This window comes from Phalacrocorax carbo, chromosome 1, assembly GCF_963921805.1.
Source record: "Phalacrocorax carbo chromosome 1, bPhaCar2.1, whole genome shotgun sequence".
NCBI classification, from domain to species: Eukaryota; Metazoa; Chordata; class Aves; order Suliformes; family Phalacrocoracidae; genus Phalacrocorax; species Phalacrocorax carbo.
Window position 1 is genome coordinate 134,241,389 of NC_087513.1, and position 71,783 is coordinate 134,313,171.

A 71,783-nucleotide genomic window follows, 5' to 3' on the forward strand; every position below is an offset into this window, starting at 1 on the left:
CAAGAAACACACAGACAAACAAATGGAAAACAAAAGCAACCCAGTGATACTGAGCAGAAATAGGCTAATTTAAAAAATACTAAGGTATTGTCTGATCGATAACACTCAACCCAAGCTGCATTTCCAGAACTAATTCATGCATTGATTTTCCCATTGATTTCCAGTAAGTGCTAGGTTCCTGGCTAGATTAGCAAAGGTATTTAGATATTAAACTGGAGTCATCTTAGTAGTCTTAGTCATCTTAGTGCTTAAATCCAGTTGATTTATAGTTCAGATTAGGTGTCTGTGCAAGATGTGTTCCCACAAAGTCTTGCTACTTTTTGACAGTTCAGTGAAGACACTTAAAAACCTGGTTTTATATGCCCCAGTTGCTTTGAAAATGAGGTATATTCTCCAAATCACTCAGGCTTTGCAAAGACTTTTAAAACATGGGCCTAAACACTCAACCAGGTATCCTATGTCAGGCTAACTGGGGTTTCTTCCTGCCTGGGAGTTAAGGTTCACGGCTTGGTGTTTCAGTGAAGTTTCTAAATATTTTTACAGCTTATCACCAACCTGTTAAAGGATTCACAGATTCTGAGCTACCAAAGACACAGTCAGGCTATAGATAAAGTGACCAGCTGTATCATTGACAGCACATTTGGGAAACATTAACCAAAAGTAAAAGCCTTTTATAAGAAGGCCATAAAATGACAGGAGGAATTATGTTTTTCCAAAGTTAATCATTGACTTTTGTTTATTTGGCTTTTTATAAAAAACTTTTTCCTTTCTCTCCTACAATGGATAAAACCTATAAAAGGCCCAGGAAATTGGATTCGGCCTTTTCTTCATGCTAGCCATGCTCGAAGGCTGATGAGACAGAGCCCCACAGAGAAGCTTACCTGAGGAAACCTACTTTGTTGGGAGGTTCTCAGCCCGGACATGAATATGTTGGTCCACCTCTGTCTTCTTTGTGGTCTGAGTGCTGTTGTGACCCCTCAGGATGTCACGCAACAAGCTCAAACGTTTCTAGAAGAGTTTAACAGGAGGGCAGAAAATATCAGCTATGAGAGCTCCCTTGCCTCATGGAACTACAACACCAACATCACTGAGGAGACTGCCAGGAAAATGGTAAGTGCTCCATCCTGCAGGTTTTACTGTTGTTTTCGGAATCTGCTACTTTCTAGTTTATTTTGATTCCACTGAAGTTGGTTGAAATTAGAGTGCTACTTCTTTGGTAGCTGTGGTTCAGTTTCAAGAGGGAAGAGGGGCTTGCTTTAATGTAGCAATGCCTCACTGGGGCTGCCTGGGCTACTACCAGCCTCTACAGCCTAGGGTTGGTGCCTGGGCTGCCCTCGCACTGCAGGGGGGTGGCTGGAGTCTGGGCTTGTCCCTAGCCATCACCTTGAGTCACCCTGGTGAACGGAGGGAAAAGGAGAGGGAGCACTGCATGTTCGGCTCCAAAATATGAGCTGGATGGAGAGACATGCCTTCTTCTGCTCGAGGTCCACCACCACCAGTGCCTCCTGCCACGGCGTTTCTGTGTGGGGCCCCTTTCCTTTTCGAGATGGCACAGCTCAGAGGGGATGGTCTTATCCCAGGGCCTGGGCTAGGTGCTGCCCTGTGGCACGAGGAAACAGGATTCAAGTCTTGTGCCCACCTGAGCTCAGGTCTCCCACTTTTCCTAAGACTGAACTAACACTGCGCTTTTTACTGACACAGACAATGCTGTCTCTCCTCTGTTGCTGAAATTATTTTACTTCTCACTGAATATGCAAACATTTTCTGCATGTAAGCTTTCTATTAAATATTAGCTGATGGTTTTATATAGTGGTCCACACTCCACACCCTTTACCCAGTGGGGGACTTTTCCACCCCGGTCCTCATTACTTTTCGCATAGTCAAGGCTGTTGGTAGACTGCCTGGAGGTATTAAGCTGGGAAAAAATGAAGTGAGATCATGGATTTTCAAATGCCAGCAGTGAAGTTTGTAGTGCAGTGCTCTAGTACGTTGGTTTGAAAGTCAATTTCTATCTTCAGGAAGGACCACAGCATTTGTACTTACGCTATCATGCAACACAGTTCTCCCTGCTTCTCAGCACCAACATCTAGCTGTCCCAGCCAACGGGGTCTCTAGGCAAGTACTGCTTATCAAGAGCAGTCAGCCATGATCTGGCTGGTTACTGGTACTGCCATGCCTCAGCCTAGCATCTCATAACCTTGGAGTCTTTCAAAATGAACAAAACCACCTTGAATTTTGTGGCTGTGTGTGTTTTAAAGTTAACTCAATCTTCAGAGGAAAACAATTCAGAGCATAAAAATGAAGCTGAACATCCTACATCTACTTTTGTGTAATGGTTTAAGTCTTCCAATTTGTGGTCTTATAGCTTGATTAAAACATGGTTTAATTATCGTATTTCTTAATTAAAGCAAGGACCCTGGTTGCTGGAAGAAATCCTAATGACTAATCATTGTCAATCTGGAATGTTTTCCAAGGCACTAGGTACTTAAACTGTAATGTTTCCAAACACGTAAAATGAAAGCCCCATATAGTACTTTCAGCATTAATGAGATAATAAAATACATGAGGAGATACCGGCAATAAGAACCAATTAGTCCAGTGCTCAGAGAGAATGTTTTCTCTCACTTGATCTCTTCAGTAGCGCTGGTAATAAACCCACAGCTTCCCCTCCTCCCTTTCTGCTGGAGGAGCAGAGTTAATGAATACTGTCCCTTCTGGCTCCCTCCCGTCCATTTTCCTTGTTAATTGGGCCACAAACCCCATAACTATTCCTCTGACTTATCAACCTGTTCCTCTAATTGGGGACCCCCCTCTTCTGCCCCGCCACTCCTGAGGCACTTCTCTGTCCCTGCTCAGGATAAGGAGTTCAGAAACAGATGTACACAGTGATGCTCTTCCTCTGGGTGCTTATGAAGCTCTTGGCCACTGAGCTTTGCAAGCTGCTGAGTGGCGGCGGGGCTGTTTGCTCTGCTCCCATGAAGGGGAGAGTTTGGAAAGCCTCCCGGTGGTGGCTGTCCTCCCACAGAGGGGCTGCACGGGCAGGGGGTGATGCAGAGATGGGACTGCCAAGGCCTTACATCTGCCACCGCCTCTCTCCACCAGAGCATAAAGCAGGTACAGTGGGTTCATCAAGCATGGGGCTGGACAACTCAGGCACAGCTCTGGCAAAAGTGTTAGCCTCGCCACATGTTTGCACAGCAGGTGAAGGGTGCCTGAAAGAGCTCTTCAGGCACAATATGACATTTGTGTTTCCTGATGACTCAGCAGGGAGGGACGGGCATTACAAGTGCTCTCTTCACAACCGGGGAAGCTTTGGCATGAGCATAATTAATTAAACTGTCCCTAAGACCCAGGTTAATTAGTAGTCTTCTTCTTGCCATTTGGGATGGGTGCTGATGTGCTAAACTATGTACAAACATATTTTAAAAAGATGAATAAGACAGTCCCAAATCCAAATACTGTTCTCATGTTGCTACTTTGTGCACTGAAATTTGGGAACTTCACGTGTCATGGTATGTAACTGCAGCAGTGGTAAAAGCAATCTCACGCAAAACATTGAGGTTTTGCACGCCCAATTAAGGCACCTATTTAAAGCCTCCTATGCCCACGTATAATCTTTTATTTACAAAAACTTCAGGAGAAAGTGATATTTGCATAATGAAAGGACTCATTATCTTGGCTGCTGTCTGTCACTGCTGCTGAAACAGAAACGGGGAATGACATCTGGGTCACAGAACTCTTGTGCCCTGGCTCGTACCTGGTTTCTGTTAGGCAAGGGTGGGTGAAGAAAAGTACTAAGGGAAGCATACGTGGTGATTTAGAGTAGCAGGGAACACAGCACAGTGGTGCTGGATCAATTACAACAACTATGGTGTGATGAGACACTCCTGCTTTTTGCTGTTTCCAAAGAAAAATGGTTATCTGGGTGTGTGACTATAACAAAGCCAAAAAGTTCTCCAGCTGTTTCACTGCACAGTCCAAGTGCTCAACCCTCAATCCTCAGGTGGTCTCCATGAATTAAGTTCTCCCCGGAAGTAACGTTTTTTTCTCACTGGGTACATCAGGCTGCTGCACTCTTTTGGTGGAGTAATTCAGGGTTTGTGTGAACCCCTTTCAGAACGAGGCAGATGCCAAGTGGTCCGCATTTTACAGTGAGGCATCCAGGAACTCCAGCAGATTCCCGTTATCCAGCATCCAGGATGCTCTCACCAGACTCCAGATCCAGAGTCTCCAGGACAGAGGATCATCTGTGCTGTCACAGGATAAATATGACAGAGTAAGTTGCTGAATGTAGCTCATTTTTGTCAGGTGAGTTGAGCTGCCTCCCACCACACCCCTGAGCGAGGGCATGGTGCTGTCACCACCCTGCTTGTCTCGGGATGATGCTGTCTCCCAGCATCAGTATGGAGAGTGTACCTGTACAAGGTGCTCATAGCATTACAGGACTGGAGGGGTGGTCTGGCTTTAGGAAGCTGGTTCTCATTCAAGTCAGCAGTTTTGCCATGTAATCCATGCAATTAATTTCAAACACACACACGCCTCAGAGTTGTCCTTGCATAAATGGCTGGATTAGTCATAAAAAGAAAAGAGGACCTGTGGTAAATGCTTGGCTAAGTCCAGACCTAGGGCAATGAGCAGAGATAGGTGAAAGGACATTCAATGAGTCAAAAAAGTGGAGGTGGAGGAAGACTGACTTTCTCTGCACATGTTGCATTATCAAACTGTGGAAAAGAGGGGATACTTCCATGCAGTGGGCCCCCTGGGATGCCTGAAATTGGGGAGGGTTGGTGACCTCCTTCCTCAGAAAGCTGCTGAAACCCATCAGGATTTGGCAAAATTGATAATGAGATTTGACATTTCTACTGACAAGTTCATGTAAAAGGCATGTATAGGGATAATGACTTCATGTGGAATTGGAGTGAGCAGCTATGCAGACTCAAAAGGGATTTATAGCCAAACACTTGAGGGCTAAATTAGTTTCCTTTTGCTGAAGGTCAAATTGAAACTTTTCATTGAGTTAGGGGATCCTGCAGTCCTAATTATAGAAGGATCCTGAGATTTTTCTGCTAAGATAGCAGTGTTAACCACCATGCAAGAGAAGCAGTGGACTGGCTGGATCTCCTCTCTGATCCAAATGAGATGTGTTTCTGGAAAGACAGATTTCCCTTCTGGGAATGCTGACAGTTCACATTTATTTTGGAGCACAGCAGTGCACTGATGGCAATGCTGTCTCTGTTGAGGAGGTATTTTCTTCAGTATCCTCCTGGTTTAGACAGTTGTAGTTTCCTAGATAAATAGCCTTTGAGGCTGAAATTGTTGGTTCTTGCTTGAAAAGTGACTTTTTGTACAGTCTGATGGGATTCTGTAGGAATATGTAAATATTCTTCACTGATACAAAAATTTCCCTGGGCACCCAGTTATTTTAATGCTGACAGAGATAAAGTTAGAGCTAGTAATTTACTACCCCTCCCATGGACAGCTCTACGCAGCTCTGATTTAAAGCTTTAAATGAGAAATAACATAGTCCTAAAGGAAAAGCTAAAAGTGATGCATGTTTTTCTAGAGGTATGAAAACCTTAAAACATAAAAAAAAGCCTCAAACCAGAGCTATATAGCATAGCTTCTGAGACAGAGCTGAATGATTTCAGATGCATTTGGCCTTCAGCTGACCCAAGACATGAGCTGTAACCTCTCTGTAATGGAATATAAGCAGATCTATGCAATTAGTGTGATGTGATGTTAAAAACCACAAGCAACAGTCAGCCTGGCAGCATCTGCACAAGGGGCCCTTTTTTTTTTGCCATTCAAAACCACAGCCTACCTGGAAAGTTTAGGTGGGTCCACGCTTATGGAAGTTCATTGCTAAACTTTATTGTTTTATTGCTGCTGTATATTGATAGCTCTCTTGTGACAGTCTGTGCTCATTAAATCCAGAGCTCTGTCTAACTGGATATTAAGAACCTGTAGATTACATCTCATATTTGGGAGATTATCTGTCTTTTCCAGCTAGGTACTGGTTCGGTAATGCATTTAGGCAAGTTCTTTCATTAATCTCTAAGAGCTTAAACATATGCTTGAATGTTAAGCTGGTGGCTGAAGTATTGAATCAAGCTCTTAAGGAATTAGCGTAATTGGCTGTTATTTTGCACAGGGTGGGTTTCTAATGAGCTATCTCGCATCTAACTTGCAGCTGAACACTGTGCTAAATACGATGAGCACCATCTACAGCACTGGGACCGTCTGTAAAATCACTGAGCCGTCTGAGTGTTTGGTGCTGGAGCCAGGTACGGTACTAACCACTGCCCCTACTGTGTCCTTTACACTCAGGGTTCAAAAAGAAAAAGCCCAAGGGTGGATCCTGACTGCAAGAGAACAGGCTGTAGTTTCAAAAGATATATTCTGCTATCTAAATCTTAGTCATAATTTAATTGCACCTTGCAGTTCAGGGACCTTCAGCAGGATTGCTGCTCATGAGACATACTGTCTCCTACTTGTAGTAAACAAAATTGGAGAGGGCTTCTCAGCTTGCGTGACAGCCTGCCTGTCACCTGGGGTTTGGCTACATCACAGAAAGTCTATCCTTTTCCCCTGTCATCAAAGTCTTGTTGGACTCAATGTTATGTTGAGGCCAGTCCCAAGAATGCTACCAACTTAAGGGAAGCTAATGTAGAGAGAGCATCTAAGAGACTCATGGTCTGCTCCATGTCTCTTAAAGAGAAGAAAGGGATAACCTTAAATCAGAAAAGGACGGGGTAAAATAATGGGATATATCAAACACAAAGTGTTTTCTTCTTAGTTCATGAAATTTTTTTCACTTTGGCTCATTTGCCTGCTGTGAAAGAAAAATGCAGAGATTCTGCTTTTTCAAGGCCTAGAACTGATTTTTTTTTTTTTCCTGACAGGTCTGGACACTATTATGGCTAACAGCACGGATTATCATGAGAGACTGTGGGCCTGGGAAGGCTGGAGAGCTGATGTTGGCAGGATGATGAGACCATTATATGAAGAGTATGTTGAACTTAAAAATGAGGTTGCAAAGCTTAATGGTAAGTCACTTTTTTTTACTTTTTTCTGGCTTCCAGAAATTAACAAACATACTGCAGTCTTGCACAATTTGCACTGGAATTCAAAACCCATACTTTTTTACGCACCGATGAGCTGCACTCTGCACATAATTTGCTCTTGGTGCGCACATTGCAAGGCGAGAAGCAATGCAGACAGGTGCCATTGACCAGATCAGACATCTGTCACCAGCCTGGAACAAAAGAGGGACGCCTTTGTTGGCACCTTTCCCAAATGCTGTAATGTATCAGTGCCCGTCATTACATACTGCCTTAGCCAGAACTTCACTGCTTGTGACTTATGGGCAAGCATGCTCAATTTAAACAACTTCTGAGCGCTGCTGGTGATGAGTCTTGGCGGTGCCTTCTCTTTTCTATCAGCCTTGACCTTCTTGCACCAGCCACAAGCAGTGGTACCTTTGTAAGCATTATGCCCTAACTGGAATGATCAGATTTGGTAGGCCTGGGCCAGCAGGGGCAGCCAGGTGCTTAAAAAGGATTTTACACTAAGGAAGTGTGCTTCCAGTCAGAGATCTCCACACAAATCATAGGGAACTGTCTCTTAAATGAACAGGAATGCAGGTGGCTGCTAATTTTCTTTGGGGGGCTTCTAAAATAACTTCTGAAGTAGCTACGTCATCTGTCTGTTGGACAAACGGCAGCTGTATCATCTACTTTCCTATACTCCTTGTTTTGTGAAAATTGACAAGCTAAAGCTAGGCACCAGGAATAAGAAATTATAGTCCACATAGTTAGACAGGAAAAAAACCCAAACGTTAAGTAACGGTCTTTATGACCTTCCTCCATACCACTAAGGAAGAGACCTCAGCTATGAGCCATTTCTACTCCAGGCTTGATGGAGCTCAGTGGACTGGAAGACTCTGTGGAACTGGGAGATGCATTGCAATTCTGGTGCCTTCATCTGCCCTGGTGGTTTTGTTGCTGCAGGAGGAGGCTCATATTCAATATCCACCAGCTTATACTTTCTGTGAGAACCCCTTAGTTTCCAGCCTGAGCAGAGGCTGCCCTCCCTCATAGCTGCAGGAGCTTCAGTCAGGAGTGATGATTTCCTTTGACCTCTGTCTCCAACTGGAATGACTCTAATTAGCAGATAACCATTATTGCAACTTCTGCATTTCTTGGAAATCTCCCATACCTGCATGTTTGTGGGACAGAGCCTTGGGGGACCACTCTCCTTCCCCTAGACCCAGAGCTTCTTGTGCTTTGCTGCTTTGCTTTGGGGGAAAGGCTGCAAGTTTGCATGGGATCAGCAGAGAGCTGTATTGCTCCTGCAGACCTGAGCAGTGCCATGTGTGGTGTCCTGATGTGATGCATCTGTGCTTTACAGGTTATTCTGACTATGGAGATTATTGGAGAGCAAATTATGAAGCAGACTATCCAGAAAATTACAAATACAGCCGTGACCAGCTGGTCAAAGATGTGGAGAAGACATTTGAGCAGGTAGAGGCAGGAAAAATCTCTTACCTTGGCCACAGGGCTGTGTTTTGTGATGGTGGACTCATGTGTCGATGTTGTGAAGGAAGATGAGACCTGCCCTAAACTGGCTAATTTCAGTCTACATGGGGTTAACATATGTTGGGAGACATACACAGCATTTTCACCTCTGCAGCCATCCTAGGACCAGCTTGGTCCCCTGAGGCTGCGCTGTGCCAAAAGCTGGGAAAGAGGGAGCTGTGCAGATCCATGTCTCTCCTCCAGATGGGGCCCATGGTGGAAAGTGTGTTTCCCATGAGATAGCATCTAAAGTTAGCAATGGTCCCTCCCTTGTACCTGAGCAGGACTTCTGTGGCTAGGATCTGGACTCAGTGCTTGAGCCCTGAGGCAGGGGACAAAGCTCAGCTGCAGGTTTGGGGTACACTTACCTGCTGGGAGAATTTTGTCAGAGACATCTTTGAGGATGTGTTTAGGAGGGATGAATGGCATAGAGCAAAGAGAAAATAATTTGTTTCCTTCTCTTCCTCTGCCTCCAGATAAAACCTCTGTACCAGCAGCTGCATGCCTATGTGAGGCACCGGCTGGAGCAGGTCTATGGCCCTGAGCTCATCAGCTCCACAGGATGCCTCCCTGCTCACTTGCTGGGTATGTCAATGTGGCCGTGTCGCACAAGCCTGACTCTGTACACAGGACAGTCACCTTCAAGGCACATGGGAACAGAGTAATCTGCCTGTTTAATCAGGATATTAACAAACAGGTTACAGATAAGAGAAGGGGAGAGGAGAAATGAAGAAGTCATCCCTGGCAGAGATGACATAGGTGCTTAGCAGCAGAGGCAGATAGGGAATTCAGGTGTCCTCCATCCTTGCCAGAGCTGGTGGCACCCAGCTCAAAACTCCAGCACTGGGCTGGGACTTTTCCCTCCCCTCAGCAGCACTAGTCTTCCTTAGAAATGAGAGTTTCAGAGAGACTTGTTTTTCGTTTTAAATCTTATCCTAAACTCCCACATTTCATGACTTTGCTTTCAAAGCACGAAACATCAAGCTTCTGTAACTGATGTACATGAACACGGCAACGGCAATCACGTGGACTAACAACATGGATGTTCAGTTGTGAATAAACCTTCAGGAAAGCGATCGGTCCTGAAATCACATTGTGGTTGGATGTATAGGAGTCCCTGTTTGTGTCACTGCACAATTTATAGAACTGTCCGGCACTTTTGAACAATACCTAGTCAATAATTTAAAGTATTTCTATGTTTCTCTCTTTTTTGAAGGTGATATGTGGGGTAGATTTTGGACAAATCTGTATGCCTTGACCGTTCCCTATCCAGCCAAACCAAACATTGATGTAACTTCTGCAATGGTTGAAAAGGTAAGACATGCCTTTATGCAATATGCATTATGTAACAAATCTGGATGGTATAAAAATTATACACTCTCAGCTGCTCTCTAGAAAACCATAGCTGCACTAAGGCAGACACAGCCACCAACAAAACATTCCTTTCCGCATCCCTTTTTGCTCTTCACCTTAGTGTGTTCCTGCATTTTCCACTGTGCCTTTTCTTTAGCTCTTCTGCTCTCTTTCTTCTCTACCCTCTTTGACTGGCTTAATCTTGGCTCCATTCTATTTTCCTTAGAGACACCTATCCATTAACAGATATATTTTGTACATATAAATATTTCAGGAGTCATGGAGTTGGCTGGTATCAAATATGACCTTTGCCAGCCATCACCATAATCAAATAGTTTGTATATCGCAGGGGTTTTTTTGCCAGTCCTGTTTATTTGGATACAGCTAGGAAACTGCAGTGCTGCCTCTTATCTTTTGATTACTGCATAGCACCATAAGGTCTGTGTTTGAGATCTGTAGTGCTAACAGCCGTGACAGCACCTTTACCAGACTGAGAACGTGGTTGAAGATACCTCGCTGTAGTCCTGCCTGAGCTTCACTTCTTTTATAAAACAAAATGTGATCGGTGGAATTTGATTTCTGAAATGTCATTGTTCACCTGAAATCTACCCTTCTCTCATAGGGAGCACGCCATACAAATGTTACGCTGGCAAGAGAAGGAATAGCTAGATTTGATTCATAAGCAGTTTGTACAAGTCTGCATTACTCTCACCTCTGTTTTACAGTACTGACCCTTTGTAATCATAGATTGGTATATATTGAACTACCACCGTGAGGAAGGAAGCATTACTTACAGAGCACTGGCGCAAAGGCTGGGCTCACCCTTCTTGGTGGATGTGCTCACTTTAGGATTCTCATCCAACCGAGCTGCCAGCCACCTGAATCTCTGCGAAAACAGTCCAGTAAATGCAGAGCTCCTGCTATGTGAATAATAAAGCTGCAGAATGACAAAAATATTCTGGACATTAATATGCAGTTACAATCTGATAAGTAACTCCTCTAGATACATTTGCGAGGTTTTATGGTTCTGGCCGCGATCTCCTCTCATGCTTATCTGCTGGGAGTGCAGCTCTGCTCCCTCGGATGAGCTGTCCCTGACTGAAGTGGCTGAAGGGTTGGGTCCCAGATCTGACATGTTACTGACAGGAATGCCTTTTTTATCTTCACCATCTTATCTTTGTTTAAGGGCTTCTCTGGTCTGGGTCAGGTGCTATCTGCTGAACCTCTGAAGTGCAGAAACCTATTTTGTTTGTGGTGAAAACACTTAATTCCAGTTCCCAGCAGAATTTACAGAAGTGCTGAAGGCAGGCACTACCATCTTACTCACAGTAAATCAGGTGCTGATCTGAAGTCACTGGGAGATAACGATGAAGTCAGCTGCCCATGTTAAGCCATCCGTTGGGCACAGGCTCCATGCAGAAGCAGTGGTTAATGGTGGTGTTGCCTCTTTCAGAAATGGGATGCAGTTAAAATATTCAAAGCTGCTGAGGCATTCTTCTTCTCCATTGGCCTCGAGAAAATGACTGAGGGCTTCTGGAATAACTCCATGCTCACAGAGCCAACTGACAACAGGAAGGTTGTCTGCCATCCTACAGCGTGGGATCTGGGGAAAAAAGACTACAGGTACTGGAATTACTATGACCCATTTTTATGCCATCTCCTAGGACATTCATATTTTCACTAAAGGTGCACCGTGCTGATTTAATCTTTTTTTTTTTTTTTTTCTGGCTGGTAAGAGGGAAAAGGAAGACAAGAGAGCAGGGGTCTTGTGGGACTGTAAACCTTTCTGTGTAACTTTCTGTGAAGACCTAGGGACTACTCTCAAATTTAATCAGAGAAGTCCCTCTTATTTATATGAATTAGAGAAATAATGACTATATCCCAGGGCTTAAGGAATAAGCAGAAATGTGGGTGCTTGTGGATACCAGTGAGATTTGTAGACACCTGCACATTCTGCAGCAATAGCACAGGGTCCCTGGGTAGCAAGTGAAAACCTCCTGATAGCCCACCATCTGTCTTTAGCAGATATATGCAGTTTCATGAAAATCCATCAGTCTCTTCCATATTTGGGAAAGGAGAGGGACAGCATGTTCCCACACAATGAAGTCTTCTGAGACAAATTCTGTCCCCTCTTGCAGTCCCTGCAGTTACTGGGGAAAGAGGCTGGTCCCCAGGAAAGCCTTAGTGAAAGCTGCCAGCCTCACACCTCAGCAGTCTGGGGAAGGTGAAAGGAAACCCTACCTGAAGAAATTCCTTTACTAAATAGTACCTATACAAGGATGAAGTAGCAGGAGTCACTGAAACACAGGGTTTTTTACACTGCTATCTGCCTAAATTTGATGGTGAGTACTTATTCCAACACACAGAGTAAGTTTATTGACAAGTTTCAGAGAGCAGCTGCTTCTCACAAAACAGCAAATTTCTCTTACTCCCAGAACAATTTCAAGGTGGCTGAAAGTGTTTTGCTGAGTTCCCCTCCAAGCATCACTCTTGCAGGAGGAACTGCACCCCATGCTAGGACCGGGCGCCCAGGTTTTGTGAGGGTTAGGGGTGTTCGCAAGCTCTGGAGGCTGCTTTGCTTTGTGGTTGCGGCAGGCAGGACTTGGGCAGCAGCTGGCTAGGCCACCGTCTCTCTAACCACAAACACTTCGCTCTGGAGTGCAGGATCAAGATGTGCACCAAAGTGACCATGGACGACTTCCTGACCGCGCACCATGAGATGGGCCACATCGAGTACGACATGGCATACTCTGAGCAGCCCTTCCTGCTAAGAGGCGGCGCCAATGAGGGCTTCCATGAAGCAGTAGGTGAAATTATGTCACTTTCTGCAGCTACTCCTCAGCATTTGAAATCTCTTGACCTCCTAGAGCCAACTTTCCAAGAGGATAAAGGTAAATAAATGTGTAAATATTATATATTTCAGTGAAAGCACTTGCAGGCCTTATTTTGTAGCAGAAGATTGTGTCTGCCAACTGAATGATCAGCTGAAAGGCTTCTGAAAATCTTTCTCCACTAACTTACCAGAAATACTGTTTTTTTTCCCAAATGACATTGTGAAGCAAGGGTCACTACTTTATAATGCTGATACATAATTCAGAAACAAATAGCTAGCACTTCATTACCTTCAGTACTGAACAACTCATCCCAGAATCTTCATAGTTCATTTATATGAGCCTCCAACAGTCTTTTCAGTTTCTGTTGCATGAATCTGTGCGTGTCTCTACCAAGGTATGTATTTAGCAGTTCCAATGAAACTGAAACCTTGAGAATTACATCTCCCACTTAAGTGAATATTGAATGGACAACATAGGTGGTCCCTCATTATAATGCAGTTTGTCTGGCTTCTTTGAGTATTACCTTGTAAGGATGGAGATGTACCAAAGTCTTCAGCTCAAAACTTCCCAGAGGAGGATAGTGAAATGTAAATGCCAAAGGACATACAGAATGGTATACAATAGCTAAGTGATTTTTTCTCATGGTTGTTTTTTCAGTAATATTCTTCCTTCCACTTTTTCCATAGTGAAAATCAGTAATTCAAACCAGATGTAAGCATTAGCTGTTAAAGGAAGCAACTTTAGCTGTCTAATCAGATACTAATTGCTACCATAACCATTACCGTAACTGCTTCTCTCTTCAGAAACTGAAATCAACTTTCTGCTCAAACAAGCACTAACGATTGTTGGAACAATGCCTTTTACTTACATGCTGGAGAAGTGGAGGTGGATGGTGTTCAGGGGTGAGATTACAAAGCAGGAATGGATGAAGCAGTGGTGGGAGATGAAGTAAGTTTGAGAAACAAAGAGGTTTTTTTGCAAATGAACCTGCAAAACCAACCCTTCGTAGTTACTCAACATACTGAGGTGCCAGTGCCCCCATAGGGCGAGGTCTGTCTCTCAGGGTGTTTCTGCAAAGCCTGGTAGAGTGCCAGCCTGAAACACCCAACAAGGTGCAGACAATGTCTCACCAGCCATGTATCCCCATTAGCACTGTGTACAGCCCTGGGCAGCTTACCCTGCCTCTCGGCAGATTTTTTCCTCATTTCTAATGTCAGCTTCTCTGATAAAGACAGCCCACAGCCTTCACACAGGATGTTGCAGATCCCAGGATCAACATTGCCATCCCTCTGACGCATGCCCCAAGACATCTTTGTAGCTTAAGTACAGCCCTTCCCTATGTCTCATTGAGCATACGCTCTGGTTTGCTCACCACCTCCTGAAGGACAAGTGGAAAGTGAAGTTCATCATAGTTGCCAACCTGAGAAGCATACAGATCTTAATCTACCAAATATCTGTGCACACTCCTCTGTTTTGCATTTCCTCCCCATTCTAGACTGGTTTTGGAGGCAAATTGTCTGAAAGACTCCAGACTGCTTCCTTCCTTTCTTATGTATTAAGATACCACCTTTTTTGGTCAAGAAAATACAGTTCCCTTGGCAAATAATAACCAGAGGTGCATTTTCAGATTATGCCCACCAGCCAATCTATTTCCAGCACCTTGGAGCTCAAGATTAAAAAGTGGTTTCAATCTGACTGGAGTCTGACATTTCCTGGGTGGGTTAACATGGGGGCAGAAAAATGCAAAGAAACCAAACAGGCCCCACACTGAAAATGGAGCCTGCACTCTAACACGAACACAAACAGTGAGCCTCCATCAGCAAACAAAATCTATAATAAAACTTGATTTAAGCAAGCCTCCTGACCCACTGTAAAAACCAGTCAGCTTCAATTTATTCAAAAGTAGCAGAGATGTCAGAGAAGCGGAGAATGACAAATTGTTCAGGGAAGCTTATCACATCTGTTGCAGAGGCACTGCAAAGCTCTCTGCTGGAACAAGGCCTTGAAATACAGGTGTACGGAAAAGATTTCCATATTAGCTTGTTACTATTTTCTGAATTTAGGGCATGGGTTTGTTTCCAGAGTACTGCTCAGAAAAAACACTCTCAGGAGCGGAAAATAAAGAGAAACCTCATTCCCAACTCAGTGGCACAGCAGGCCATAGACCTTTTGGGTCACCCAGTCTCTGTAAGCACTTACCCAGCACAAAAATGTAAGTGTTAGTCTCCAAACTCGGGATGGCCCAGGGCATGAGGTATGTATGTGAAGCTCATGCCTTGTAGATTATTTCATACTACTAATTGCTCCCCACACATCTTGCTATTGTAGAAATCCCTTCCTTGCACTATCCATTTCAAAGCAGCTTCTTCTTTGTGGTCTCCAGCTATAGAGCAGTACTTATTTGGGGTTACTGGGAGCTGTATGGAGTTCTGTTTAGAAGTAAGAGAGGTGCCCATACGTATCAGATAATACAGAGGAAGGACAGAGTCAGATTATTTTTCCTTATTATATCTTAACAGAAATCCTGTGTTTTTCCTTCATCCCCAGGAGAGAAATAGTTGGCGTTGTTGAACCAGTCCCTCATGATGAAACCTATTGTGACCCTGCAATGCTGTTTCACGTGGCCAATGATTACTCATTCATAAGGTAGCTCAGTGTTTAATTCATAGCTTATGTTTTGGGTACAGAACAAGCCCCAGCTACTTGAAACATCTACTGGTGAGTCTCAGGACACAATCCTATTTTGTTTAAAGCCCTGACTGAAGGTCACTGATTTCAGCGGAAGATTTTCTGTGGACATCAGGGGCTGCTCCACAGCAATCTCTGAGCAGGGACGAGGCTGCTGAGCTTCTTGCTGAGCAGAGCAGCTTCATGCTGCCATCGGACTGGTGGGAGCACATCTGTATGAGGGGCTTGCCTCTTGGGAAGACAGCATGCCCTGTACCACTGTCACTTCGGCCATGCACATGCAGTCCTGAAGCAACTAACTATGGGTGTCCCTCCATGTCCCAGACATTTCATTTTAGAGGGCTCAGCTGGAGCAGAGAGTTGGGCCTTAAAAATCTTAGTCGCTTCTGGTTTATGTGGCAGCAAACAGATTTAGGGCTCTTCTGCTGCATTTGATCTTGGCATTTTGTTAAATCTGAGTTAGCATAGCCTATAAATATCAGCTGACCTCGTTCCCAGCCGTGTAGCCTCCCAAGGCTCCCAGGAGTGCCAGCTGACACAGCAGAGCTTTCCAAGGCCAAGGGCTTGCAGGTTTCCTTGCCAGATGACTAATAAAACCTGTGCCTTCCTTCTCCTTGCCCTTCCTTTAGGTATTACACCCGGACCATCTATCAGTTCCAGTTTCAGGAGGCACTTTGCAAGGCAGCTAACCATACTGGCCCTCTTCACACCTGTGACATTACCAACTCCAAAGCAGCTGGTCAGAAATTGAGGTAACAAAGCGAATTTCTCACACATAGTAAACTAGAGTATACCAAAGTGTAATTCATCCTTGAACTCTTCTGGAGTCAATGAGGTTGCATCAAAATGGACTTAGTTTGAAAATTTAGCATATGTTTACTCCATTTATTTTGTCAAGTTGACTAAATTTATATCCACTGAGGATCTAAACATCAAAGGTTTAATTGCCTGTTAATGAGAAAATAATTTATTTTTATTAATAGAAATGATGGGAGGAAGGAGGGAATTCAGAAGCAAAAAAGAAAACTTTTATACCAATCACAGATTTTTTTTTTGCTAGATGTCTAGATGGAACATGGCAATAACATATATTACCTCTCCTTCCACATGCACAGACAATTGCTTGAATTAGGCAGATCCAAGCCCTGGACTCAAGCACTGGAAAGTGTAACAGGAGAGAAATACATGAATGCAATGCCCTTGCTCCACTACTTCGAACCTTTATATAAGTGGCTGCAAAGAAACAATTCTGGCAGATACATTGGTTGGAAAACAGACTGGGCTCCATGTACGTACGGCTTGTGTGTGAATTAAGGACACTCAGTAGTCATCAAAACCCTTGACCAGAAAAGTCCCTCCCTCTTGTAAATGTTGAAGGCTAGGGAAGCAGGGTTATGGGAAACGCACACTGAGCAGTAAGTTTTAGTCATGGGAAGGCAGACTGGCTTCCTCATGGCCAAAGCTGGAGAATTCAGCACACGTGGAGTTTGTCAGAGCCTCACCCAGTTTTCAGAAATAGAGTTTATTTTTTCTAATAGTGGCAGCAATAGAAAAGTGGGAGGGCTGTGCAGAGGGAAGAAAGACCAGAGGCTTGGAACTACATGGTACCTGCCTGAGAGTGACGTGCCTGTTTTGCAGGGCTGGGAGCCACAGGTCTTGGGAGCCAGGGGACACTGAGCTAGGGGCATAGGGATAAACCAGCACTGAAAAATTACTAATATTTTGTTTGCTGTCTTCTGCTAGGCAAAGATGGGAGCTCAAGGGGAGGAAAAAGGAGATGACCATGAAAAAATGCATTTTTCAGCCTATTGTGGTGACATTGGGTGTTGAACCACCCAGGTTATATATGCGTAATCGCTGTCAGTACTGGAAAGCACTGTAACTCTTACAGTGCTGTGCCAGTCTCTAATGGTAGGATTCACCTAACCGGACACCAACATCTGCATCTGAGCTGCTCATTCCCAATGGCGGGAAAGAGGGGTTTCCTTCAGGAAATGTCTAAAGAAGACCAGAGGACTGCACTCTAGACGTGCTCTCTCTTTCTGTCTACTACAAAGCCAGACTTGGGTGACTGACAGCTCAGATGCGGAGTTTTGCAATAGAGGTGGCTGAAGGGAAACAAGATCAATCCCACCAAGCTGGCCAGGGGGAGCAGGGGAACCTCTAAGGAAACTCTAGCCATCCCAGCATTTCCCAGGGACAGAAATTCTGTCACTGCAGCTCTGACATGGCCCTTGTTTCTTTTTAAACCAGATTCTGACAATGCCATCAAAGTGCGCATCAGCCTGAAGTCAGCACTGGGGAGCCAGGCGGTAAGTGAGTTTGTGCTGTGGCACAATTCCCATTGCTTGGGCAACAGAGATGTTGTGCTAATGGCTCTCAGAAAATAAGGCAGGGTATAGCTGATCTTTGTGCCTGAAGAGTGGTATCAGCTCAGTTGAAGGGTTATCACATAAAAGATGTCTCATCTGAGTTTGTGGTCAAGACTCCATCTATAATTAGTGGAGGGATCTCCCAGGGAGTGATCCCACCCATTTTAAGAAAGACATCTCAGCTAAATGAGTTGAGTTATTCTGTGGAGGTACTGATAATTTTTTACCTGCTACAGGACAGGCCTGGAGGGCAGCATAGGGGAACTCATGTACCTGAAAATGGCTATATATTCCCCAGCTATGCTGGTGTGTCTAAATAAAGCCTCTACCTAATTAGTTCTAGTTTCCATTATCACGGCTATTGTGGCTGCCTTCAGAAGTTATTATTAGAGCAGCTACTTCACATTTAAATGTGGGGTTGAATCCCACTCTCTGTTCTCAAATGCTCTTGATTTCACACTGAAGCACTTCTAGCAGCATCCCTTTGTAGGTTTTGTTTTCCTGTTTGCTGTAATCTTTCCAGGCCCTGATATATTCAGCTGCCTCCCTGTCCTCCAACCCTTATGCAGAGACAGCTTTGTTATTAAGATTGTGGGGGGCAGTCCAGCTGCTTCTCTTTCAGATGAGAAGGGCTTTCATTCCCAAGAGCTTGTCTGCTTTCCCCAGTTACACCAGCTGGCCCAATAAAATGTATTACAGCAACCAAAAATACTCATCAAAGCCAAAGACGGCTTTTAAGATTTTAAACAGAGCATTGCCTTAGCCCATTTGCTTAACTGAGGCTGAAAATTTGCTCCTTATTCTAGATGTGCCTCTTTATTCTAATCTCAGAGAGGCAGTGTAGAAGGCTTAAGTGCAGACACTTCATTCCTGTTAATGGCCATTTTCACCTTGCAGAACATTAGCAATTTTCCAAGAACGAGTATGTCATCAAGCAGGTCATTTAGACCTGCGCGTCGGAGCCTATTGGACTAGCAAGGACACAATACCATGGGCTCATTTTTCATACGAATTGATGCTCTCGCTTCTATCACTCCCTCACATGCAAGCCCCACTGGAGTTCTATTGCTTCCTAGACTGCTGAGTCGAGTTAGATACAATTCAAAACTGATATCAACAGCATGAAAAGGTTCCATATTACAACACATTTATTAGTCATTATGGTTAATGTTTATCTTAATACCATTTTTATGCTTGCCTTTTGCCATCATAGTCTTTTGTTGTGCAATTGAGCAGCTGTAAAACAATCTCATACAGATTACTTGATTTGAATTATGGTATGGATGGTAGGTTCCTAAGCTCTGAAGAGCAAGTCATGCATTTTCCTCGCAAAACAAGCCCACATCACCAGCTTGCAGGAAACCTTTTCCGTTCAGTAGCTTTCTGCCTCCCCACAAATTTCCCTTACGCTGAGCTCCTGGGGACGTGACTCTGAATGCTGGTATGCCAGCAGTGGGTGATGGTAGATGCATGACCTGGCATAGAGAAAAGGCAGGGGGAACCTTGGGCAGGAATCTCAGCCTGGCTACAGAGCAGTATGTTTTGGCTGCTTTATGCAGCTCACAGCACACAGAAGCCAGGAACCCAGTGCAACTGTTTGTTTAAGATGTATTTCAAGCCGCGTTGCACCACTAGGACAGCAGAAAGCATTCTGAGTATGCCAGCAAGTCTTTTTGTATTTCTGCTCTTTAGCACTGGATAGGGCAGAAAGGGAAAGACACCCTCCCCCCACTGCTGCAGAGGGAACTTCACTGGGGGGACAGCAGGAGCAGCCGCAGTGCACACAGACAGTCCTGCGCCTCTCAGCTATGTACCCTGGCTGTTACCAGCACGGAAGATTCAATAGCCTGAAGTTCTGGCAAATTAAGCATCCAGACTCACGGATGGGCTTACACCAGCTGTGCCAGAGCATGTGCTGCTGCAATTACCCTGCTAATTGTTTTCAGGCTGATGTGATTAAAGCTGCAGCCGTAGCATCGCTGTATCACCAGTGTAGCTGATGAGGCTGAAACACCCACAGCTTTGCTTCAGCTGGGGCTTTATGAAAGTGCCTTCCCAAGGGAAACTGTTACAAGACCCCTGCTGAATGACTCAGGGTCTGTCTTATTTAAAATAAGGGGTTCCAGGAGTGTCAGTTCCCTGACTGCCACTTGAAAATGGGACCCCTCTTCAAACATTAATTCACAATTCCCCAGTGGGTAAATGTCACATGTATGATTACGTTATAAAAGGCTGGCACAAAAGATGGTGTTAGGAAATGGAAAGCTGTTAGCCTGCAGGCATTTTGATGGATTTTAGAATGGAAAATCCTTCTTTGAATTAGAGGCCAGACTTACACTGTCTTTCAAGTCACACACGGGATCTTGTAGGGAACATGCTATAGTAGGAGAGAGGCCCTTGGCAAAGTTCATTTTGCTCTGAAAGGCAAAGCAGCCTCTGTAACGAACAGTGAGGGCCAAGGTAGGTTTCTGAGATGCCTAGGGAAGGCGTGTGGGTAGTCATTACTCAAACACAGATCAGAAGCCAGCTAGGTACTTCCCATCCACACAGCCTGTAATGGTATTTATAAAGGCACTTGAGAGGCACAGTGGCAATTAAAATACATCATACTTAAAAAGACAAAATATATAACATGGAAACAAATAAATGATTAAAAAGCTAAGATGCTCAGTACGGAAAGCAGCAGTAGAGGAATCAAGCTCAATTAGCTCCTGGTTAAACAGGAAAAAAAAAAAAAGCCCTGCAGAGCCTAAAGATGTTGGTGAGAAATGAAAAATTGAGAACCCCCGCACAGCAGCATCGTAGGCTGTGACGGTGAACACTGCCAGCTGCCGGAGACAAGAGCGGTAACAACGAGAGGGCTTCAGCGCAGGGCTTTGCCTGCTGCCCAGCAAGCAGGAGAAAGCCGGGGGCATTTGGTGACCGAGGCAAAGGTGACTGAGAGCTTCAATCCGTGCTAGTGGGAACAGCCAGAGCTGGCACAGCCCCTGCCCTCTGCACACCGCCGGGCTCGGGCTCGGGGCTGCTTTGCTAGCAGGGCCTTCATGTCACCTGCCCCTTGCCTGAGGCCTGATCCTGCACAGACTGACAACAGTTTTTGCTCTTTTGTCCATGTACTTCTCTCTCTCTGTTTTATATCAAGTGCCAAGAGGAGGACAGGACTGAAAAATGTAGATGGGTTATATAAAGCCTCTTACAACAGAGCCACCTTCTACCACACCTTCCCAAATGATACTCGAGAAAGTCAGGAGCTGTGTAAAACTATCACTGACAGCATTTACAGGCATTCCTGCTCAGGTACCATAAACGCAATTAAATCTAGGCCTTCAGGGGATAAAAAAAATGCCAGAGTTCAGACAGGAATTTTCCCTTCGTGCACACGTGGTGTTGCATGACAGACCAGGCTGCATTATCAGCTCCTGCAGTGGTTTTTGCCCCCTGCACAGCTCTCAGTTCCTGCCCCAGGGAAGCTGTTTTTGACTTCCACCGCAAATAACTTTGGACTCATAAGGCAGGCCGGGAGGAGCCTGCACACAGGCAGTGCATTTTTTTATATCACCTTATCTATTCTCCAGGGAAAAACAACAAATATATGCCTGTTGCAGAAATAGTGATGCAAAGAGGTTTTTTACCGAAACAAAACAAACTCCAAACAAAAATCCCAGCTCATCAAGCAAATAAATGAGCCACCTTCACACAACAACCCCACCACAGTGTTTCTCGTTCTTAAAAGAACAGGTCTGTAAATAAAATTATGTGATTCAAACGAGAGCTAAATTATGAAATCTTTAGACCTCAAACAGAATGCACAGTATTTAGTAGGAATAATGTTGCTTCTCCTGCCTTTGCTCCCCATCGGGCCGAGAGATGGGCTGGGACTGCAGCATCTTCAGCAGCCCATGTAACGGTACCAGAAATTGCCGAGGGACAGCATGATGCAGTGTCGTGTAGCGGGGATGCCTCCTTGGTTATTCCCCTGCAGAGCACCCAGATTAATGGAGCTAAAATGTTTGAGTATGTTCCTGAAGTGCTATCATGGCACAAATAAATAATACTGAAGTGCATGCCAAGCATTACAATTGCTGTTTCTTTCTAGAATTATTTCTTAGTGTCAGATAACTTGCTGTCTCTGATTAATTTTTCTTGTGCTGTTTTTTGCAGTATGGATGGGATGAAAGTGAGCTCTTCTTGTTCAAATCATCTGTCGCCTATGCCATGAGAAAATACTTTGCAGAGGTGAAGCAACAGGATGTTAAATTCCAGTGAGTGGCTTGCTTAATTGTGCCAACTATGTCTATATTGCTTCTAGTTTGGTAGTGGCATGAATTGGTGGAATTATATTGTGCCTTCTGTCAAATGTAAGGTGATAGCAAACAATGTCAAACATCAGCTGGTTGTAAAAGGCAAGATGCCAGCTTGGTTACATGCTGTCTTTTCTCTTCACTCTGGAGTCTGAAGTTTAGGAGTAACATCCTAAAGATAGGTAACTTCAGAAGGTGCAGAAGGCTTTGTATCCCACTGCTTATTGGTGGAAGTGAGCCTTGAGAATTTGTGCCTGACATATATGGGACTATCAGGGAAGACACATTGATTAGAAATAAAAATTTCTAACAATGTATGTATATGATACTGAATATCCAAGAGGTTTTGGGCCAAGGAAAGATAAACTTGATTATAAAGCACTAGAATTCTAGAATCTTACCTAGGTTCTCTTACAAATATAAAATCTATCACCTGAAATTGATTTTGGTAAGAGAACCAACCCTTTTTATTAGGTTTCTTCAAAAAATTTCAGAAGTTATCTACTTATGCTATTTGATATTACTTTATAGAACATCAGCCATATAACATCTAGGATCTACTCCCAAAGGAATGTAAGGACAAAGGATTTTTTTTTTTTTCACTTGGTACTTCACACATCACCTCATTCATGAGACCTGCCCCAAACACTCTCTGTTCTGCAGCTGATTATGCGCTTTGGAAAATTACACCAAGGATTGTCTTAGGTACAGGATAGACTCTCTCCATCTAAAGTTACAAATTAGCACATAGAAAAAGAAATTCTGTCAGGAAAATTGATTTAACTTCCCAGTTGAGGTCACTAGGAAGCATTCACTCAGTGTAAACTGACGCCATGGCATTGCCGATCAAACACAACTGTTCACTTGCCCGAATTTAAAACTAATGTCATGTCAACAGTTAAAACCCCTTTCTTTTCCATTTCTCATTCAGGATTACAGATATCCATGTTGGGCGACAGACACAAAGGATCTCCTTTTACCTTACAGTCAGCATGCCAGGTAATATCAGTGATGTTGTGCCCAAAGCTGACGTGGAAAATGCCATCAGGTGAGATTTTTCTATCTGGGGAAAAAAAAAAAGAAAACCAACCAGGTGAAAGGCAAAGCAGTGCTCATGGCAGCAGAGGCAAAAAGGGTGATAAGAAATTTAGTTCTGCAGTTAGTATGGAAATAACGGGATGAGAGAAACTGTTATGACAGAAAGAAAAAAGTCCATCTATCTGATGGTGTCTTGGACAACAGCCAATGTAAAATGCTTCAGGGCGCTTGTAAAACTGCTATGACACACCTAATTGTATCATACCTTGCCAGAAAATATAATTGCTCAGACTTTAGCAGGAACTATTTTATATTCTGAAATACAGAGCCCAGTAACAGTGTGTACATGCACGTGTGTTTTCTTCCTCTCATTAATGAAAAATTGAAGTGCAAGAATTATTGTTAGCAAGGATTCCAGAATAATGATGTATTAGAAAGACAGCCATATGTATTTAATTATACAGAAAAGAGGTCAGAGCAGGAGCTGGTTCCTACTTATGGGTCAATGAAGAGCTCTTTTATAGCACAGTATGACGTCACTCTGAGTCATTGTTGGAAAAATGGTAAATAAAACTGCAGCTCTGCAGATGGTCACGGATAATGTACAGTGGGAAATGAAGAGGGCACAAATCTAAAAGCAGCAGCAATATGAGATGGGGTTGTAAAGCAGTGAGATAAGTTGGTGAACCAAGGGAGAACGATACAGCTATGAAAGTCACTGTCTGGTTAGCTAGCACTCAACAGCAGAAGCAGAATTTCAGGAAAAACAAGGCATGGAAAATCACTAAGGGAGAGGATTTTCAGGGGCAGCGAAAACCACAAGAGTCAAAACTATGGAAGACTGTAGGAGGGAAACAGGTCAAAGCTGTGGTTGTCTGTTGCATATCTAGGAAACTTCTGGATAGCCAAGAATCTTAGGGTAAAGAGAATGAGGGGCAAAATGCAAATAGAGAGGGAGATCAGAAGGCTGTTTGCCTCATTTTGATAAATGTTAAGATGGAGTTTAAAAGTTCATACAGTGTGTGAACATGTCAGTTAAGCTGCAACGGGTTAAGGGCTTAATTTACTGTGGTTGTCACTCGCCACCCTCTGCCAAAAGGAACGTGGGTTTAGCAGTACCTCCTGTGCAGCCTTTTCAATTGAGCAGTTCAACAGACGCACTGGAGACTTATAAAACAAGTAAAAACTATTTATTTCTTTCCAATAAATGAGTGAAACTCTTTGAATTTGCTCTTGATGGCAGGATGTCTCGGGGACGAATCAATGAGGCTTTCAGACTGGATGATAACACACTGGAGTTTGTGGGCATACTTCCAACCCTGGCCACACCTTATGAACCGCCAGTCACCATCTGGTTAATTATATTTGGCGTGGTTATTAGCCTGGTTGTCATCGGAGTTATTGTCTTGATCATCACTGGGCAGAGAGATCGCAAAAAGTGAGTAATATTTTTGAAATTATGATCATGACCATCAGGAGACATCCTGATGATTGAATCATCAGGGTGCTTACAAATAGGCTGCCAAATCTAGCTGAAGCAAATTAGGGAATTAAAGCTTATTATCCCCCTTCCATCAACAGTGATAGCTAAAGGTTCAGCTCCCTGCCTATCAGCGCACGGCATCTTTGGCAGCTTAGTGTGATTTCCCCATCATCAGCAGTTTAACAAAGGCATCTGGATGCTGTGGCCGCAGGGAGCTGGAGCGTGGCCAGGCTTCTGCCAGCCCCACTGCAAGGTGGATGGAATGGCCTGCTGGGGACACAATGCCTCCTCCAACAGCAGAGTTGCCCACATTCATCAGCACCTGCAGTTTTCAATAATCTTGTCGGAGGCTGTCCAGCAATGTAATTTTCCTAAATATTGTTGCATTAACAGTGATATAGCTGGTTTGGTTTTCTGTGTCTCTCCATTAATGGGGTTTCTAAGAATGTGGTAGGTTTGCTACAGTCCCTCTTAAAAGCAACACAATTCCTTTTATATAAATATTCCCACTTAAACACAGTATTATTATCCCAGTAGGGGATTCTGAGGATCCAGAAGGACTTGAACAGAACAGGGGCTACTAATATAAAATGAATTTTCATTACAGGAGAGCGAGAGAATATGGGAGTGAAGCAAGATCAAACTGTGAAGAGGAGAACCCTTACGATGAAGGGGGAAAAAGCAACATGGGTTTTGAATCACCTGAAGAGACACAAACATCATTCTAGAGGACACGGGTACACTAATGGTTTCTGGGTTTTTTCATTTCACTTTTAGCAATAGTCCCTAGCAAGGACCAAAACGCTATGGATGTCATCAAACATAATGTCTTCTGGTTGACCATTAATCTCCTCGTCCATAGAAAACAACAACAACTAAATCTGCTGTTTATGTGGTAACTAGAAAATATGCAAAAACTGAAGATACATATGTCCTGTGGCTTTTCTATGAATTATGCGCATAATATTACACACTATTTGTGCTGCTTTTCGTAAATGTGCTGCATCCAACTTCTTTTTGTTTCCTCTGTAATGAGATATAAAAACTTGGAAGTATACACTTGTATACGATCAAGACAGACATAACTCATATTCCTAATGCCCATGAGGAACTTCTTGATCTTTCCAGATGGAGACCTAGAAAGTGCATCTAATAGACTGTGAAGAAAAAACCCTGACCACCGGAAGAACCTTAGTGATGAAGAACTCAATTTGATATGAAATAACTGCAATTTTTGCACCTTTAGGAAGTTTGTATCAGTGTAAAATGGATACTGGATGAAGACTAACAGGCACTGGATCTTTGTTAGGAAGTTGTAACATAAGTTATTTTTCTAACTGTTTGCTTGATAAGTATTGTAGAGACCAAATAGCCCATGCTCCCTCAAAAAAAAATTTTTAAAAGATCTTTGTGTTATGCTGTCATCTAAAAACAGAATAAACTTCCTTAATACTAAATGATCCAAGTTGTTTTTTTTTTTTTCCAGTACCTTAACCGTTGCCTCCACTATTACAAATAGTGCATTACAAATACTGCGTACCACAAATACAGATTGTGCTATTACCTACAGGGGCCAGTAGACTGAGGCTTGGGAGGTTCAGGTTTCACCTGAAAAAGAAAAGCTGTTTGCCAGGAGGGTAGTGCACCACTGGAACAGGTTGCCTATTCCATGCTCTGCGAAACGCTGTGGGATCTCCACCTTTAGGATCATTCAGAGCTCAGGTAGACAAAGGTATGGCTGAGTGAGTGGTGAGGACAGTCCCACTCTGAGTGAGAAGTTTGGCCAGATGACCTCCAGAGGTCCCTTCCAGCCAGCGCTTCTATGATTCTGTGTCCTGTAGGTCCTGTGCCATACCTGCCATCATGCCAGTGCAGTTGTTCTGTACACGCCAGGGTCACTGAAAGGCACAAGGGGTCTGCTCAGTCCTGCATCCTGACAAAAAGCCAGTAGCAAACATGAGCCTGCATGAAAAATGTTCAGCAAATGCACAGACTCTTAAACTCTCGGGCCTCCAAAATTATCAGAAACTGTAGAAAGCAGTCAAACATATATCTGAAAACAAACAGGTGGGCTCTGTGGGCTCACAAAACACAAATGCTCCACACCCATTTCCTATTTAAGAGACAAGACCCTTAAATGTGTAGGTTCAAAATGGTAGGCAGATGATACCGATTAACTGCAAACTAGATAGGAATGTAAAGGAATGAAAAGAATTTTTCTTTAGGTTGCCTACCTATACCACATATCCTATTGCCATAACATCTCCAAACCTTAGTACTTTAGCTGAACTTTTAAGATAAATAATTCAACTGTATGTGGTCTTCCCACTTACCGTGCAGTAACAGAAAAAGGGAATGGCAAAGCTGGAAACAATCAAGTAATATTATTAGTCATGCCAGCCATCTTCAGATCAGTTGCTAAGATTAACATTTCCATTAAGGCAAAGCTTTCATTTCAAAGCAATTAATTTTAAAAGCTGTGCTGTGAATCAAAAAAACACCATTCAGAGTTGTCAACACATAAAGCCACTAAAAAATGTAGCAGGATGTTGGAAGAACAGAAATAAAAAATCAACATTTATATGAAAAAAATCAACGACATGCATTAGCCCCAACAATACCTCACATCTTCCCTACTGGGGGGGCCCACCCACCCTCCTCTCATATTTTATCTGGGTCAGCACTGCTTCCTGGCCCTTTCTCCGAGTCAGCACTCTTTGGCCCAGCTTGAGGCACAGGCAACATCATACCATGCCCCACCGCTCCCTCATGTGCAGCCTCCCATAGCTCCTCAGGCCTGCGTAGATCCCCACAGCCATTTGCATGACCCCGACCGCTGCTTTCCCTCAGACATGTGCACAGGTCCCCACGCAGACAGGGATGCACTCTGCTAGCCAGCTTCCAGTGCTGGGACCAGGCAATGCCAGCAAGCACAGGTGCTGAAGCCTCTGGCTGGCCAAAGACCTTCAGTATTTTCTCCCCTCTCCCCATGTGTCTGCACCCTGCATTTCTCACTCCTTAGGTTCAGGTGAGCTCAAACCAGGGCCTGAGAGGGGTCCCTGCTAGGGCCAGGCCAGCTCGACCAGGGAAGGGGCAAACACTCGGAGGTATCACGCACTGAACTAGCTCAAATATAAGGAGAGAAGAGAGGACTTTTTTTCAGACCTTACTTTATTTTAAAACCCCTTTCTTTTATACATATTACATCAGCATTTTACAAATGTCAGTGTCTAAGTTTAGATGTCTCTGCTATAGTTATGTAGCTTCAGATGTATTTGGTATCTCTAGCCTTCTTGAAGTTAGTACTAATCTGTGTAGTGCTGTGCACATTTGGAATTTGGGTGCTCTTATTTAAGTGTTAACATCAGGAGCCAAATTTCAGCTCCTCAGTGGTAAAATATTTGGCTAAGCAATTTTATTAATAGCATTTTCAGTTCTCTTAAAATTTTCTCTCTTCAGGTTTTACAGAGATTAGCAAATTTACCATTTACTGTTCCAATGACTATGGAATTCTGCATAAAACTTTTTTTCCCTCTGTTTTTACCTGTAGCAGGAAGCAATAACACTCTAGCAAGCAGCTCATATGTTCCTAAGTTGCAAATATGTTAGATATGTAGCTTAGAATAAGTTCCAAATCAACTGTACACCCTGAGGGTGGAAACTAAAGTCAATAGTACTCGTAAGCAAACTGATATAATATTTTGCTAGTAGTAATTTCTAAGTAATTGAAAGTGAGACTATAACAATTTATGTTGCTGTCAGTTTGAGCTGTTCTGAATTTGACTCCAGGCATCAGCTTCAAGTGATTACAAAGAAAAAACACTTTCAGAGGAGTTATGATAATCAGAAAACTTAACAAGCATATATTTCCCAGTTTACGTTTCCAGTTAAGGCCAAATAATGACAGCTTGGAAGAACTGAAGGAGTGTACACAACTTGTGTATATATCTCAGTGTCTGAGAAGTCCTTTGAGACAATGCTAACAAAATGAATTATATTCTTCCACAGTATCCTTCCAAATTCTGTCACCCACAGAGTGTCACAAAAACTTTCTCCATACACTTCTTGGTCAACTCCCTGATTAAATGCAAACACCACTGATTTACAGAATAATAGGGGTGGCTACTGTCAGGCAGATTTCATATTTAGCTCTCATACAGAAGACAGGTGATGTGGAACCAGTATGCACAGTCATCTGTTTCTGAATCTTCTTTTTCAAGCTCTGTTGTCTTCTCTCAGTGCCTCAAAAAATGCTAAGAGCTGATAAAAGGCAGGGCGCTTTTCTGGTAGCTAAATGAAGCAAAGGTTATGGATATGGTTATTTAATTTTGAAATCATTCAGTGATTATGAGGTAAAGAAAACTAAAGTTACTTTTTTATCTATCTTATGTTGTGATAGCTTAATATTATTTCTTTGCATTAACATGTCCTCAAAATTAAGTTTTTTTCTCATTTTTCTGACAATTATATTAAAACAAACAAACAAACAAAACATCACTGGCATTTCATGGTATCACGAATAATGTGCCAAACAGTTCTTTTTTCCTGGTGACAAACAAGTCATGGTCCACAGACAGCTGACTAAAATATAGATGAAGCGGAACAATAAATCAGCATAATTCTTGGCACAGAAGAGGCAGAGCTCTCAAAATAAAATGAACATGATCAGCATTTAACTTACAACTCCTGGAAGATTCACAGATGGGGTAACACATCCTTCTCATTCTAAAGGTGGGGTTATTTCACACACTTTAGCTACCTAAAAAGGTAGACATCCTATCTACATTTGCTATTTAAGATCTCTGTATAGGAAAGCAGGTATCTTTTATTCTGTGGTGGCTAAGATAGAAAGGACAAATGACCATGGTCCTGTAATCATGGAAGAAATTTAGACAAGTAGCTTAGCTCAGCATCCAAATTTTAAACCATTAAAATTAAGTGAGAAGAATCTCATCCTGTATATTATGTTGATATCGAAGGTTATTTTAGTGTTATTTGTTTAAATACATGGTTCTGAAAAGAACCCCAGTTTCCTGTTCTAACAATGTCCTGAAGTACGCTGCTATATAGAATGTACTACACACGGGCAATGGCTTTTATAAGGGATATTTTCCACTATGAACATTAGTTCAGCTATCAGCAGGTACTCCTAGTGGCTCCTATTATTTTGGTTTTTTTCCAGTTTATATGTGCAGATACACATACCTCATGCCAGCAGTTGTACATTATCTGGTAGATGATGTCTGAAACCAGCTGCGGTCTATAAAGTCTGTATCCTTGAGAAATTTTCTCAATCACCTGCATGTTATCATAAAGCTCATAGGGCTGCTTTCCCAAAGTGAACACCTCCCACATTAAGATACCTGCAAAAATGTTCATGGCAATGGAAGACAAGACATGAAAGTTAAGAAATGGAAGATAACCCCTTTTCCCAGAGCAAGACATACATGCAACATGTAACTGATCAGACTCTTTACAGAGAATATTGTCCAAAGACAAGTATGGAGATGGCTGACAAGTGTGATTCTGTACCCAAATATAAAAAAATTCGACTGCAGGAGAAGGTAAAGTTAGATTATAAAGTTAGTTATAAAATGTATTGAATGTGGACAATAATGGAGAAAACCCAGGACATAGCTATCCATGGACTGAAATTTTTACAAAATACATACAAACATCCCCTGATATATCTATGTGTGTACAGAGAGAGAGGAAAGGAAAAACAAAATGACAGGTACAGGTATCTATGTTTTTACAGAATAACAAGAAAAAAATTTTATCATTTTTTTAAGTGAGTGGGACATATACTCCTTTGGTATCAGAAAGACTTCTGAATACTTTATAGTGTCACCTACATATATCTATAAAAACTGGATTATACTGAACCAGTAGAAACACTGGATAATATCATAATCATTAGTTCATAATGCTAGCTTTGCAAGAAACATTTTTTTTGGTAACTGAACATATGTGATAATCATGCCAACCATAAAGTAAAAAAAAAATATGAAATATTGACATATAATACTGGCAGTAATGATTTTTTTAAAAAGAAATTTATTGGATCTTTGATGTCCCTCCAGCTTGACGACTGGGGCATTGTAGTATCACAGCAGGATCAGAATAAAATAGTACCTGAATCCCAGCTTTCCCTGATGAAAACATTAAAAACCAAGATTATTTGTTCTCTGACATCTGCTTTTGGGATATAAATACTTCAGTTCAGTTCTTTAGCCCTTTAAACGCTTTAGTTAAAAACAGCCAAACAAGAACTGATGGATCCTGCTCTCCCCTTGCTTCCACTGCATCAATGGGTAATGTTAAAACGAGAAAAGACCTAAGGAAAAATAGTGTTTCTCATTGAAGTTAATGACAATATTGGAGTTAACAACAATAAAGCCTGGAGCCAGGATTTCATCGATAAGACCAAAAAGAAAACATATCACCAGAAAATCTAACTTCTGATTTAATCATATATATTATAAATGACTTGTAAAGGGCATGAATGGGCTGCTGCTCTGCCAGATTCATCATTATTGGGAGACCAGCTGAAGTTTAAGCAGCAGCCCAGCATTTGGAAACACTTTTTAATCTTTTTTATTCCCCATTGTTCAATGTCAAGAACAGTGGGATGCCAATCTTTCATCAATTTGATAGCTGCCAAAATTTTCCTACAGGAGGAGCAAACCTACATAAGTGGAATTTAAGCCCATTCACAAAAGGCTCCTTTTCCTTTGATACCTTTTGCAGACCTTTAGAAACACTGAACAGGCTCCAGAGATTTGTAAATCAAAGCTTGAAAACCACCGAAGTAGAAGTTCAAATGTTTGACATTCTTGGATTAAAATGACCTGCAAACGCATCTTATTTTTGCTGAGATACAGAGACTCAGCTCACACAGACTTTTCCACACCTGGCTTATGCACAGAGTCCACTCTGACCTCTGCGACTAACAGAAAATCTCTTTTGACTTGGTCAGCACTGATTTATGGTCTGGATACACCAAAGATACCATTTGATCCCCACTGCCAACAGTTTACTTTACCGTATTAAACACATATATAGCAAATGGGGAGCAGGCAGAATTTCTATGTGTCCAAAATAAAAACACTAGGGCTAAAAAAATCCAAAGATGGTAGGGCTTTGATGCATAAAAATATCAAACAAGAACATAAGCTGTAACTGCTTTTTACATTCCTTCAGTGTGTAAATGTCTAACATTTCTTCTTAGTAAGCTGAGGAAATCTAAACGTAATAGCATATATGCATACATATTTATATGTCAAATTCCATACATACCAAAGGCCCATACATCTGACTTGCTGCTGTATTTGGTGTAATGAAAAACTTCTGGTGCTGACCACTTCACTGGAAACTTGGTTCCTAGTGAACTTATGTACAGGTCATCCAGAACGTACCTACAATGCAAGAACCAAACTTGGTTGTGATTGAGTTACAGTGAAATACTATTGACTACTTCTTCCTTGTACATCACAAGGTTCCTAAGAAAAGCCCGGGCAGAATCTCAAATTCCCAAAGGATACCTGATAGAAGCATTGGCTATAAGCTATAGAACAGATCATTGCTATTGTCTTATCAACTTATAATGCAGAATCATAGAAATGATTCTGTAAGGTCATTCTAGCCCAGCCTCCTGCTCAAATAGGATTATTCCCAACATAGATCAGGTCAACCATGGCTCTGTGTAGCCAAGTCTTAAAAGCCTCCAAAGATTGCAGTCTTGTAGTCTCCCTGACTGGCATGTTTCACTGTCCCACCACCCTCCTGGGGAAACAACTTCTTTTACTCTCCAGCTTGAACTTCCCAAGCTACTGCATGTGGCCGATGTCCTCGTATCACCTGGCACCGATAAGGCTTATTTGGCTCCATTAGATTAGTAACTGTAGGTAGGTATAGGCAGCTTTTAGATCCCCTCTCAGCCTCCTCTTCACCAGACTAAGCAGCCTGCCTCCTCAGCCTCTTCTCAGAGGACATGTTCTCTAGGCTGCTCATCCTCTCCAACTTCTCTCCGTTGAGGCTGCTGATTAAGATGTTTGGCACCCAAATTAGGTGAAAATCTTGTACACAAAGTAAACTCTGAGATTTCTTTAACAAACATGACTAGTAAAATCTCTCTGCTGCAATTTGCCTTTAAGCCTTAACTTTTTGAGACAACAGAAAAACTTTATTCTAACCCCATAATGGCTTATGGCCATTAATGGAAAGGAGACACAAAGAGCTGTATCACACACCATGGCTTAGCTTTCCTAAAAGCCAGTTGCTACCTGATCAATCCCAGTAAGCTGTATGTACACTAATATCGCAGCTTCTCAAGGTTCCCAATTCTTTTACTTACCTAGTCATCCCAAAGTCAGATACTTTCACGGTAAGATTGCTGTCAACCAAACAGTTCCTAGCAGCCTTTAATATGCAAATGAGAAGAGACATGAGTGGAAAAAATACAAAAGGGAGCAAATAACATGTCTTGGTAATTTGCTAATAATAATTTCTGTCCTCTAGCATTTCAATGAGTAATGACATTCTTTGATTGAAGCAATTAAGTTTGGAACTGTAAGGGAACAGTAAGTAGCTCTCTTATTTCACTTTTTGACTACTGATTGAAAACATTCTTTACCATTATCCCAGCTTTACAAATAAGGACATTGAGGGAGGAGGAAAGAGAGATGAGAAACACACATTCACCTAGAAAAACAGCAACAGAGCCAGAAACTAAACCTTGTCTTTCAAATGGCATCCTGCTCCAGGGTCCTTTTCTGTAGTCTCAGAATTTACCAAGGCATCAAAAAGGGAAAAAATTGATTGGATTATTTGCAATGCACTACAGAGTGGAGCAGTGAAAGGTGATCTAAACAGCTTGATTTATGAAAAGTTCAATATAGGCCTAGTTCTGCAAATGATCACATAGGAACAGTTATCTAAGGCTGTATTCTCTGCCTGCATGCTTAGTAATTTCTGTGATGCTATTTGCATTTACAGTTTTCAACATGAAATCAAGCTGAAGTTTTATTTCTGTTTTCCCATGCTGCAGAGCCAGTTTTCAGGAAACTGAGTTTATATTGACAACTTGAATTCTGCTACTTAAGTTGTCTGGTATTCCTGATTTCTGAATCAGAGTGTGAGAACTGGTGCAGTATGGATTTAACAACTTTGTTTACACATAAAGACAATTCTCTGAAAGCATCAATAAGACATGTAAAATGCTAGCTAAGGACATTGCACCCCTGTTGGAAAATTAAGCAAGTCTGTAACATAAGTAGTGACAAATCTTCCAACATATTTTTATCTAGAGTTAGAAGGCAAAATACTGCTACTGACTCTGAAGAACAATGCACCAGGAATCTGGCTAGATTCCCTTTTAATAGGCGAATAATGTAATGGCTTATTTCCCCAAAGCCAGCATTCTTGAAAGCTAAGTTTTGCATAAACTTTCAGTCCAAGTCCTTGAAAGGTCTGATCCCTTCATCAAAAGCAACTTTAAATACTTGCTTGAAAACTGGCAGACAAGTGTTTTTAAAAGAGCTAGGTAGCTGCAGGCTTTCAAGTTCTGCTCCTGCTTGCAATGCACCAGAGTAAATTCCACTTTATCCTAGTAGTGTTCACACTTGCTTTATAAGAGAAATAGCTCCCAATTAGATAAATCCCTAGCTCATCAAAAAAAAATTTAAGGGACCCAAATCTTTAATATTGCACTACTTTCTCCCAGAGGACTGCAGCATCTTTGGACAGAACCATTCTCTTCAGTGGACTAATTTTACAATTGGATGTCTGTGCTGCCAGGTGGTGCATAAATCTTTGATGCTAGAGCCCATAAATGCAGGAGCACAGCATGCAGTGCTGTAGACCTCCCAGGTCAGCTATGAAGCACAGCATATTAGCTTGTGGGCAGTGCTGTTTACACGTGGCTTCAGTGCTGCTCATCCAAAGCTGCCTTGTAATGAGCCAGCTGGGTGTCTCTGTTCAGCAGACCACAATGGTTTCTGGGGTGAGTGCCAACAGAGCCAGTGCAGCTGTGGGTGATCCTGAGGGGTAGGACTGCCTAGTGTTAGGTCATCCCCCTACCTTCCCTGTTCCACTTCTCCCGTGGGATAGCTTACCAAATCTCTGTGTATGAATTGACAGCTTTCCAGAAATGCCATAGCATCACAAACATCATAACATATTTCCAGAAGCTGAAGGGGTTGTAGTTCCTTCCCGTGACTCCTTAAATAGCTAAGCAAACAGCCATTAGGCATGTATTCCGTCACTAGATAGATGGGATATGATTTTGAGCATACACCGTACAGTCTAACAAGTTTGGGATGATTCAGTTTCCTGAAATAAATAAAAATAAAATAATCAAAGAATGAATGGAGATTCTTCTGCATTTCTTAAGTTTTGTTCCTCAAATATTAATACAACATACTGAAAGAAATTATTGAGACTGGATACGGTCCTATCTGACTTCAAATTTTCCTTTCCAAGAAGAACTGAGCGTCCTTCTGCTGATTACTTTGAAACTCAGTATTGATGACAATCCAAAGAAGACTCAGTATTAATGGAGTGACAACTTTATAATTCAAACCTGAAATAGGATTTAGCAGCACAAAAGTGCAGCCTTATTGTGGGAGAAAATAGATCTAAGTTGGTGGGGTGGACCTTAGACCTTAAAGTTTTCTACTAAAACCATGATGCAAAAATTTCATATTGAGAATCCTGAGCCTACTATCAGATTGTTAATTGACAGGAATGTAGTGCATTCCTTCAGGATATGAGATACAAAAAATATTATTGAATTCATATGATTCAATTATTGTCTCATGGAATTTCACTGGAAATTCCAACATCCTTACCTTTTCAGAGTCAGAGACTAAAATTTCAAGTCTCATGCTCATATTTTTCACATTTCTCTGTTATTGGTCTGTCTCTCATTCCTACCTGCAGGATGTCAGGAACAGCTTTATAACCATTTCCCTATAAATGCTAATGAAGCAGAGTTTTAAGTGACATATGTGGAACCTCTGAAGTTGTGGAAAGGATGTTAACTGAAAACTTTGTAGATGGTCGTATCAATCTTTGAGAAGTTCTTTTGGTAATACTTCAAATATCCGATATGGCTACCTATTTAGCTTGTGCCTAATGTACTCAGTGCTACTTAATGATATTTTAAGAGGAAATTCTCTTTCCTGTGTGTGCTATACAGTACTGGTTAATGTTTGAAGACATCATTATTTCTAAATAATTAAGCAATGCCATAGCTTACATCATGGTCTGAGCTTCTTCTATGAATTCATCTTCTGACATTGCTCCCTCTTTAATCATCTTTATGGCCACATCATATTGTCCTTTCCACTTGCCCAGATACACCAGTCCAAACTGACCACTCCCTAGCTCTCTCAACAGGACAATTTCTTCTCTTTTCAGCTCCCAGATTCCTAGTGGGACAAAAGAAATTCCTTTAGCAAAAAAAAAAAAAGGACAGATGCAAGCATTGTAACCCCCTCATGCAATCCCTTTGCTTTCTCTGGAGGGTTGCAGAACCATGCAGCACAGAAGCAACATACCTGTCTCTCAGCTTTGTGTTTAAGTTACAGAAGGAAACTACACTTCCTACAAGTGTTGTTTGCTGCTGCTTAGGTTTAAGCCATGTAAATAGATTTGAGAAAGATGTATGAATCAAATGATGATATATTTTCTTGCAGGAGATTGGAGGACAAGTATTACTGTGTCAGGTAATGTGGAGAAGGGAAAGAATGGCCATGACTCAGATGTGCTGGGGAAGGAAGCATGCAAGGTCTTACACAGTTGATATAAGACCTGACATAAAATGCCTTAAAAAGGGCACAGCATAGAAGTTGATATAAAATGCCTTTGCATTCACATTGCCCTGGATGTAGACTAGATGCACACGTAGGAATGGGTACCCTATTTCATAGAACCGTAAAGTCTTGATGCTACACTGGACAAGAGGAAACTGCAGAAGGAGCTGTTGACTGAAGGACCATCCTTCCCAAATTCTCACGTTGCCTCCCGCATGGACAAGCAGAAATGGCCACCAAACAAAGATTCTGTACCCTCTGCAAGCCTAAAAGCAGCAAAAGTCATGATTTTCTGGTTATTCTTTTCTTGGTGGCCAAGACTGACACCAGTTTCAGAAAGAAAAGTTATCTTCATACCATTTCCTAATGAAGCTGTGGATGGGACTTTATTCACTTGTGTAGACACTGCATGCCGGAGCCTTGTCACCATACCTGCAAAGAAAACTTGTTAAAGGTTATAGTATATGCACGTGTCTTCTGAAATCAAAGAAAATACAGGGAAATTAGTACCCCCTCTCCCTGCCACATTACAACCATCCAGGTAATGACAGATATTCAGTATTCAATATTCATCAGCTGCTGCATCACTTCACAAGACTGAAAATTTTCTGTGCTTAAGGGCTAGTCCAGCAAAGGTATTGCAAGAAGAGGTAGTACGATACCAAAAAGCGCTGTACAGCAAAGGGAAGCAACTGTGTGGATTGTGCATATGTTAGATCAAGTTCCACCCAAACTCTCCCAAAAGATGTTTCAATATTTAAAGTATTCAGTATTGGAAGAGATTCATCATAATGCTGAGAAGTCCGGAAGCCTAAGCCAAAGCTAATCAAGTAGAAAGAACATATAGGATTACCGGCTGAATTGTGCTGATGGTAGTGTATAAGCTCGGGAATTGATTCAAAACAGTAATTTTCAGCGAGGTAATACTTGTTCTCAGGGTTTTTGTGCACATGATAATGTTTGACTGTTCCTTTTTTACTTCTGAAAAACACCACAAAGTGCAGTACATGTCAAAGCCTTGCAAAGTGCCTTCCAGCCCATGCCTTAATAGATTAGTTTGTTGCTGAATGAACTGCACCACCCCCAGTTGGCCAAAAAACAAAATATGCACTAGATATCACCAGGAAAACTGTTGTATTTGCCTTAGTCTTCTTTTCCCCCCTTAACTCCTGCTGGCTATGTGGTACAGGCTCTAGCACATTGGAGACTTCTGCTGTATACTCTAATGTAGTCTGATGGTTAGTACTTGTCTCCCAACAGTTACATCTAGAACAAAAGACTTTCACATGCTGCCCTTGCAATGATTCTACAACTAATTTTGAAGACATTCCCTTTCTCTTCCCCTTCCTATTCCGCTTTACCTTCCCTTCTTTCTCTCTCACTTTTGACACCCCGCTATTCCCCTAGATTATGTGTCTGTTACATGCCTATGTTTAGATGAGACAATCCTGGACCTCCATTCCCCCATTCAGGAAGCCACTATCATGTATGAATTCAAGTAACTAATATGACCTGGATGTGCCCAAGGTTCACCTTTCACAAAATATAGAGATTTTGTTGTTGACCAGTCACACCAAGCAGCATGCCCATAGCATGCTCATAGAAATGGTACACATTCTTTGGATACTCACTCAGGAACCTTGCTGAACACAGACACAGTATACATTCCTGCTTGGCTAGATTTCCGAACCATAAAAGCACCTTCTTTACCCTAATTAAAAAAAAAAGTTACAAGGAACAATGAGGTTGGGATTTATTTCAGTGAACTTTAGGCTTTTACACTGTAATATCCACAAAGGAGAGGAGAAACGTGACTCATTTGACCACCTTTAAGGACTACATTAGGACAAGATGAACTACGCCCCAGAAATATTTCTCTCCACTAAAAAGAGGGTCCAGGTAACTGATTGTGGTATCTCACTGTAAATGTTTTAAATTAGGTGAGTTGTACCCCACCCCAGACATGAAGCAAGTAGTCTGCAATTTTGTTTTTGTCTGAAGACACAGGTTTATGACTGGGGAGATGGAGAGTTGTTAACCCCATCTCCTTCCTCATGTTCCCTCCAGAGACAGTACACATTATAAGACCCAAATACTGCCACATACATCCCATCTGAATAAAGTTAACTGGAGCCAGGAGTATCCAGTGCCTTTTGGGACTGGGACATAACTGCCTTTCTGCAGTGATTTGCCACACTTGAATTTCATTCCCGAACGTATCATGCAGGTCAAAGGGAAAGCATGCTGAACCAAGACTCCCAAAGGATTGGGTTATATCAAAGTTTTTCGTGGATGTGTACCAATAAGACTGGCTGTGAGAAAGCAGCAAGCCACAAGAGGAAAACTTGTTTACACAGCACACTGAAGGGCAAAGCATGGCTGAGGCTGGGTCTCCTCCAGGAAGGTACATGGACAAGTCCTTCTGCCATTGTCTGCTGTAAAGACTTGTACACCCGACTAGGCCTGTGATGTTGTCCATCCTTGCTCTTAGTCAGCTCCATGCAGCCAACGCTCAGTGGGCATAGCACTGAGTTTGCTCAGGGTTATCTGCTTGTCTGGGTGAACTTCTTTTACTCCATATTTGTATAATGTAAAACTGTCACAGAGGATTCCTCTAGACTAACCAGCAGAAAGAGCCACACCGGAGCAAACAACACAGGCCTAGAGGTAGAATCAAAAGGCAGAGCTTTGAGGGGAAATGCACTCAGTGAGGCTTTGTTCCAAGCATATTTTAGAGGTGCATAATTTGTTCATTTATGTAGAAGAGCCATTAACTCATCCAGGCATTTTTGGAGATCTATTTATCGACACTGAGTTAGCACAAGAGTTTCTAGCACTCTAATACTATAGCTATTTGAAGAGCGTCAGCATCCTCTAGCTACGCAGTATAGCAAACACAACAGACACAGAAACATTTCCATGGTTGTTCATATACAAGTGATAAAGGATAGGTAGGACCTTCTGACGGAGCAGCTGCTCAGACTGGGTACGGGAGATACTATCAGCATACCAACTGGAAAGAGAAATATTGGGTTTATTATTCACAGGCTGATTGCTGAATATTGCACAGCAGACACAGAAAAATGCCAGACAAAATCTTTTCAAAACTGCTTTTAAAAGCCAGAGAATAGAGCTGGGACTTGTCCTGCATGTGTGATTTTAGGCCATGAGATAAAAGGGAAACCACTAGTTCCCCTCTGCTTCCTCTCATCCATCCAGTGGCTCTTCTCCTGAAATATCTGGCCCCACCCTGTGACTCTGACTTTTTACAGTAAATCCTTGGAGGAGGATCCTGCTGCTCTAATGCTCTGCCAGGAGCTCTACCAGAGGTAGTTTGTTCTGTCTCCTGCAGACCACGACGCGGCTAACTCCCTAAAAGCTGGGAGGTGCGTAATTCTCCTCTGACCTTGAACCTTCTGGTTATCATAATATTTAAGTAAACTGAGAGGTCCCAAATGGAGGAAACAAGCCTAATACGCTCTGTCAGATCAGTTCAAGGAGCTCCAATGAAGTATTTTTAACAGTTCACTTTTATGAAGAGTTCCTTTATTAGTATACTAGGCTAATTTGTCTAAATGCCTTTTTTTTGTCTGAAAACAAATACATTCATGCCTCTGAAAGTCTGTAGGCAGTGATGTTGCTGATGATAATATCTATCATTATTATCATTATTATGACAGCCATCTCTAGGATACTACTGCTTTAGGTATAGCGGACATGTAAAGTGGAAAGACAATCTCTGCCCAAAGAATCTTTGGGTCTCATGAAGACATGTTCTATATACTCACTCATGCTTAGCAATACTCTGCTCTTCTGCCAATGTCTGTTCACTGACACTGGAGTTTCCGCTGAAAAGACAAAACAACATGCTGAAGTAGTGCCTTCCTTAGGTTAAAAGTCATACTACATGTATTTTTTGAGTAGTTATGCCATGGTCTAAGGTGCATATTTAAAAAATTTGAGACATATTTAATTGTCTGGATTTCTTTATGACTTAGTAAACACTCGTACAGCCTTTCCCCTCCACTGTGCAATGTGTTGGAAAGCCAAATACTCTCTGGGCATGCTGTAACCGGCAATGAAACGACATATCCCTTTAGTGACCTTATGAAGAGATTGCATCTACCTTTTCAAAATTTACATGGAAGATTTCCAAAACCACACGACCCTAGACTTCCCAAATAAATGTTCTTAGCATAACAGACAACAGGATGAGTTCATGTGGCAGAAAAAGAGGCCTCTAAAATAACCTCTTGTGCAGAAATAATGATGATTCTTATTTATGCTGCCTTTTACGGGATACTGTAAGAATAGGGAGTAGGGGTATTTTTAAGGACACCTCTGAATCTTGTCCAGTATGGTTTACTATGAGACAATCTGCTATGTTTCTGTCAGATTTTCATTCAAATACTTCAGCATATATCTAATGCTTACAATGTCACGTCACCTTACTGAAAAGGAAAAGATGGGTCTAATGTATCACTTCAATAGACCTGGATTCCCTTTACCCTGCACAGGACTACTCACATGGGTACAAAGGCACAAGAGTGCTAGCAAGGCTGATTTAATGCTGAAGTGAGAGTACAAAGGTTGAAATCCCAGCATCATTGAAGACAGTGGCAAAACCCTATTGATTTAAACAAAACCAGGATTTTCAACTGTTGTTTTATGAATTAATGTATGAGTCAAATTGTATCTGATTCTATGCCTTTCAGGAAACTTTATGCTTAGTACTCAGAAAGTTATTTAAAAAGAAATATATTCCAGAGATATTGCCTAATCTTTACTAGAGTGGTGAGGAAAACATTTAGGCAGTGGATGGCTGCATATTGATTCACCTTGGCTCATCATCATTCAGAGATAACTTTCTCAAATAAGCACTTGGTACGAAACCTTCATTCCTGCAAAATAAACAGTTCACAGTTTAGCTATCGTACATGACTGAATCTTAAATTTGGTCACTTAAAATAGGAAAAGGGATTAATCAGAGACCCGCTTTTTAGAATGCCACCAACAGAAATTCTCATGGTTAAAACATTTCTGCTTTTACCTACCATGTAGAAAAATACAGAAGTAATTTGTTTTAGAAAATTGCATTTCAATGAAGTACTCTTTTCGCTAGTCATTGAAATGGCTTCTTCCTCAGTGATTGGCTTCATTATATGGAAGATTGGAGCAGCTGTTCAACAATTTCATTACATGCCATCTCAGCTGCTGTGATGAAGGACGGCAGTGACTAATGGGTGCCAGCAGAGCATCCAAGGTCGAATGCAGAAAGTCGATAGATAGGCTCAGCACTCTTCCTGACACAATGCCAGATGCAGCTGAGAAGCTAGGCTAAGTGAATATGGACAGCTGAGCTACCACTTAAAGCAGTTGGCAGTATGGCATGATGGACTTAAGTTATGGGGTCCAACAGGCCCCCATAGTTGTATGTAGTTGTATGGGGGATGGCTGTATGCTGCGTCCATCAGAAAAATAAATGGGAGGAATAAATTGTATATTTGAATATAGATTGACACAGAAAGGAAGAATTTCTTCAACACAGCTCTCACTACAGAGAAGAAAATGGAGAGTGCATGAAACCAGGTGAAAGAGGTAACTCCTGACACTTGTTCCTACTACATTCAAGAAAACAAGATCTTCATTTTTTTTCAAGCAGAATTTAAAGGTTTTGTTATGATATATATGTTATGACTTGTCCTTACAGAATGAATACTACAAAAGCCTCAGTTTCTCAAGCCAAATAAAAAACTCTAAATGTCCCCCTTTCTCTTGATCTCTCTCTGCTCCTTAGTTCATCTCAGAGCCCTCTACTCAGGCTGTATAAGCAGAGCTGCCTGTATCATATGCTTTTACATAGCCATAAGCAGTCCAGTGAAGGCATTTAGGAGCATATCTCAGTTACTAATTTATTATTGTCTTTGCATTGCTGGGGTTGTGTGCTGCTTTCTTCAGCCAGAACAGTATGCCAGTCCTGTGAGTTATAAATTGTAGACACTTTACGTTAAGTTAAGGTTGCTTTATTTGTTGGTTTCCTTGCAGTTGTAATCTTTGTCAGTAAATTATGAGTGGATCAAGTAATTTTATTCCAGACCAATTTGGGCATGTCCTAGCTCAAAAATTCTTCCCTTCCACATTTCTATCAAGTATATAGAATCAAACTCATCATGAGACGGACAAGCAATCTTATTCTTCCAGGCAGCTCCTGTTTGTTGCACTGCCTTTGTCTCCAGCGTACTCCTAAAGCTGTTTCTCATTTAATAACTTGGGAAAATACACTCTTTTCTGCCCCAGCTGGACACTAATGAAAAATAGCTTATTTTGAGTTGCTGAAGGGGATTCCTCCGCTTGTGAACCTCAAAGAGAACAATTAAACTCTTCTGTTCTGTGCAGGTTGAGGTGCCCTGTCTCTGTGGAAAAGTATTGCTAAAGCTGGGGAGAGATGGAAGTAAGAAATTATTCATGCTTCAGCAGTTTTCACTGGTCTCCCTGCTGTCACTGCTATTGCAGTATTAACAGTGATTGTCTACAAATGGTTTAGTGCAAACAAGAGCAGCAACATCTGTGAGGAGAGGTTTTATCTTTTTATTCCCTTAAACTAAATAGTTGGAAAAAATGGACAGCTTTTGTATATGCAAGCCCTTCTTCAGGCACGTATCAAAATTAAGGCTACTGGGTAGTATCTTAGTATACTAGGCAGTGTCTCTTGTAAATCTTACCCAACAGGCAGCCAAGGATGGTAATGCAAATGGAGTTGTCCAGAAGACAATAAGGCTTCTAGAGGAAGGTTCAAAAGCTACTAGGGTAATCCTAACATAGATCCTGAAACGTACCAGGACTGCCTGCATTGTTATCTATGAAGATGAGGTACATGGAAGACTACGGTCATAGTACAAAAGTATTCTGCTGCACATACTTACCCATCCAAATCCCTTACTTTCCACCAGTCAGAATCTTCCTCTTGCAATATGTAGTATTTATTGCTTCTGACAAGCTGGATAGCTGAATTTCCTTCGGGTTCATAGTTGCATTTGGCCACAGCCATTTTCAGGACTGGCTTGGATGGGGATAGCACCTGAAGCAGGTTTCTACGTTTCCTCTTTTGAAGACAGAGGAAGTAAAATGATAAGGAGATGCAGAACAGGATATAGTAAGAAATAACACGTGACAAATACATGATCACTTATATCTTCAACAGGTAAAATGATACTAGGGAAATTAATCAAAGCTAAGAAGATGGGCACTGGCAAGCAGCTTTTTCCTCATCCGTTTAGAAACACAGCCCAGAAACTGTTGTCCACATTTGTGAGGCTGTTGAGGACAGAACCAAGTTCCATGGTAATGACACCAGAAGCAATTAACTCTGGGTGGAGGCTGACACTGCTGTAATAGGAAGCTCTCATTACCAGGATTACATGATAGACTTGACTCCCTGCCACTTATCTGAAGCTGATACTACTTAATGAACAGTTGCAATTCATGTGCTTTGGACACCACACGATCAAATTGTGCTTTACTATAACTAAGTGCGATGATGTCTTGTTGTATCAAAAGACCCCATCACAGTATTATAAAATAACTGGTTTTTTGAATGGCATTTGATCAATAGGTAACATTACTTACCATGAAGCATGACAAGCATTAGCCAATTGTTACCACTAATTGCTGAAAGCAAAAAGCTACGTTCATTCTAAATCATTCCCTTTCCTTACCATGTTTTATTGATGTTTCTTTACTAAGCATGTTGGGTATAAGCAGTCCCACTCCTTGGTGCCTAAATTTTCCTGTGCAGGGTTAAACAAGTGTAGGTATGTAACTATGGGGTTCATCTTACCTAGCTTTGACCCATGTCTTCATGTGAAATATGTCATCCTACAGAAGTGTCTACCTCTCATCACTGCTTGTTGATGACGTCTACACAAATGACTTGGATGAGAAGACTGGCATTAAAGTTAGGTGACATCAGCCTAACCATACGCGAAAGGGCATCTAAAATTAAGGCACTCAAAGGCATTTAGAAATAAGAGAAATGTAATAACTGAGAAAATCCAGACATCACAATTCTTTAAAAGCAGAGAAAACTACACACAAAACACTGACAGCAAAGGATGAGAGAAAATAATAAAATAAGAAAGACTCAGGAAAAGAAGCTCCAAATGCCACTGTAATGCAATGCCAGGGAAAAATGCCAAGTGTCCTGAAGCAGGCTGTGATTCCTTTAAGTCAAGTCCAAGTGACCATGGCATTGCATGTTTGCTTGTTTCTTTATTTGCTTTTTAAAAATTTAAACAAGGAGAAACCAAAGAGCCAAGTGAATGCCTGATTGAGTCCACTGAGCCAGAAGACACACATGATCTCTTCCTGCAAACACATAAAGTCTCAATCTGATCTCACTAAGCTCTAGCAGAGATACTCATTCTTTAAAGAGGTATCACTCCAGCAGGGTCCTATTCATTTGACTAGAAGTAGGTCTGTTACTCATAAAGAACTACTACTCGAACCCAGTAAGGGTGGCTCCTGTTGGTCCTACCTGACTTCGGTAGAAAGGAGCTTATAGCTAGAGGGTCTGTGTTAAGCAGGATTCAAGGCTTAGACCGCCCATTTGCTTTGTGGGATAATGACAGAACTAGAGTTGCCTGAGGTTGTCAGAAAGATGGAGAAATTATAATACAGAGATTAAACTGTTTTCTCTTTAAAGCATGTAGTGATGTTAGAGCAAGCTGATATTCAGTAAATGTGTTTATGAGCTGATGTGTACCTCTGACATTTGGCCTTGGTAATTTCTGGAGATTAAATTATTCTTTCTTAATTTCCCGTGTTTTGCTTGTGGAATGATCAGAGTGTCAACCTCTGATGGAGCTTTCATCTTTGTGTGTGAACAGAAGAAATTGCAAAGTGTTGGCCAAAGTAAACAGTATAAGGAACCATTATCACAGAAATGAGTTTTGCTTTGTCCAACCTGTCAGGGAAAAGAACCAGCCAAAGTTGAGCACATCAGATTTTCATCCCTTTGGGTTTCACTGCTGGATGTGTATTTGATTGATGCAATATTCTGGACTTAATCTGTAACCTGGTACAGATTAATGTCCTGATTTGTGTCCATATGTACAGTTTTCCATTTCCAGCACTGGCTGAAAGCCCCAGAGCATTTCCTAATAGTAACTGAGTGGATCTTATTATTTCCTTTATGCTGACAGTGATATTATTGTGGTTTTCATATTGATGACTGTGCCACTATCATCTGTAGAGAGCCATAGGTGACAGTCTGAGATTCAGCTGTGATGTGCATATGGGGAACAGTTACTAAGTTACTATCTGCAGAACGGCACCCGTACCGTACAGCTGGAAGCATGTCCTGGATCACTTCAGCTCCCATAAAACTTGTCCAACACATAAGCATGAGAAGATATGTGTGTGGACTCAGTGGACTTCTATCTGATTTACTGCAGTATTGGTCTGACCTACGTGAATCATTTGCCGTTGCAAAGACAGTGGATGCCAGGCACCAGCAGCGGTGAAAGTGTTTCTCGGGCAGGAAGCTCCTGCTTCCTGCTGTTATCAAAACACAGGTGAAGTACCCACTGGTTCCAATGAAGGGAGCTTTGTGCCCACTATTCTTTGTAACAGCATCACTCTTTAGGAACCAACTCCTCTGTGAGAGGCTAGACATACAATGCTGAACTGATGAAAGAGAAAGAGGCATCAAAGCTGCAGGATGTAAGCACGCAGAAGTAATGCCTCACAGAAAAATGTAATTCCTCTGGTCTGTTTTGCCAAGGTGCCAAAGTAACCCCTCTGGTCAGCTGGGAAAAAAGCAAGGGAGCAAGGCTTGCAGAGGCTGGTGAGGTGAGGGACATGAACTGACATAGGCAAAAGGAGGGCTGGGGTACAGTGGTACCTCTGATGATCAAACTGAGTAGATGGAAGGGCAAAGTAAAAATGTGCTGAGAGCTTAAGGAAGTAGCTCTGTGACTAAATCAGACTGTACCTCACCAAGAGAAGTCAGTATTAGCCTTATTAACCTGATTATATCATATGGCTTGGGAAAATGAAGACAAGTTGTTCTAACCAGATGTGGTAGTTATTATATCTGCATTTACGGAACCTGTTTTAGAAGTACCCATCTGAAAACTGTCATGTCCCTGCTTTTTAAATTTCCCTTTCAAAATATCTTCTCTGAACCCAGGCAGATGATAATAATAAATCATAAAGGCGTAGCAGAAGCCAGCATGGTCAGAAGCAGATTTGCATGGCTGATGATCTCTCCAGATAGACAAAGCATCTCCTGATGGGAGCCAGGCAAAACAGACCATGGTATTCAAAACAAGTTATGCTGCTGCATGTTCACAATGCTATTACTTTCAAATCTCATTATCAGAAAAAATGTCAAAAGGTTCTTTATTCATAGCTTCTTTCCAAGGTTTTATTATTATTTTTCGTAAAGCTCCGTTTTACAGCTCTTTTGATTTTATCTTCTGTCTCTTGATAATCTGTGTTTCTTAAAGCCTTGGCTTTTCATGTCAACTGTACACACAAAAATTCCAGATTCTTTTCTTGTTTTTTTTTTTTAAAGTTACTTTCTGATTAATAGAGACAGGCTAGGAGATAGACCCAGACTGTATTCTAAAGGTACAGAAGACAAATGAAATTAAAGCAGGAAGTAAAAATTTTAAAATCCCATGATTTGAAACCCAATCTGGTTTAATTTAGAGGAGGCTGGGGTAATGATCTGTGAATACACAGACAGACCATACTGTTAGTCCTTTTTTAAATAGATAAAAACATTGTAACTTAAGCCACTTTGTTCTTTTCTATTCTTTTCTCATTGTTACTTCATTTCCACCTACAAACCTCAATAATTAGGCTGGGCCATATAACCAAGGTCAAAGACACCATGATTGCTCTTGTATTTGTACTGGAGGTGATAGATGAGGAAATCGGCATAGCAGCAGATCTTCCAGTCTTGCTTTTATTCTTAACCCTGCCAACCATTGCCCTTCTTCACCTAGAAATTGCTAGAGGACTCAAGCAGAACTAAGCACAAGCAGTGCTTTTGGCACCCTGGTGTCCTGTTTTTCTCTTTGGGTCTGTGAAAGCCTGGCTTTCTCAGAGACATGGCAAGGCCCAGTGGGTGCTGGTGGGACACCACACTCCTGGATTTCTCTCCTATATAAAGTCAAGATTTAGGCAAGAGCACATAAAGAACTCAGATGCACTTCTCACTTCATTGACTTAGAGGCTGTCTCTGTAAAGTTGGGCTAAACATACATTCCTAACCAGCAATCTGTATTCCTGACCCAACCCCAGAACAGCACAATGTGGGACTTGCCTGAGATAAATGCAGTTCATCGACCATTTCTCACCCATGCAAAGCCGGTATATTTGTTTACATCTTCAGTTACAATGTTTTCTCCAAATACTATGAGCACCATTTTCACTGGGGAGGGTGGTGGAGGGGAGTTTCTGGCATCTCTAGGAATGGGGACCTCCTACACACTAGACAGCTAATTTTTATGGCATTCCCTGATCTCACAGGAAATAGGTGAAATAAAAGACATCCCAGTACCGCCAAGAGGACGTTAAAATGAACTGAATGTGGCTGAGACTTTCCCAGTTTGCCATTTACAGACCATGGAAGAGGGAGATGAGTCCTTCCCTCTGACATTCTGGTGGACACAAGGATGCTGAAGCTGCACTGCAGATTAGAGGTCTATGCCAGCTTCCAGTGAGGGTCCGTCTGCAATTCTCCATCCCATCCCACAGCCCTCCCTACCATTTGGATGCCGGCTCTTTTCCCGTAGTCAGATACTCAAATGTTTTCACTTACCAGCGTTTGAGGGACTGGAGGCAGTGGTTTCACAGACCCAGTTGTGCAACACAGAGTCACATCTAGATAAGAGGAAGAAATTAAAAAAAAAAAAAGCAATGAATTTAAGTAAGGTTTTATTTCATGAGGCTTTCTGACTTGCAGATCTATACAGTGGCAGCTACAGCATCGTAACAGCTGACATTTCACCTCCCTGAGGTATCAACCTGCTTTAGCTCTATATTTTCCAACCTTCTCTTAATTCAAGCACTATCTTAATATCTTTAAAAACCCCATCAACCATTGTTTTCATCTTTGCCAAAACAAAAATTCAGGGAAATTTGTGGTTGTATTTAGCTCTGTGGATTTCCCAGTTCTATTAGCTTATTTGATTGTATACAGAGGGAAACACGTGTATGCTTTATTTTTATTCTGGGGTGGTTTTTTTGGGTTTTGTTTTTTTTAATAATTTAATTGACACTTTTAATCTATGAAGCAGTGATTAAGAAATACTGCTTTCAATTACCCAGCGGTTACAAGGCTGAGGCTGTCTGGAGTCGTCCCTACACAGACAGTCTCCCTGTGCACATCTCTGTTAGCAGCCTCAGGAACTTATTTAGGAACAAATTTAGAGTAGATACAGCACATTATCCTGCATGCATTATTATCTCAGGCATAAATTAAGCATTCAATATACAAAAATTCTCTTTTTAATTCTTCTCTTGGCTAAGAGATCCATGATTGGTAATGAAGTATTTCCTTGTCTTTGCCACTAATGGGAGGTTTCATGGCATTATCTGCTTTTTTAACAAGTGGTTTTGAAGCTAGGTATGCTATTCACATTGCTGTTACAAATCAGCTGACAACTCTTTACATCATCTAGTGTTCCATAATGATGAATCCTGTAGTAATAGTAGATAAACCTATGTCATTAATTTCAATTTTCAGAAGCAAATGCTATACTGTTACAGTCAGTCTCACAGATTTAAATCAGGGTCCTAACTGCTCACACCTACATTTTTTTGATTTAACTTTTAATTTTGGGTTCATACTTTTTTGATTGTGACTGTAAATGCTTAAGACTAAGGTTCAATCATGATTGAAATCAATGGATCTAACAGTGCTCTACAATTCCAAATAATCAAGCTTTAAAAGGCTGAAGCCCAAATACTCATAAACTGCTGTTCCCTTTCCCAAGTGTGGCCTTTCACTGTTAAGCATGTACACAGACATGAACATGTGAAACCTAGGAGGGAACCGCTTTACAAATTTTCCTCTCTCAGTCTTTACAGATAAAACCTAACCCCCCTAAATAACTGATATGTTCTACAAAAATACTTTAGGAAAGCATGTTAAAATAAAAAAAAAACCCCAACCTGCTGCGAGTTAAATCACACTGTTTAGAAAAAAAATCATATAGTTATATATTAATATAATAGTTTTACTTCTATTTTGTTATGAAACAGTATTGGTTTACACTCATTCATACACACTCTTGTGCTGAACTTCCATTGTTTCTACCCATTCAGCTTATGGGACCTCATTGCTAGAAGGGACTTACAGCATAATGTTACAATTTAGCTAGAGATCTTAAGAATAAGGAGAAAAAATAATTCCACCTGGTTTATTTTGCAGGTTAAAATGTGACTAACTTTTTGATCAAACACAGCAGATATAATTGAGTGTACTACTTCCCCCAGTTATACCATAAGCTACAATGTATAGTGGCTATGATGTTAAAAGATGCTTAGCACATACGTGAAAAGGTGTAAGCAGATTAGCTTTTATATTGATTACGCTGCCTTAAATGTCCATGTGATTTGGCAATATTGTGAAAAACATCAGTGAGACTAATCAATGAAATAAAAGAACACATTACATTTCTCCCAGATTGTACATCCAGGGGCTGCTTTACAGGTCTGGTTGCAACAGAGAAACTGCCCGTCAATGAAGAATCCTTTATGGTACTTGTTTAGTAAATCAGAATTGTCTTTAATTTCTGGAAAGCACAAAGAAACCAAAGAAAACATGACAGGCTGCAACATGGGAATGTGCCTTATGATCAATAGAGTCTGCTGCACTAAACCATGGGACCCCGCAGTGCTTACCAACTCCTAGCTCTAGGCACACATCCCAGTCACATTTTTACCTCTATACTGTATTCCTCTATGCAAACCCAAGTCTGAAATCCATGCCCCTCAGCTACCTGTTTCTTTGAGAAAGAAACCTGGGTGTCAAAAAAGAGATACAGTACAATCCAACAAAGCACCCAAAGCCAAAACAGGATCCAACAGCTATGATTCAAAGTCATGGATCTAAGAAAGATTTTATTATCAATAATAAAACTAATGAAAAGAAAACATTTTAATATATCAAAATATGCTGAATAGTTTCCTACAACTACCTACTGTAAGAAAATTATATTAACCAATACTCAGTATCAGAAAAGATACTCAATACCCAGATGGCAAATCCAAACTAACATATTTTTGTTAAAACACATTTCTTATTTAAGCACACCAAAAGGAAACACTGTCACAGAAATGTCTATTTTATATTCAGAGAACTGGTTTACTCTAGGAAAATGGCCCCAGTAGTCTCACTGTGCTAGTGATACATTGGATCCATATCTAAAGAAATGTAGAAGGTGTAGAGTGAGACTTTAAAAACTGATTATTTCAGGACTGGCTTTCTCAGCTCTGCTGCAGTGAGCCATGGAAAACCTAAGATTCCTTAGCATGTGAGAGAGCAGGAAAAGGATCAGGGCAGCCCTTGGCAACAAGTGGTTTTTACACACTTTTTAAGAGGCTTGTAGGCAGTCAAATACTTATGTTGTTATTTGTGTCATGAGCATTACAAAATATATCAATTACACAACCTTTTTCTTCAGATATTTTGTTTTCAAAAAAATTACTGAAAACCTTGGTTTCTAGAAGGCTCGATGTAGTTAGTTTGCTGAATGCTTCCCATTCTTCTTCTGGTCCACATTCTCCATAACATTGGCAAATTAATTGATATACTCTCACTTCTGTATATGCAAGGGGAGTCACAGACAGAGAGGTAGCTCACACATGGGCTTACAAGTTCATTCACAGCCCATTACAGATTGCCTATTTTTGTTTCTACAACGGCCAGCACGTGTGAGGGCTGCCTTATTCAATGTGAGGTTTTTCCCTTCACTGGAGTTACACAGGGACGCAGTTTTCTGCTTTGCATGACTGTGCTTTTGCTTCATTGAAAACAATAGAAATTTCCCTGAAAAAAGAAGAGGAAAATGCAAAGGAAAAAGCACTAGCAGTACTGGTTATCAAAATGGCGTTAATGCAGCTAAGCGCTATGCTAGCCACATCAGGACCGCTTGTGCTCTATTAACCTGCATTGGTAAAGGCTGAACGTATGATGAAGATTTTAAAATGCCCATGAAAAACATAAAACTAAGCTTTGTTTTGCCTTATTTCTTACTAAAACTTTCAGCCTTTAAAATTTTTAATCAGTTCTCAAAAATACCATGCATTTCAATCAGTCCGTGCGGAAGTATGAATGAGACTACAAACAGGTGACAAAGAATTGCGCAAAATGATGGGCAGGAGCATTTTCCTATCTCTCCTCATGTTATTTGGATATTTTGGTACACAAAGCAATACTGTTACCTTTATGCAAAGCTGCAAGCCACCGCTCCCGGCTCTCTTCATTAGCGGCATAGATGTAGAGAATGCCACCCTTGTACACAATCTGGAAGACGTTGGAAAAGCCAGCATGGTGACAGTGTACTGACTGAAAACATGCTACTGTGCAGGAAGGGAAAGGAGAAGGTGACAGGAGCTGACCCATACTGAAGTTCATAACTTAGTAAAGTTTCTCAGAGGTCACATATTATTGCTGTTTCGTATAGATACTTCATATTTAATATGAGTAAATATAACTATAAATATAAGTATAAATACAGATATAAATATGTTTATATAAATATATACCACCTTAACCAAAGTGAATCGTGTCCTAAAGCACAGCTGCAGAAACAAAGAACAGTATTGAATATTTCTGGATATTCCCATCTTCTGTGTAAGAAAGACCTTATAGCCCACATATAAACTCTTTCTTTCCACTGCAGTTTTTCCACATTCACCTTCCAGCTTTTGGCTCGTGTTACTCAAAGCCAGACTGAATGCTCACTGAGGCCAGGAACACATTCCTGACAGTGTCCAGTGACAAATACTGAGGCAGAGTATATGCTCAGGGCAGCTGTACAGTGATCAGGGAATCCTGAGCCAAAGGTGATGCATTTATACATAATACCCTTTGAGAGGTACTTTTCTTCTATGAATTTGTTCAGTTGTCTTTTTAACCTAATAACTAGTATCTACAACATCCTGCAGTAAGTAGTCCTACAGCTTAGCTACACAATATGAAGTGTCAGCTGCTTTTGCTTGTTTTCAGCCCATCTTCTGCTAGCTCCGTTTGATGCCTACCTAATAATTACTAACATCTGCTTTGCTTTTTTTTGGATCACATTTAGTACTGGGCTGACTCTGTGTGTGTGCCTGTGTTAGGTCAGGGTTTCATTTCCCTTGTGTGCACTGCTTTTCAAATGCCAGTGTATTGGCATTCCATTACATTCGTTAGACTGAAGAGCCCTTGTCATTAAATGTGTACTCCCACTGGTAAGTATACATGACTGATCAATTTACTTCCTGTCTCTTTATTTAGTTAAATGGTGGAGCCCTGCTAGCTTTGCTCTTCAACATGTTATCTATCCAATCTATTAGTCATTGCCAAGTATCTCCTTTGACCTCTCTTCAGTTTACAACATCTTTCTTCAATTATAGTCACCAGAACTAGACACAATATTCTCCTGGCAATCACAGTAGTGTCAAAACATATTGAGTGCTTTTACTCAATATATGCCTGCTTCCATGACCAAGGATGCCATTAGCTCCTTTGGCCACAGCATCACAAGGGGAATTTGTACTCATTTATCAGGATCCTGAAGTCCTTTTTAGACATCGTTTCCCAGAACAGGGTCCTCCACCCTGTAACTATAGCATACACTCTTTTCCCTGCTTAACTGGATTATGCATTCCTGACATAAATACACTAATTTAAAATAAATGTGTCTTTCAGTGCAACAAAACTGGGGGAGGAAGAAGGGAAAGGAAGACTGGAATGACACCTGGGATCAACAAGGCAGAGAAGTATCTCTCATGATGTTGTTCTTGGGCATGGCAGTTATTGTGGGGTCATGGATTAACGCACTATTCAGCAACCCCGTTGTTCACTCTAGCAGCCTGCCGCTTGCGGTTGCACTGTTTAGCAGTGGCACTCGAGAAGGGGATCTGTGGACGCTTCTCACATCTGCATGTCCCACTGCCCATAGAACTGAGATTGATGGAGGCCCCAGGAGGAACCTGAGCTGGGCAACTGGAACAGATGAAAGGCAGCAAATTTGAAGTTTTCTCATCACATTTAATTCTGGAGCATGTGTAGTGCTTTGTGCAGCTGCATCTTCTGATACAAGGTTTAGCCTTGGATTTCCTGACAGTCGCACATTTGCATGGAAAGAGAAAGTAAGAATTAAAATAAGAGTTTTAAAGTGCTTAGTTCTGCCTTAAAATAACTAATGATCACCTAGTGAAGGGATCTATAGATTCCAGATAATCCTAAAGCAAATATCTGACAGACCTTTGAACACAAAAAAGCCAAAACTTGATCTAAATTCTACCACTGTCAATTAAAAATGTTTCAGCAAAGTCACAACTTCAGTAATAGGGACTGATTTTCTATTTGCTGTAATATCAGTAGCACTCAGCAATATCAGGTATCACCACTGAGGACAGGAACACTAAGTGTAACCTTAGGATTACCGGCATATTCCACATGAAATGCAAATGAAACAAATTTCATGGCTAACCTGAAAAGGATATTGCCTCTCAGGAGGTGTTGATTCCTCAAGATTCACTGTCTCAACACATCGGATTTTCTCAATCTCAATTGACCCCTTTTTGCTTCCTTTTTTCTAAAAGGGAAAAAACACAGCAGACTGTAAACTAACATTAACACAACATAAAATATTCTAGTTTTACGATTTTGTACAGTTTCGTGTTTCAAGCTGTATAAGCCATAGCTTCAGGTCGGTTAAACTCTAAAAGAAAGGCAGTATAAACCTCCCGGTGCCCTACCTGCATCAAATGTATTGATCAAATTCCTTTTTAAGTCAGTGACAAGAATTACAGGACACAGCCCTACATCTGAGAAAGCACTTGCTGCAACTGCAGGAGTACAAGGCAGAAGAGGGGACTAGGAGGAAAGAAGAAGGAAGAATGGAGAGGAAAATACCTTAAGGGCAAACCAGAAGCCTCGCTGTGGCATTCTCACTGAGCTTCCCTGCAGTTTTGTAACGGGATGGAAGTCACAGGAGGAGTCCAAATGTATGAAAAGTAGCAAAAACTTTAAAATAAGTTGCCTGGGACATAGATTTGCATTTCTGGTGGGAGAGCTGAGCGAAAAGCCACCCTTTTGTGATATAAAGTCACTCCTTAGGAAACAAAGATAGTTTAACCATCTGTTTTGTGCAGCTGAGGGATGAGATTCTGAACTAATTATGCCTCATACAAGTAACTTCTGAAGCCAGTTATTTACGTCAGTTCAGAGGGAAGCCTGAACAGGGAAAACATCCCTATTCAAGACAGTGTGTAAACATATGTCAGTGTTAATTACCTGCTTAAGTTCTCTTTGGAAGGACACAAGCAGATGCTTAATGGTAAGCACAACTGTAAGAGTTGTTCTGAATAGAGACACTCTTAAGCCTGCGGCTCAGTGTTTTCCTGAAATGAAACTGGGATTTGATACCCTATAATTCTACTCAAAACAAAGCACACCTGTTGTTCTAACACATGATGTCTAATCAAGTTTCACAGAAGAAAACCAGAGGAACAAGGTGACACCGGAAACTCTTAGAACAATTTACTTAAAAAAATTATTTCTTACCCCTTTGTCATATTCATAATAAGAAACGTTTGCTTTTGTCAGAACAAACAACCTTTTCTTGTAATTAATTGGTGATATTTTTTTCTTCTGTTGTGACTTCTTTAAAAGAAGTTCTTCTAGAATTATTTCCTTTTCCATTATATTTCCCTAAAAGAACATCATAGTTACTTTTATTACTACTATTAATAAACATAACGACACCAATTATAGAAACTGTAATAATGAATATATTAAGTGCAATTGTCCTCTATATGTTTTATAAAATTTTACAGTAATATATGGTCACAAAGCGTGTGTTTAGTACTGCTTAAACAAATGAGGTTGTTTAGCTTATTAACTCAGTAAAAACAATTATAGTATAAAAAAATTAAGCTTCATATATACTGTAGTTCTAACAAGGCATCTCTGTTACTTCAAAAGTAAGAAATCCTTTAAAAGGAGGATCTCTCCTTTCAAAGCCGTCCACCCTTCCTGGCAAAGAGCAGAGTTTGGTTTATGCACGAATATATTACATCTGCAGCATAACACGGAAGTCATTACAGCAGCAAAGAGAATGAAAACAAAAAAGAAAACCCTCCTATTTACAGACCAGAAGAACATACCTAGTGCTGACAAGTGTGTTTCCTGAACTGGAAATTTCCCATTTCTTTCTTTCAGCTGAAACAAGTGCATGTTTATGGAACACATAGATAAGATCAAAAAGTAAAAACATTCTTGCACCACATATATATACATATAGACTTATAACTATGTATTTTTTCTTAGTCTTGATATCATGCCAAGAAGGATGAGATCCATCATATTTCTACAAGTTTATTATAGTTTCAGTTTATCTTACCCAAACGTGAAGAAAGTAGGTCAGGTCCTTTGCCCTGTATGGTCTGGAGCTCCAAAGGGAGGTGTTGTGCTAAGCTACCCACTTCGCTATGTCCCTGCTCACTACAGAGAACCCAGCAGAAAGAGAAAATTTGCATGGTGCTTGTCACACCCACATGACCTATCCACCGAATCCTATCTGAACCCAGAAAGTAACAAATATCTAGTAGGAGCAGTCTGAAGAGGAAAAGGGGGGCTTTACTAGGCATTACTCCACTGTGGGCACCTGCCTACCCTCCCTGTGGACAGGATGCCTATTTACACCTTCCACCAACTCCCTTTTGGACAGACCAGTGTACATTAGCGCCACTGGTGAGTCAGCTTAAAGGCAATCTTGCCATGACATGCAACATCTGAAGGAGGTATGAGCTTGAGGTAGATAAAGGGGAAGCTGGGGCTGAAATCTTTATATTGAGATGTCTGCTTTGATGTGGGAGAAAGGAGGAGTATCCACCCCACTTTAGGAAATTTTTCAGACATTACAGGTTAGGTACTTGCCCCGCCTGACTGTAGGAGTAACTAGCATGAAGTTAGGAGTTAGTTCAACAGAGCTTAGAGAAGCTGTCTTTGCAATTAAAATATTAGGTTTGATAGAAAATGTAAAAAACTTGTCATTCCCACAGCAAAGCTGTAAGAACTCCTGCTTTTTGTAACAGCATGTGGTTTTGTTTCCTTATCCTGGGAAACATCCAGTCTTCAGCTCCAACCCACTGAAGGTCATGGAGCTCACATGGGTACTGGAGGCCAGGAAAAAGGACGGGTGAGATGGAATTTCAGCTACCTTATTTTAAAGTATTAGCTGCAGATCCTTTTTCTGGGGTTGTCACTGTGTGATCTTTACAAAATTTCTTAACTAACTGCTGCTTGAACTAACCTGAGCAATCACCTGAACTGCCAGGGCTGATAACATTGCTCATGAGAGACCAGATTTCTAATCCACGTCGGCTCTAACACTGTGATCACTGAAAGCCCAGAGAATAATAGCTGAAGCCACGCAGAGTGACTGCAGTCTACACTTAGTGTGGCTTAGAAAAAAGGCCAAGTACTTCCATTAGTACATGTAGAAACACTAACAAAACAAAACTCCTGGTTTGACAAAGTTGTGTTATGAGTGCCCACAAAGAAATGAGTAGAGACAAAAGGATTTATCACAATATGTAATTTTGTTTAAATATTAGAACCTTATGTTCTATAAACTGTACCTGGCAAAACCTATTTGTTCATAAATGAATTAAAAATACAGGAAGATACACTAAATATATCAAATACAAATTATGAAACAAAAGGCACACTCCTACAAGATTTATTACACATATTTATTAAACAAAACAATAAATATTTAGAATAGCTAAAATTTTGTTTTTCTTCATATGGGAAAAACACATACTCTTCTTTCTCGTGTAGTTAGCTGAAAACAATATTCTGTTAAATTTAGGAACTTGATGTCTCTGGATATGTCCTTGCATAGTAAATGACATACTGGATCACCTTGTCATCTAATAGCATGCCTTCTGCTTTGCTGTCTGGGGGCCTGTGGCAAGAACATGACCTAGTTCTAAGGGTCCAATTGAAGGTTAAAGGTATGGGTTAAGAGAAACACTTATAAGATTCAAAAAAGCCTATAAAATTATTGCATCCCTTGGTTTCTCTGAAGCAGAATACTGTGTATTCAGCCTTTGAGGGAGCAGCTGCTTACATTGCAGCATATATAAGCCATTTCATTACTGCAGTGCTCTGGCTCAAGTTAAAAAAAATGTTTTCCAAATTTTGACTTCTCATTACAATTTGAGATAGAAAACAATTTCAAACTCAAAAAAAAAAAAAATCTTGACAGTGAAATTACTTCCTGTCCAGATCCACTGCATAATGCTCTTCTTTTTTCCACTTGTGGAAAAGAAATTACAAGAGCTGAAATTATGCCAAATGAAATGTTCAACTTTTTTTTTTTTTTCTTTTTCTAAACGAGGTTACAGTTCCAGGAATAAAATACGTTTGTGTTGCACTGCCTTTTGACTGCCCAGGCTGCCCTTCCTCTTTGAGCAGACTTTTGTGCTGAGTCAGAACATGCTTGCACTAACCACTCAGTTGTGCTGAAGGGATGATCCTTTGGTCCAGAAAATGCAGAGGGTGGCCTCTGCTGTGTACAGATTTCTGCCTACCTAGAGGACTGCAAGGTATGGTATCCTCCCTCTTTGCTGGATGGAGCTCAATTCCTTCAACCATGAAATCTAATTTCTCCCTGGAAGAAAATAAAAAGCCATATGGAATTAGCTGTAAACATTTGTTCCGTGTGATTGAAAGAGGCACAAAGGATCTAAGGATCTTTGATTATTTTTCCATGCTTGAAATTTGTGTCTTACGTCCTGAACAGTTGTGCTTGTACTGAGGATATTTGCATTTTCTTTGCTTTCCATAACACAGTGGCAAATATAAAAGGTTTGTTCCCCCAACAGATCATTAAAGTCTTAGAAACCACCCTTTCAGAAAGAGGGCTGTTGTGAGACACTTTATCAGAACAACACTCAGCAAGGAGCAAGGAAAAAGGGGCAGGACATCCTGGAGGCTGAGGGTACTTTCTCTAGCATTACCTGCTTCTTCTGTTTCCTTCTCTGGCAAAGTGGTTTAGATGTGGTGGTCACCGATAAGCGTTTTCTAATGGCAGGCTGTAATGCAGCACGCAAGCTGCAGCGTACTCTGGCTCCTTCCCTATTGGTAACCTTCAGCTTCAGAAGAGTGAGCAGCTGGAAAACTAAGAGGGAAAGGGACAGCAGTTGTGACAGGACAAGCTTGGAGAAGAACCTGACCAAGTGACCTGATTAGTCAGGTCACTAACCCGACTAATGTGGCTGGGGAAACACCCACATTAGAAGCATGGCTCCCATCTCAGAAATGCCAACAAGGTGGAGCTCCTGACTCCCAGCCAAGAAGAAACATGCCCCCTCCACCCAGATGAAGCAAAGTTGTTGCAAAGTGCTTGACACTGTGGCTTAGCTCCATATCCTCAAAAACATGACCCAGCAGGGATAGGCTGGGGGTGGTGGGGGTGGATGTAGGGGGCCAGGACAGGATGGGGCGGGGTGGTGGGCTGGGGGAGAGCAAGGATAGTGACAGGTCTGGTGGGGAAGGCAGGACAGCAGGGAGCAGGGTAGGGCTGGGGACATGGGACAGAACAGGCAGCTATGGGAGTAGATGCCTGCAGCAGGCAGTGGCTCTGCAGGGGAAAAGGCAGGGCCTTGTGCAGCCCTAAGCAGAGGCTTGGAGGCTTGGGCAGCTGGTGGGGAAAGTAACAGGGTCCTGGGCAGTGGGTGAGGCAGTTGGCAGGGTTCTGTGGAGCTATTGGGGTAGAAAGTAAGCTGTAGGTGTTGGGGTGGAAAGTAAGGTCTGGGGCATCTGGTATGGTGGCAGAGAGGCTTGGTGGGCGTGCGAGCAGAGAAGGTAGGGTGTCAAGCAGGGGTGGATGGCCCAGCAGCTGGTTGGGGACAGCAGGCAGGAGTCTTGTCAGCTGGTGGAGGTGGTGGGGCAGCAGGCATGGACCTGGGCAGCTGGTATGGTCACTGGTTAGAGGGCAAAGCAGGGACAGCTAGTGGGGCAGCAGGTGGAGGCTTTGGGTGGGGCAGGGAAGAAGGGGCATTGTCCAGCCATGTGTAAGGATGTGGGGAAAGTAATAGGGTCATGGGCTGGTGTGCTGGTTTTGACGGGGTAGAATTAATTTTTTCCACAGTAGCTAGTACGGGGCTGTGTTTTGGATTTGTGCTGAAAAAAGTGTTGATAAGTCAGGGATGTTTTTGTTACTGCCGAGCAGTGCTTACACAGAGCCAAGGCCTTTCCTGCTCCTCACCCCACCCCACCAGTGAGTGGGCTGGGGGTGCACAAGGACCAAAGGGATATCCCACACCATATGGCATCATGCTCAGCATATAAAGGTGGGGGAAGAAGAAGGAAGGGGAGGATGTTTGGAGTGATGGCATTTGTCTTCCCAAGTAACTGTTACACATGATGGAGCCCTGCTTTCCTGGAGATGGCTGAGCACCTGCCTGCCCATGGGAAGGAGTAAATTAATTCCGTGTTTTGCTTTGCTTGCGTGACCAGCTTCTGCTTTACCTATTAAAATGTCTTTATCTCAAACCATGGATTTTCTCACTTTTCCTCTTCTGATTCTCTCCCCCATCCCACCGGGGGGGGAGTGAGTGAGTGGCTGCATGGGGCTTAGTTGCCAGCTGAGCTTAAACCACAACAGCTGGCAATGAGCAGGGCAGAAAATAGGGTTGAGGTAGGCAGGAGCGGTATCAGGCAAAGGCATCAGGGTAGTGGGTAAGCTGTTGCAGAACTACATTACTCCCATTCTGCTACATGGACCATCTTTGAGGAAAGACTCTGTCATCTCCCTCCACCTCTGCCCAGGGGCATGCCTACTGGTGTGAGGACACCGCAGCAGGCTTTGTTGGCATTCACGGTACAAAAGATAGCCAAACATCACTTCATTCCATAGAAATACTGGACCTTTTACAGGCATTCTCTCATGGAGGTTCAGAGAGAGCTTTTTCCTTCATTTCAGGTGAACTATGACAGTTCAATAAGCTGTTCATTTGGAGCTCTGACACAACCCAGAATTTGGAATAATACAAAGTTTCTTTCCTCTTCCAAACAAAGTAGATATAGAGAGTGAGAGCTACCAATTCTAAAACTTCCAAGGTGTGGGTAGACATGCAAAACCAATCATCTCTAGTTACTTATACATTATATTAGCCCTGCTAGTGAAACATAAAATTTTTAAGTTTGAATGTTTTGATAAACTGACCCTTTTCCAATCCACCACACTCAAAATACATTTTAGTTAATTAAACCAGTTGCAAACACTAGCTAGGTGTTTACAATTTATGAATTAAGGTGACTATAACACAAACAGTGAATAAAAAGCTATCTGAAATGAGACAAGCAATTTATTTTAACATGATAAAAATGTAAACATAAAAAATCCGAACACATTTCCATTAAACCATGGTATTTAAATATAGATATTTATGATGCATCCTCTTGGTATTCATTTTAGCAAATCATATTTAGGCTAAGGGATGGAACTGTTTCCTGATCCTGGTGTAATGGAAAGCAGTGAAGGAGACAACTCAAGTACCCATGGAAAATAGTCCTAATAGTCTTAAGCTTTCCTGTCTCCTAATTTTAAAACTTAATTTTAAATGATGGTTTAAATTATCCTGCACTGCAGCCCTCACTTTTCAGTGAAAATGATCTGGTTTTGTGTATTTTTCCTCACATTACAAGATGTGTGAAATCTTTGCAATATTATACTTAATGCTTTGGGTGTTAGATGGCAGTCTAATTTCACTACATACAGCAAAATTATCTTTCCCCCCAGAAGCTCTCTTTTTCCCTCAATCTTTTTTCTGTGCAATTAAAAATTACTGAGGGTTAGAACTTTTTGTATGCAGGATATAAAATCAAAACTACTTTTTGGGGGCATGCCACAATAATTCGTTGTTTATAAAGGGGATATTAGTGGGGTCTAGCCTCAGGTCCCTTAAAATGCTATCACTGCAGTGTGTTTAAAGATGCTTTTCATTTACTCTGGTTTGGGATTAATCATTTGTTTATAACATACCAGGTAACTTCTATTTGAGCTGCGATATTATTCCATAGGGTGATAAATTGCATTCCTACTTGTTCATGTTGTGATGCAGTTGCCCATAGCTGGACCTACGCTTTGAGTAGGAGGTTGAATTCAGTGACCCCCTGAAGGTGTCCTTCAAACTGGACTATTCTGTGCCTGCTTTTGATTGTTGCTAGCATTACACAAACAGTACATCTTGCAGGAATAGGTGAAAACCTACTTTCTTGTTTGACAGTCTCATCAACCCTGTACTTGGTGGCACAAAGCTGCAGCTGAGGCCAGACCTGCCTTACAGACCTTGAGTAAGATGGGCCATGTCCCTTAAAGGAAGTAGTCTAGTAATCTCATACTGTGTGAGTGCTACGCTACTGTTTTTGTGACCTGAGCTTGCTCTGAAAGCAGTATGGACTTAATATATGTAAAATGCACAGTCTGTTATCCTAATAATGTGTCTTTAGATCACTGAGGTTTTGCAGTATTTCTTAAGCAGTGATCACTTATCTAGACAAGTTAAGCTAACAATATAAATTATACACATTTGTAATATATGTATCAGGTATGAAATAATATCTTCATATTATTGCAAACAATCAAAGTATTGGTCAGGTATCAAATGTTTGATTAAAAACAAAACTACTTTTTAAGGCTTTTTTTTTTATCACCTTCAGATCACTAAATTTTTTTACACAGACTTGGAAGCTAACTTCATCATAATGAGAACTGATAGTTTTCACATAAAGGGAAGAGAAGGCAAGGCAAGGCAAAGCTTGGGGCGAACAAGTAACATTCTTCAAATATTAAATTAATCAAATATTAAAATATATTTCTAGAGAAGATGAAGGCACTTTTCACAAAGATGCACAACAATAGCGCAAAAGGCAACAGACAAGTCACCTTGGGAAATTCTGTCTGGATATATGTCAAAAATACTTCACTGTGAGATGAGCTAATATTGAAATAAGTTGTCCAGAGTCATGGTGGAGTCTCCTTTGCTGGAAATAGTCGAGACTCAGCCTGACATATGCAGGGCCATCCTCTCCCACGGGAATTTGGGCAGAAGTCTCTCTGGAAGTCCCTTTCAGCCCGGGGAGCACCCTCTGGTTTTGAGCTCTCACCAGCCTGCCTTTCTCAGGAAAGCCAGCAGATGGCACGGTTCAACAGCAGTAAAAATCCGCAAGCAGCAGAGGTGTGTTTCATACTGGAGTAAGTACTAAACCCCTCCATGTTCATTTAGGAAAAAAGGGCTCAATAAGAACCACTTCTACTTCAGAGAGGGGTATTCAGCACAGTTTTTTTTAAAAAAAGGTTTAATTTGTAGTCAATTATGTATTAAGGGTGTGCTGTGTGCCCAAACCGGGTAATACTACGCTATTCTGGTAGACCTTCTTGGCGTAGGGTTAGCCCGGTAGGCTAATGGTGGTCTTCCCTGGCGCTCTCTTTCTGGCAGGAAGGCCATCTGACCTGTTAAGGGGCACCATACAGGTAGGCAGTCTCATGACCTCATGTACGCGTACGAGCTTGCTGAGTGAAAGACAGACATGGGCCCTCCAACACAGCAGGCTGATCCTCAGAAAGGTGCATTACCAGTCATCAACAGGGCCAGGACATGGAACTTGAAAGAGAAAAGGCATATGGGACCTTGCTGCTTACCAGTTTAGCCTGTATCTCATTCCTGGTGAGCGTCTGAGGAGCCCTTGGGAAACACAGAGGCAGGAAGCAGGCTGCATTCTGTGTGTGATTGTCTTCACATGAACAGAAATGGTTGTTAAAGATGATTAGGCTCTGTCCAATTCTAGGGTTGATTTATTATGCTGTTGGCGTTACTGTACTCTGATACAAGCCACGAATGTATATTAAAACAGTAACAACATAAACTATTTCTGTTGATGCGAAAAACTTCTGGTTAATACTTGCTTTGGTAAACAGATATGGATGAGAACGTAGGTAATTACAATGTACCATGTTCAGGTCCATCCGGCACAAGTGAACGTTACAGCTGGAAGTTTCTCCCTAGCTCGTGTCAGCTTGTATGTATGCGTTACCCTAATCTTGGGGAGGAGCTCATGGAAATGAGCAGACATGTAATATAAATGTTTTTTATAAGCTGATGACTACTTGCACCTGAAGGCTTTGTGAGTACTGTCAGAAATTCTAGCTGAGTGCTTGGAGTAATATCTTATTTAACTTATAGTGTTGGACTTTATAGTATTGCAATGCCATTGTTCCTAATTACAGGAGAAAGACACAGGTATGATGAAGTAACAGTAAATTTGTATGAATGTTTGAGGGGGACAAACTGAGCTGTCATAAGTTGCATTTGACTGATTAATAGTGGTAGTGGGGTGAATTTGATGAAACTTGTTTAAAATAAATTCAGAAACGTTATTCAAAGGACTTAGTGCTAGCCCTGGAAATCCACCCTTGTAACACAGTATTTGTTCTGAAGGGGGGGGGGAGGAGGAGCACCTTTCCTTAAGCCATTTCTTTGCCTGGTTTGGGGGAGGAATTTGAAATGCGGTCCTTTGTTTCCTGTGGAGTTTGTTTTGCCGTAGGCTGCAGGGAATTCAGGGTGGTTTCTTCTGGTCTTTGAAACTGCTGTTCTGAAATATGTACTGGATTAAGAGCTGAAACCAAAACCTCTTCAAAGAATTTATTAATCACCCTCACAGAGTTGGTTTCTTTCTCTGTGGCCAGTCGTTGTCTGGGTACCAGAACTGGTGGAAAAGGAGGAACGTACTGGGTGTCCACCTTTGCTTAGAGTAGGAGCCAAATCTTTAGTTCAAACTTTTACTCCCACTGAAGCTGAGAAGAAGACTGATTTGCACTCTTCTGCAAAGGTGCCAAGCCTGTGCTATGGAGGATATTGGAGGGATTTGGGGGCTGTTTCTCTGTCCTTATGAGTTTAGCCTTGTATCTTATAAAAAATGCCCACAATGACTAGCTTAAAATGATTGGGGTTTTTTAAATGTTATTTTTGCCAAAATCACTATTTTTTTAAAGTTTTGCTTTAACAGAAATGAATTTTTGTTTTGCTTTAGCCACAAAACCAGGGAGCTTGAGTCTTGGAAACATTGTAACTACATTAATGTGGTACTTCTCAGCAAGGCTTATTAGCCCACAAACAGTGTGATTCTGATGTAATTACAATGCTGCTTGTTCTGGAGCTCATTTATTGAATGACAGTTTGAGGATCTCTGTGCCATACTCCACTGCACAGTCTAAGGGTACCCTCAGTCATCTTAATATCTTCCTTATGTTTTGCTCATGCTTTCACTCTGAAAAAAAAATTACTGCCCCCATTCCTCTTAATGTTTAGCACTTACTGAATATAGCAGACAAGCTGGGGCTTCAAAACTGAGTCAGTTAAATGAGTTGGTAGAAATTTACAGCAGCAGAGGTTGTCTAGTAGCCAGAAATAAAGGCGAAACAGAGGAGAACAGAACATTTCAGTCTATCTTCATCAGGCGGGTAGAGTCTGTCGGGTCACTTGCAACCATTTGCTGAAGTAAGGAGATCTTTGCCCTGGGAGTGTCGGAATTTGGGGAGGTTGGTTTGTCATCAGCCTGATAATGTCAGAGCTCTGACTCCGTGATCCAGCCATAGCAAAGGGTCATGCAGAGTGACATATGGTTATTTTCAATCCAAATTCCCTTTAATGTAAAAATAATGCAATTGAATAAGGCCCAGAGTAAGGACAGAAAAGGTGGAGGAGGGGGAATAGGATACATCCTCAGAAATGTGTTGCAGTGCACAGGAAACACACTCACTGTGGATACATACACTCTTCCTGCAGTATATGTGTCTATCATACCACCCTCGTGTCAGGATGGTAGTGCATGTGCACAACAGCAGCAGTTTCTACAGGGAGAGAAAACTCTTGATCTGTCCTTTCACTTACTTGTATTTTTTTGATGCTAAAAATGTATGAAATGGTGAAGTAATTGAATGGGCTTGGATGTCCTCCCTTTTCAGTGAATTGAAGCTTTGGAACTGAGTGTAGTGTGGTCAGGATACTGGTGTCACCAGTATAAATGAGGAAATGCTGACTTCTAAGTGAAAATAGCCAAAGAACTAAGAGATGGGCTAGGGGTTCTGCAGTGATAAGCAGTGTATAATCCCAGAGGTAGGCAAACATTGCTCTTACTCCTAAAACCACAAGCAAGGAACTCCATTATTGCTCCATTACTGCTCTGCAAAATGCACTGTCTTGTTCCTGGAGTGATACTGATGTTTTTGCTCTATTCCTTTATGAAACACCATTTGAAGGGTTTAGAAGCTTAGGTTTCGCTTTATGGTATTCATGTTTTTCCAGACTTTCTGTGCATGTTAACAATCAAATTTTATCATTCTTGTTGACTCTTTCTGGACTATATCAATGTCCTTTCTCTAAAAGGCTGCCAAATATTTCACAGAGGATTATAAAATTTTTAAAAGAACTGGATTTAATTCTGCCTTCTTGTTTATTTGTAGCCATTTGTTGGTGTTGATGGTTTCATGAGTCTTCCTCACACCCAGGCCCTCACTATGTGTTTGTGTAATATATGGGGTTCAATTTTCATGACCTGTGCAGCAAATTTAGGATGCAATTCTGAAGTTAGGCTCAAACTCTAAACAAAATTCATTAGGTACAAACCCATATAAAGCCGAGACATGAAAATATGCTGAATCTCACGCAAATGAAAACTACGTAGTGCTGCACATTGTTGTTGATGAGGTTTCAAAGAAAGTGCAACATCCCACCAGCTGGCTTACTTGAACTTGAATTGTGTTTGTGAGTTGAGACTAAGTTGCATAATGGCTTTGTCAAACCAAAATGTTTGCATTTGTAAACTCATCCTCTGAAAGGGTTCCTGGCATATTCTGTGTTACGGACGTTCCAACTAAAATGCTGAAATACATGGCATTAGTGCTTAAGATAATTATGACCCTTATGACCTATGATGAGTCAAATCAGAGCCTTGATGACTCAGAGCAGTGAAACTGTGAGCACGTATACTGAGCAAGAGGCCAATCACTAATGTATTAGGCCACGCATTCCTTGTATCTGAGAGAACATTTGTTATTCAGATACGTCTGCTTTATGTGAAGGGCTGCAGTAAGGATAAATGTTAAAACTCAAGGTTCAGAGATCATAGCAAGAAAAAATTTAGAAAGGGTTGCTTGGGCTTATTTTTAACTAGCAGAAGCTATAGTGGACTTTTGTGTTCTCTTCTCGTCATAAGCATAACTTAATGATGAATGTTCAAACTGCAATTCTTACAGAACAAAAATACTAGCTGTCTGATACCTCTGTATCTGAAGTTTACAGATTTCACTTAAAAGGAAAGATGAAAACAAGAGTCTATGGAGAGACAAGCCTTTGTTATTGACTGAACTAAACACTTCCTGATGCATATGCCTCCGGAGAACACGTATAACATCAGAGGGGGAAGGGAATAGCCTTGGACATAGCTACTAAGGATTTCGACAATACTTCCTAGAATCTGAAAGGTTTAATATTTTTCAGGAAATGGTGGTTTCAAACGGGGATTTTCTTAGTGTCTCAGGCTTCCAATGTAAGCCAGAGGACCTCGAGGAAGGTGCTGAGTGCAAGGCCAGGAACTGGATTGCCACTCTTCTCCAGGACCTAGCCCATCTCCAAATATCTGAATTGTGGTTTAAACTCGTAAACTTGTAAAAGTGCTGTTTCTGGAGGCAACATCTGTCTGAGACCTTGGCAGCATGTAAGCAAAATTTACTTGCATCCAAATCCAGATCAAGACATTGAATTTCAGCTGGCTAGGAATGCTGAGCTGGTTCTCAGCCTCCCATCTCCTGAAGCAATGTTGTGCCCAAACCTTTTGCAGGTTTACACAGCAGAGAAGTAGCGCTGTGTTGGAAGAACTGCAGCCAGCTGTTCAGAGGCTGATATGCCCCCAGAGCCCAGGGCCATGCAACACTAGCTGGAGCTTTGCATACTGGAGTAGCTCACTGCTAGTCACGGACAGTGGGCACACTGCTAGGGAGAGACTGCTTACCTCTTTCTGTTTAGCCTCCAATTACCAAGTATCTGGCTTCTGGTTAACTACAGGAAACTCAAAACTTGGGAAAACAGAAATGAGTCTGGCCAAAAGAACTGGATGAAGTTCATGAACATTCAGAGGAAAAACACTGTTTCTAACAGCATGCCTTTTCTGCATGAGCCTCATTTACAAAAAGGAAGCTGAGGTAAAGGAGAAAATGATCTATGCAAGGTCACTCAGATTGCTTTTTCATTGGCGGAGGCTGTTGGTTAGTGGCTCACCTTCTGCTGAAATGAATTGACTCACTAGAGCAGCAGAAGTGTCGTCTTTTTTTTTTTTTTTTTTTTTGCCAGGTTGTTTCTCTGCATTGCATAAATTACACTGGCTTATGGTGAAATCTGATGAAGAGCATAAAAGCTGGCACAACTTAGGCAACAGGGAGTGTGCCACTGGCAGGAGCAAGCTCTTAGGGTAGTTCACCACATGTCATAAAACTGCTTCTGCCATAGTGCTGGTGGCAGTGCGTGGCAAAGAAGAGCAGGTGTTCTCAGACTTCATTTATATGGTTGATTTGTTTATTCCATCAGGAAGTGGATAAAGCCAATGGCCTTCCTCTTAATTTTGTAATCTATTGCTTTATTGTGGGCATGTGTGTATGTATATAGTGAAAAACACCTCTGTTCTGAGTTGCATTCATATTATATAAACATGGGGAAGTTGCCTTTTTTAGGGACACACCATGGACAAACTGAGGGAACACAACCCTGTGTCCTACCTAGTCAAATGCAGACAGGAGTGTCGCAGGTATTAAGCCTTGTGCTCACGAGTCAGTCCACAAAGACATGAAATCAAGCCATTAACAAATCACTAATTTCATTCAGCTTTTTTCCTTCTGCATGTGTTGAATCATGAGGGTTCACATTATCAAACTTGTTCTTTCAAACCACAAATGATTTTTTTTGTTTGTTCTTTAATGTAAGTGAGTTTTTCTCACTTCCAGAAGAGAAAGGCTACCAGAAAACAGCTAGTATTGTGAAATTCATATTACCATGGCAAATGCAGCTCATGCTGAGAGGCAGCAGATGTGCTGGGCCAAGGCCTGGGGAGTAGTTTTGGAGAGCCAGGAGCCTGGCTGAAGCCGGCTGAGCTCTCAGGAGGGTGCTCTGCAGCATGTTTTCTTTGGAGGCAAGAAGTTCTTGCCCTTTCTCATCTCCTGGCTGCTCTTTGCTATTCCTGCAACCCTCTCAGTTGTACTAACATAATTATTTGTGGTCCTTGCCATAAACTCATTGCTATGTGCTAAAAAAAAAAGCATTTTCATGATGAGGGCTGGGAATTGTGGGAATAAGGAACTGAAAAGGGAGGAGATGGGAATGAGACAGGACCTTCATATGCCAGGATTGCCACTAAGGAAAGCAAATAATGCAACTACACCCACAAAACATTTAGAGACAGACAAAACCCTTTTGGAGGGAACTTTCTAGCTAGCTCCTGCCTCTTCCCTGTAAATTAAAGGAAACATAGGGACTGAAGGGCTGGGGAAGGGCAGAACTGAGATGCTGGGCTAATAGAAAACCATCCCTGGCAGGTGCCAGCCAACTTCTTTGCCCTGGTTCAATGGCTGACTCAACTCGTTCTTCTCAGTGGAAGTTTTTATTATTTTGAATCAGCAATTTTGTTAAAATATTCCCCTGAAAGCATTTGTTCTAGTACATCTTTTTTAGTTGACCTTCACATTCACTTCTTCCTCCTGCTCAAAACCCCATCTTGAGGTGGTGGTACCTTCCTGCTGTTACCCATCAGAGTAGTCTCTCCAAATCCTGCTGGCTCCTGCTCTTTGTCTCCACCTCCCAGCCACACTTTCTAAAAGGAAATACTGTCAAATGAGTATTAGTGTCAGACACATTGATTGGATTCTCCTATGTGAAAATAAATCTAACAAAGTAGTCTTACTTCATTTGTACCCCGAGCCTTGTGTTGTTTCAGTGTAACAGTATGTGTCTGTAGGAGGATGATTGTGGGGGCAGTGACCTTTAGTGAGAAATATTGCAGTGTGCCTTCATGCCTAGCCTCGGGACAACAGCTTTTTTTTTTCTTCCCCTCTTTCCATTCTGGTGAAATCTGGTTTCAAATTATGTTAAAAGAGTTAAGGTTTCTTTTATTCTTGATGCTGTCCCAAAGAAATATGTTCCATTGGCAAAACCACTCTTCATTCTTTAGTTACTATTAAAGAGGGTTTTATTCTTCCTTTTCCACCTTTTTTAATTTGGCAGAATCTCCTAGACAGAAATGATGATCTGGGTAAATCTACAAATGTTGTTGTGGGCAGAGCACTCTGAGTTCTGGGACACTGTTACCCTACATGTGTGTCTGATGTGGCTATTATGAAACAGAACTTGTGTGTAAAACTTTCCTCAACTCTTTCATGAATGGTAGTCTCCCTCTGGAGATTAAACTCTCATTCATTGCAGTAAATGTTACGATTAAAACCAAGCACTATTTCAGGATGAAGAATTGGCTCTATCTGATCAACTTTATGTGGCACTTGCCTTAAAGTTGGAAGATGCTTCACAGAACCTTCGCTAACAAGAGTAAGTGGTGATTAATGCATCTGTAAATTCTTCTAGTGTTGTGTTGCCTTTTAAATTACTTGAACAGAGCCAGCAGTAACCCTGCTGCAGAGTTAATAACTGTGGAGGAGCAATGGGTGCTTGATGTCTTCCTTCTCTGTAAAAGTTTTGAGCGTGTCTGCAAGCAGAAGTAATGTTTGCCTCTTACTGTTGGTTCTCTTCTCCACTGCTTTAACTCAGCAGTATTTCATTTCAGCAAGAGATCCACAGTCACCTGTACAGAGGCATGAAACTTCTCTTTTTCTGGGCTTTTGGTAGCATTCACACTTGGATGAACAGCCTCTCTGCCAGTGGCAGCTCTCTGAAACTCAGCTTAAAGAGGTGATCCAAGGGTAACTGCATGGGAACCTATTCCCATAGCTCAGACACCTGCCAGTCCTTTCTTCTGGATTTATGCACATTATCTCTAGATTGGTAGTCGGGTTTAGATAAAAATCAAGCCAGGTCTTTTAAAGACAAAGCTGTGTAAAGATGTTGTAACAAAGTCTAAAGCAGCTTTAACTTTTCTGGACCTTTTCATGACGTAACAGAATGAAACGGTGAAACATAATCTGTACAAAAGTACTTGGCACAGATTTATCCATGCAACTTTTCTCTTGTAGACCTCCATTCAAGGGCCTGATACAACATCAGTTTTGTAGTGGTGTAACACTGTTACCGAAGAGCTTTGGTTACAACACTGCTGACTTTTTCTCACTGTGAAATTTCAGTGGCGTAAAACGAAGCTTGGTAGCAAGAAATTAACCCTTCTTTTTAAAAGACAAGCTCTCCTTGTGCCTTGGGGAAATAATTACATGCAGGTTTTAGTTGATGACTGATGATTGAACCATCCAGACATCAGAGGAAGCGTATACTAACTAAATGTCTCAGTAAATTTACGGACAACTAAGTTTTTTTTACGGAGTGAACAAGACAAGGCATCCAAAGTCCAATGAATGAAAAGGTGGAAAATCAGTGGAGAAATGCTCCTGTTAGATTACTAGGGTGGGATTGAATAAAAATGCAATATTATAGATTACAGTTCATATTGAAAATCATTGTTTTAGCTGGGAAATTATAACCACAGATTTTTGTTTTAAAACACTGCTTGTAGGTCTTACTATACGATTCCAGAAGTTCAAGGTAAAGGACCGGGGTGTGCTGAAAACAGCAGAAAGATTAGATGGAAATTACCAGATTGTATGTAAAATAATAAATATCCTGCAAAGACTGCATTTCACTTGATGCATGGTGTACAACAAACACCATAAACCATAAAAATCTAACTTAGGAGAGCTAAAAATTTTAGTGATATCCCTGTAATTGAGATATACATTGAAGTAACTTGTTATATATCCAGGATAAATGTTAGAAATAATTCAGGTTGAAGCTCTTTGATGAAAAGGAGAGAGCATT

General features: G+C 41.5%; 2 protein-coding genes across 3 annotated transcripts; one reads left to right on the plus strand and one right to left on the minus strand.

Annotated features, from left to right (window-relative positions):
* The first annotated feature begins 798 nt into the window (after window positions 1-798).
* On the plus strand, window positions 799-26,096 carry ACE2 (angiotensin converting enzyme 2). 2 transcript variants are annotated; one of them, XM_064470250.1, is made up of 19 exons: window positions 799-1,110; window positions 4,118-4,276; window positions 6,191-6,284; window positions 6,903-7,046; window positions 8,410-8,522; window positions 9,053-9,161; window positions 9,793-9,890; window positions 11,383-11,552; window positions 12,594-12,820; window positions 13,567-13,711; window positions 15,311-15,409; window positions 16,081-16,203; window positions 16,567-16,739; window positions 17,705-17,763; window positions 21,985-22,085; window positions 23,056-23,172; window positions 24,406-24,600; window positions 25,253-25,382; window positions 25,774-26,096. In XM_064470250.1, the coding sequence occupies exons 1-18, from the start codon at window positions 922-924 to the stop codon at window positions 25,371-25,373; spliced, it is 2,436 nt and encodes an 811-aa protein (XP_064326320.1). In that variant the 5' UTR covers window positions 799-921; the 3' UTR covers window positions 25,374-25,382; window positions 25,774-26,096. The 2 variants fall into 2 exon arrangements, with proteins under 2 accessions (XP_064326320.1, XP_064326244.1); XM_064470174.1 differs by having other exon boundaries at window positions 25,253-26,096.
* Window positions 26,097-28,860: 2,764 nt separating this feature from the next.
* BMX (BMX non-receptor tyrosine kinase) lies at window positions 28,861-55,392 on the minus strand. The gene is made up of 17 exons (XM_064444814.1): window positions 55,255-55,392; window positions 54,179-54,283; window positions 51,921-52,002; window positions 50,150-50,269; window positions 48,292-48,353; window positions 43,385-43,563; window positions 40,250-40,309; window positions 39,420-39,474; window positions 38,093-38,172; window positions 37,315-37,442; window positions 36,819-36,893; window positions 35,906-36,077; window positions 34,761-34,977; window positions 33,002-33,066; window positions 31,945-32,063; window positions 29,851-30,008; window positions 28,861-28,935 (listed from the first exon to the last, which is right to left on the minus strand). Exons 1-17 carry the CDS (start codon window positions 55,390-55,392, stop codon window positions 28,861-28,863), a joined length of 1,890 nt encoding a protein of 629 aa, XP_064300884.1.
* Window positions 55,393-71,783: the final 16,391 nt, after the last annotated feature.

Excerpts from the sequence above, each read along its gene's own strand:
- ACE2 (XM_064470174.1), top strand. The coding sequence starts at position 922 with ATGAATATGTTGGTCCACCTCTGTCTTCTTTGTGGTCTGAGTGCTGTT. Across the intron at positions 9,891-11,382 it reads CTTCTGCAATGGTTGAAAAG|AAATGGGATGCAGTTAAAAT; the intron begins GTAAGACATGCC and ends TGCCTCTTTCAG. Across the intron at positions 22,086-23,055 it reads CAACAGGATGTTAAATTCCA|GATTACAGATATCCATGTTG; the intron begins GTGAGTGGCTTG and ends TTTCTCATTCAG.
- BMX (XM_064444814.1), bottom strand. The coding sequence starts at position 55,392 with ATGGAAAAGGAAATAATTCTAGAAGAACTTCTTTTAAAGAAGTCACAA. Across the intron at positions 38,173-39,419 it reads AGCAGCTGCTCCGTCAGAAG|GGTAAAGAAGGTGCTTTTAT; the intron begins GTCCTACCTATC and ends TTTTTTAATTAG. Across the intron at positions 32,064-33,001 it reads TCTGACTTTGGGATGACTAG|GTACGTTCTGGATGACCTGT; the intron begins GTAAGTAAAAGA and ends CTTGCATTGTAG.